The sequence below is a fragment of the Ictidomys tridecemlineatus genome, chromosome 10 (genome assembly GCF_052094955.1).
Source record: "Ictidomys tridecemlineatus isolate mIctTri1 chromosome 10, mIctTri1.hap1, whole genome shotgun sequence".
In the NCBI taxonomy this organism is placed as follows: Eukaryota; Metazoa; Chordata; class Mammalia; order Rodentia; family Sciuridae; genus Ictidomys; species Ictidomys tridecemlineatus.
Window position 1 is genome coordinate 118,941,026 of NC_135486.1, and position 70,993 is coordinate 119,012,018.

The window sequence follows — 70,993 nt, forward strand, 5'->3', positions numbered from 1 at the left end:
GAGTCTACAGCAATTTATTATCTATTTCAAAATAAGTAGGAGGGAAGAGTTAGAAGGCTCCCGACACATAGAAATGATGAATGTTGAAGGAGGTGGAAATGCTAATTACTCTGATTTGATCATTACCTATGGCAGGCATATATTAAATGACCACACAATGCCCCATAAATAAGTGCGAATATTGAATGTCCATTAAGGGGAAAAAGGGCAGGTCCGTTCATGCTCACACAGTTCCATGGTGGGTGCTTATTATAGTTTGGTCCCAGAATGTCTCTGAAAGGCTCATGTGTTGAAGGCTTAGTGTCCCCAACTCTGGTGCCCTAGGGAGGTGGCAGTCCCTCATTGGAGGAGGGAGTTTGCTGGGTCATGTCCTTGAAGGGTGCATCTTGTCCCTGATCCCTTCCCTCTCTCTTTCTTTCCTTCTGCTTTCTGTCATGAGCTGAGCTGCTTCCCTCCCCCACCCCCTTCCGCCATGATGTTCTGCCTCATCTCAGGCTCAGAGCCATGGCATTGGCCGACCATGAACTGGCACCTCTCTAACTGTGAGCCCAAATCAGTCTTTGTTCCTTGAACTCGTTTTCCTTGGGTAGTTTGTCACAGCAAGGGAAAGCTGACTAACTAACACAACTAACACAGTGTTTTTCTTGATCCTGCCTCCTTTGGGTGTCCCAGGGGAGGATGGGCAGAGCAATGCCACTGGGAACCACCCACATCGCTATTGGACCAGACCCAGGGTGGTGTTTAAGGGGCCGGTGTTGAGCTCCCTCTCTGGCTTTGTGTGTCCCATGAACCTGTGAGTGACAGCTCATCCTTGTCTAGGGGGTCATCTTCCAGTACTGCTGGGACACCAGGATCCCCTAATGGTTTCTTTTCACTGCAGGGGACCTACCTAATACTGCTAGAACCGCCACTCCAAACCTCTGGCCGATTTCTGGGCACTTCCCTTTCCATCCTCGCGCTTGGTTCTTGGATGAAGCCACCATATTGTCCCCTGGGACCATCCTCTGGTTTCCCTAGAGGATGCTCTGTGTGTACAGAAACGCCTTCCCTAGAGACACGGGCAGAGCAGCACCCACAGAGGGACCAGAAGCCCACACAGGTGAGACCACCATGTGGAGTCCCTGGCCTGGAGCGACTGGGAACCTGGGGGATGCAGCCTCCCAGCCGGTTCTGCCCACCATAGTTGGAGCTGCTGCTGAACCTCTCTGGGTGAGGGACTGGCAGAGCCAGGGCTGTGACCCAGCCACGTCTGCCTCCCTGAGCCCCCCTGCATCTCCAGCTGCTGACGAGTGATGTTCAGAGTCCATCTCCCAGGCTCCGTCTGTCTTTCAGAGCCTGTGAGTCTGTCATTTCAGCTGCCCCCGACACTGGCTGATCTCCAAACCTGCCCCCAAGCTGCTTCCTCCCCCTAGGTGTCCCCCACTCCTGGCCTGTTGAACTCGCATCCACCGTAGATCAAACACTTTGATGAATCCTTTCTCGGTCTCCCTGCTGAATGCTCTGATTCCCAACACACCTGTCTATTTTCCAGGCATCTCTTTGTTATTGATTTTTGCAATTTGCAGACGGTTCCGGGGCTGCTGCCTCACGGCCTCCCTGTGGCCGGTATTGGTACACGTCTGTGGGTTCCCTTGGGTGTGGTGGTCTGTACGTGCGCTTTTCACCAAGTGGGCTATTTGTCTGGCTCAAGTCTGACGTGTGTGTAGATTGTTCATCAAGTTCTGAAAGAGGTGTGTGAGTGTGTTCCCAAATGGTGGTGGATTTCTTAGCTTCCATTTGTAGTTCTATGAAAATTTTCTTTTATACCCATTTATTTATTTTTTGGACTTTCCAGCAAGAAGACCGTCTCCGTATGAAGCGCCTAGGCTTTGGGCCTCCAGAATATGAAGCAAAGGATCCGTCCTGTGTAGTAGCCTGCTTCCGGTGTTTCGTGATAGTCATGGTGAGTCCCAGCACTTGTGACTTTCCCTGGGTCAGGCTCGGTCTCATGGCTCTGCCTGTGTTCAGGGGCTGGGGAATGTATGGCAGCTCACGACCACCTGGTGACCACCAAAAGTTCTGCCCGGGCAGAAGAGAGACTCAACATTGGCTTCCCTCAGAAGCTATTAAATTAAATTTATAATTCAGAATGACTTACTTGTGTGCCTTACTTTTGATTTTAATGAAAGACGCACTTGCCTGTGGAGGTTACCTACATTAGAGCTCACTTCTAGACCCTCCTCTGGCCTGTGAACCCATGGGTTCCAACCAAGAAGGACGGGGAATTCTAATTTGAATCACCCCGAAGGTCCACAGTTAGAAAGAGCCAGCTTCTCATGAAGAGAGTCCACCTTACCTTTTGACCCCATCCCTACCAGGGACCATCATAGTCTTTGGTGAAGGTGCAGATGGCCTCGTCTTCCTGGGTCCAGGTGTGTGGCCACCACTCCTGTGGACTGCACTCCTAATGAGGGCGGCGGCCCTCTAGGTGGGCAAGGGAAACCGCTGTGGGAACAGGAGGTCTCCTGACTTCTCTCAGGTCCCCTCCTGTCTGGAAGGAGACTCTGAAACCGTTTTCAGTTCTGAGACCAGATCTTGGCTTCCATATTCTCTCTCTGCCTACCCACCCCCCGCCATCATGTTGGGGAATTTGGAGGAATTTACAAATATTCATTGCTATGGTTTAAATATCCCCCCAAAACTCATATTGAATTTTGGTTTTTTTTTTTTTTGGAAATAGGTTTTTAAAAGACCTTGGAGTAGCACATGATCATTTACGTATTTCATGTTGGAATTTAACTGTGGTTGTGACAATATTAAAGGGTGGGACATTTAGAGGTGGCTGGGTCATGAGGCTCTGTCCACATGAATGGATTCGTGCCAATATCTTGGGAGGGGGTTAGTTTTCAGGAGGATGCTCCTGAGAAAAGAGTCAGTCTGGCTCCTGTGGGCACTTCCTGTTCACTCTTCGTCTCCCGCTAGCCCTTCCGCCACGTGATGACAGCCTGTCACTCCCGACCAGAGCCAGTACCATGTTCTGAGACTCTCCAGCCTCAGAACCATGAGCCAAATGAACTCTACTGACTGTAATTCACTCAGTCTCAGGTGTTTTGTTCTAGAAACCTGAAACAAACCAAGATATTTTCAGACATAAATATTTAGCAGGACGGAAGCCAAGGTTCCTCACTGGTAAGTTTAAAATTGTCCCCAGGTGATTCTCATGGCTGTCCATGTTTGGGAGACTGAGTCTACGCCACTTGTGCCCCAAACAATATCGCTAGAAAGTGAGGAAGGGAAGATCTGAACGCAAAGGAGGTGGAATTTGAATTGTGTCCTGAAGTGGTAGGGTTTCAGTTGACTATTGACCCCAAATTGCCATGTCCCAAGCCACAGAAGTCGCTAGTGAAGGCAAACAGTTAGTCTCATAGATCTGTGGGTCAGCTTGGGGCTGGGTGATGTAGACTGAGCCTCGCTGGGCTCCTGGGGCGTCCCTGGGTGGGCTGGGGGCTGAACGGTGGAGGCTGAGCTCAAGAGACTCTACTTTCCTGGGCCCAGTAGGTTGACTGGGACCTGTTCCTTTTATATTGATGACAAAGACCCAGGAAGACAAGAGCAGATTCACGAGGTGTCTCGCGTCCTTGGCTTGGAGCTGGACGCAACATCTTCTACCGCGTTCTTTTGACCAAGGCAAGTCCGATGGCCAAAACCAACATCAGGATAGGGAAAGGTGCTGGCCATTTCCGTGGGGGAACAGTGCAAGTCACGTGGGGAGGAATGTGGCTGCAGATGAGGAGGGGCTGGTGCCCAGGCAGCTGGCATCTGCAGCGGCTTTCCAAGAAGCTCAGAGGTGGAGGGCGTGGGCACAGGCCAGGCCAGGCAGGGGGGACATGTGGAGCGGGCATCGTGCGGACCACCCCTCTAGAACGGCTTTCCTGTATTCGACGCAGTCTCTGTCACCACCTTGCTAAATAGGTCTGAGCCTCTCCTTTTTGGAGACAAAAAGCCACAATTCAGAGGGGTGAAGACACTGTCCCCGGCTACTTACGGCTCTCTGCAGGGCCAGGAGTTGAGTCGGCTCCGATTTTGCGTTTCTGCCTTTGCCTCTGAAACCCGGGGTCAGGAACTTTGTTTCTGCAAAGAGCCAGAAAGCGACGCTTGTTGGTTTGGCAGGAGCCCGCGCTCGGAATAGCTGCTGGGCCCCGCTGCGGCGCATGCAGCAGCCGCAGACAATACATCAACAAATGTGCGTGGACGTCATCCAGCAAAACGTGATTTACAAAAGCAGGCGGGAGGCTGTGGCCACAGGCTGCAGTTTTGATGGCGTCTGCTCTGCCACGTCCTCCTGTCGGGGGGGGGGGGTCTGCTCTCTTCCTGGAGAGGACGCCGGGAGACGTGGGCACGGGAGGAGTCGTGATGACTTTGAAGGAGGAAAAACAACACAGATGGTGTTCCTTGGAGGTATGGGAACTGCCACGGTTTAGATCAGAGGTGTCCCCCCAAAGCTCACGTGTGAGACATTGTACAATTTTTTTCAGAGGTGACATGACTGGATTTTGAGGTCTGACCTAATCAGGGGACTCACCCACTAGTCTGAACCAGCTGGGGGGCGACTGGAGTGGCAGGGAAAAGATGGAGGCTGGGCTGTGCCTTTGGAGTTTATGTTTTGCCCCACCGTGGGCCGAGCTCTCTGTCTGCTCCCTGGCTGCCGTGTCCTTAGCTGCTTTCGTCCCCTGCACCCTTCAGCCAGGATGTCCTCCTCACCCCAGGCCAGGAGCCACGGAGCCGGCTGTCCATGGACTGAACCTCTAGTCTTCGAGCCCCCGACAGACTCTCCTCCTCTAATTGCTCTTGTTGGGTCTTTTGGTCACAGTGATGGGAAGCTGACTGTAACCGGGGTTGAAGGGACAGAAAGTGCCAAGGTCATAGACTTCTACCATGCAGTAAGCCCTTTGCCAGATTCTAGAAGCATCTAACCCGGGGGACGGTGGTAGGGGGAAGGCGGCCCTTGTCTTTGGAAGAGGTGACCATTTGGAAGAGAAGGGAGACCTTGGGATGAGGCTTGGTTCCCAGCTTGGTGCTCTCTGGAGGTGGTGGCAGTTTTAAGAGCCGGGACCTTGTTGGACGTCTTCCAACCGCACAAGGCTGCATGGCCCCTCAGCTTTCTCTTCTTTTCCTTCCTGGTCCATAAGTTCCCCCCATGGTGGCTGCCTTGTCACATGCCCAAAGGCCTCCCAGGTGATGAACTGCAGGTAGAAACCTTCCCAATTGTGGCCCCAAATGCCCCTTCCCTCTTAAGGGGATTATCTCAGTCATTTTGTCACCGGGATGGGATGCTGACAAACCACGTCCCACGCTGGGACACCAGATTGACGTCCTATCCCCAGAGTGTTCTCAAAGGCTCTCCCTGGTCTGGAGCCAGGAAGACCGGCTGAGACCGAGGGTTGCTTATGGAGCAAAAAATCAGAATCCGTGGAACAAGTCCCCGCCACCCCTCGCCGGGGTCCCTGGAGAGCTCCTTCTGTGGACGGGGCTTTGGAGGCCGAGCCTGGTTCTCCTGCGGGAGGAGTGGATGCTCTCCACTTGGAAGGAAAAGGCAGCCATGTGGCGGCAGAGGATCTGTTCTCTTCTTTGGGTGGCAGCCACAGGATTCCTCGCCAATTAGTAGCATCTGGTCCTCATAGAAGATGCCACCCTGGCGGAGCTGGCAGGTACCTCTGGATGTGACGCTCTGCGAAGTTCCTGATGGCCCATCTGTGCCGAGCTCCCTTCCCAGACACCGCAGCCTCCCCGCCCCCTCCCCAGCCACGCTGCCTTTCATCTGAAATATTTTTAAACACTTAGAACCAAAAAGCAGGACAGCCTCCAGTATTATTATTATTATTTTTTTTTAAAATAGAGAGTGAGATTCTGAGACGTCTTTTTCCAAATTTAATAAAAAGGGGGCTGTTGTGACAGGAATAGTGATGACTCATTGGGCTGCATAATGCGGAGACCCCTGCGCCACGTCTGACATGCATTGTGTCACTTAATTGCCAAAGCAACTGGGCGAGGATGGGGGGGGTGTGGGGGTGGCCACCAGGATTCCAATGCGCAGAGGAGGATCCCAGATCCAGGGAGGCCAGCTGCCCTTGGTCAAGGTCACCCAGTGTTTCCGCCAGGATTCCAACTCTGTAGTGTCTGGGTCCACAGTTCAGGCTGATGTCCAACATATGGGGACATCCAAAACGAAAACGGAGCCGTGCAGAGGCAGGTGTTTATGTGGTGACATTTTGGAGAGGAAAATACTTTTTATTCGCGCCCACCTGCCACCGATTCTGGGTGAAATTGGACCCCAACCTTCTGAGGCATGTTTCTGTTTTTTGTAACAATATCCCTAATGGCCACACGTGCTGCCTCATGGTTGCTTTTTCCTGAAGGTGCTCTTGACAGTGACTAAAGGACATGGAGAAGCTGGTCTTTGCTCCAGGAGCCCCGAGTCTCTCTGGCTTTACTCAATCCCTGCAGCTCCTCTTCTCCTTCTTGCCAAACTGTCTCTAGGACGCCTCTGTCCCCACCCCCCGTCAGGAACCCCAGCCCTTCACTTCCCTCCTAAAGAGCTAATTCAGCAGCCTGTTTCCCAAATGGCCTCAGCTGCGTGGGTAGGAAGAGAATGAGGCTCAGCCTGCGACTCAGACACGTGGTCTTCATTCATCAGGAAGGAAAAGGCCCGGGTCTTCATGAAAAATCAAGAATTCCACAGACACACCCTTCCCTTTCCTGTCAAAGGCTCAGACCGAGGAGTCAGAGCTGCCCAGTTTGGGGTGTTTTATTTTAAGCAAGAGGTCCAGGCAGTGGTTGTCTTCCTCATAGGACAACGCAGTGGTGTCAACAACCGTCTTTCCATCGCAAATGCGATTTGTCCAAAGCCTCCAATTTAAACCACATAGTTCTTTTCTAAACAGAATCACAGTCCCCCCAGCTCTCCACCGAGGAGACCAAGGCCAGGCACGTGTGCAAACACGGACGTGTGTGTGCACGTGTGTGTGCCCACAGCAGCCCCCCCCCCCCCACACACAGTGTGCCTGGGGAACAGATCGGGGCTGACGGGCAGAGATGTATTCCGACTGGTAATTGGATTTAAATCTCTTTCATCTCCACTGGGGAATTGGGATCTGATGAAATTATCAGCAGGTGCTCTGGGCTTGGCCTGGCATGATTTAGATATAAACCAAGAGGTGAGTGAGGCCGGGGACCCTGGAGGCCAGCAGTCCTGGGTGGACCTCTGCTGCCCTCTCTCTGCACCCGGCCCTGCACCAGCCTCAAGGCCTGTTGCACACCGAGGAGTCATTTCTGGCCTTTCCAACTGGTTCTGGCCTCCAGCATTGCCCTCTGCACCCCATGCATAAGCTTCTATCTGCCAGTAGATTCCAACCCCCACCAACATACACCTGTGCAGATCATTTTCCTGCTCAGAAACCTTCCTGGGCTTCTCATTGCTGCTGATATTGGTGGAGACTCCTCAGGTCAACGTCAAACCCCTCCCACGTGCACCACCAATGAAGGGGATCCCCTTCCCATTCCTTGCAGGCCCCTTCCAGGATAGGCCCCAAGGTGCCCTTGGCCTTGACCTTATTCATGGAGGTCCGGCTTGCAGAATGGTCTTTCCCTCCTCTCACCCTCCTCCTCGTGCTGAGAGGAAGCACTTTTCTGTTTGGGGATGGCCAAGCCCAGCATGTGGAGGAATTCTTTGGAAGGATTCTTTGAAGTTGGGAAATTCAATTTCTATGGAAATGCTGCTTTCTCCTCGCTAAGCCTCCTGCAAGAGGCTGCTCGATTGTTGCTTCCTCTGGGACCTCGAACTCTCCTGGCAGGCCATAGCTGCTCAATAAATGTGCAACGAATTAGTGCTTGAGCCAGTGGGTGGGTGCAAGGGCAGAAGGCCTTTTCCTTCTCTTTTGCTCGTGGCTGTGGAGTGGCAAATTCAGGTTCTTCTCTCAGGATTAAGATGAGGTGATCCAACTTCAGATTGGGAGGGAGGGCAGGTGACTTACTCAAGGTCACCCTGCCAGTCAGGCCAAAGCAAGACCAGAACACAGGGTTCCTGATCCTGAGCCCAAAGCTTGCACTTGGCTCCTGGGTCAGTTGTCTGTGTCCACCTGACTCCGGGGCAGTCAGAGCTGGCTGGCTGGGGGATCCCCTCCTCCCTCTCACTTCCCAACACCTTCAGAAGAGGCAGCAAATTCATTACCTGTCCTCACCATTTTCTGTAATTACAACAAGATTTCTGAGCCTGAGTAATGAATAAGGAAAATAGGTTTTCTTCTTGGTTCCGGTGGTCGGGAAGCCCAGGCCTCTGCTGAGCCCCTGGCGAGGGTCCTGCTGCATCAGGACATGGTGGAGGGGGTCCCCTCAGCCCGGTCTCTCTTCCTTTTCTCATGAAGCCACAAACACCATCACAGGATCCTGACCCCACAGCCTCCTGTGATCCTGGTGACCCTGTAAAGGCTCCACCTCGAATGCCGTTCACCCGCAGATTTGGGGATCAGGTTTCTGACACAAGGTGTTCTGGGGCACAGAAGCCTGGCACCCCATTCCACAGACCCGACTGACTTAACGTGTGGGGGTTCAAGGAGACACGGTCTGGACCCCCGAAGAGCCCAGATTGGACTGAGGCACAGAGAAGGTGTGAGAGGGACCCAAGCAGGAGGCAGCAACCTCCAGCGTGTGCAGGAGCAAGAGGCCTGGGGGTGCTCCTGCAGGGAGTGACACATGGATCGAGTGCAACGAGGGGTGAGGGCCGGGAGAGTGACCCCTGCCCAGGGAGAAGGGTGCGTGCTGAGAACAGAAGGTCACGGGGTGTCTGGGATGATAGCCTGCCTGGGGGGGGTGTCCGGGGAGGGCGGGTGGCAGGACGTAGGTGTAGCTGGGACAGGCTCCCAAGGGCAGCATGGGTCAGCTGGGGGGGGGTGACCCTGTGTCCTATCAGGTAGGGTGACGGGTTGGTCTTTGGGGATTGCCGTGACAGAGCACTGCAGGGTGGATTTTTTCTTCATAATCCTGAAGCCTGGAAGTTCAAGGTCAGGGTTGGTTGTGGGTCGGTTCCCACGGTGGACTGGCTCCTGTCCCAGAGCCGTCTGTCTCTCCCTGTCTCCTCCTGGCCTTTTCTCCTGTGTGTCTGTCCACTCTTCTCTTGTCGTGAGGACACCACTCCGATTGGACAAGGGCCCACCCATCTCCCAAGCTTTACCTGAATGACCTGTTCAAAGGCCTCCTATGTCCGTCATCCCACCCGCTGAGATCCTGGGGGCAGACGCCACAGAGGAGTCCTGGGGAAGACACACTCAGCCCTTAGCGGGGGACCCGTGAAGGTGGGGGTTGGTTCATTTTTTTTTCCCGTTTGGAACCCTCGACTCTCATTTTCCTGGCCTGTGACGGGGGCTTAATAGCACTGATTCTTCCTCGGGAGGGCCTCTAAATATAGGCACCATCTGCTGCCAGGCAGTATGTTCTCACTGATCACACCCTGAACAATCGCTGCTCCACAGGCACCAAGGGGAGGGCTGGGGGGGCACGAGCTCCCTACCCCGCGGCCAGCGAGAAGCCAGAGACGGCCCCCTGGCCAGGTCAGCCTCCAGAACCTCCGGGAAGGAGGCCCAGATGCCCGGAGTCTGCAGTTCTTGACCAGCTGGCTACCTGCGTCTCGCTCACCGACTCAGAAGGACGGGGAGGCACTGCTCATTAAACAAAGAGAGACGCCAAGTGTCACCTGCCAGCCCTGGCTGATGGCATCTCCTCCTTGATTAAGGGGAACACTCATCACGCAGCTGCTCTCCGACGTCTGCTCGGAAGACGGCGTCCCCAGCCCTCCCGCCCCCGGCTGGTCGGGCCCTGTACTCTGGCTGTGAAGGACAATTTGGCCTTCCCGCTAATTACTTTTAAAGTTCTAGATTCCAATTAGGGAGTTAATTACTTCTTGCCGTATCGCTGCCGTCAGTCAAAGACATTCCCTTCATTAAGTCAATTTGTGAGGATGGAAGAGCCAGGCCAAGATGGAGGACTCGTGGCCCAAGGACCCTCTCGCTGTCACCCCCCTCGCTCCCTGCTTTGAGGGGATGGAGTCGAAAGCCTCGTTTTTGGAGTCTTTCTCGCATTCATTTGGCAAATATCCAGGAAACACTTTGCATTCGGTGCTGGGCCAGACTCGAGGGGCCCAGCAGAGAGAAATCAGAGATAAGTCAGACGTCGTCTGTGTCATAGGGAGTTGAGAAGGGGTAGACAAGGAATCCGTTCAGTCGGACCCCTGAGTGCCACACGCCAGGCATGTATAACAATGTTGCCGGAGCACAGGGGAGGAGAGGGCGATTGTTTGGGAAGCGGATGCAGCTTGTCGGAGATTCTGTAGGGCTCTGTGGGATGCATAGGAGTTCGCCAGCCACAAAAGAATGGTGTTAGAGATGGGGTCAAGACCTGGTGAGTGCACTGCAAATTGGAAATATTGTAAGTTGAAGATGCATCGAGGACTCCTGACCTGCCTGCCATTGAGCGGAGTGACACAGGGCACCGGGGAGTGTTGGTTTCCTCTCTCCAGGGTCATGTGTCTGCCTGGGGGCTGCAACTCACCACCTGGAACCTAGGGAGTATCGTCGTGTGCATTGCTAGCCTGGGAGAAAATCCGAGCTCAAAATGCAAAGCCCAGTTCCTACCCGGTGCCCGTCATTTTGGCAATATTGCAAAGTTAAAACATTCTAATTCAAGGACCGTTTAGACTCAAGGACCAGCTGTTTCCCAGGACTGCTGTAACCAGGCACCACAAACCGAATGGGTTCAAACATCAGAGCATGCTCTTGTCTCACAGCTCTGGGGGCTGGAAGCCCGAGATGGAACTTGTCGGCCCAGCCCTTCCCTCCAAAGGTGCTGGCAAAGTCCCCTGTTGGCCTCCCGCCCCCAGCTCTGGGCACCTCCTTGGCCTATGGTGGTGGAACTTCCCCTCCCCCCACCTCAGTTTGCGCCTGTCTCTGTGCCCCCGTCCCCCTTTTCTGTGGATGTTAGTCACATTGGCTTTGGGTCCTAGTGACCTAGCTTGATGCTGATGGCCTCTGTAAAGACCTTACTTCCAAATTAAGCTGCATCCTGAGGTCCAGGAATCGGGGGACAGAACTTCAACACAGGGATTCTTGGGGACACAATTCAACTGATGACATCACCCACGGTGCAGGACGACAAGGGAAAGATCAGCCAATTGGGAGCCAGAGATTAACGTCCCTAACCTGCAGGGAGCTCCATGTGGGGTTTCTGAGAAGGGATGTTCCGGGATGTTCCAGGAGCCTGGGTAATTTTAACCCTGAGCCTTACCTTTCTTTTGCAGTCTCCACATGTCCTCATGAGCACACGACCCTGCAGACTGCGTTCTTCCAGCCCGGCCCCTGGGTTTCCACCCTGCTGGTCTCTGCTCCCACCCACCCCTCCCACATGCTCAGCCACCAATCCACATCCATTCTCCTGGGAGTTTCCTGTTCTTGTAAATTCCCCAGGGCTCTGTGCATCCTGTAGACATCACCTGTGTCCAGCATCTGGGCTGCACACACCTTTTCCAGATTGGTCATTTGTCTCCTCCTGGGCACTGAAGATTCCGGTTCACCTGGTTCAACGTGTGCATCTTTAGGTCATGGGCTGGGGCTGCCGCTTTGCTCCCACTCCCAAACGGCTCCCGAACTCGCCCAGATTTTCTTGCCAGGTTTTGATTTTACTTTTAATATTTATGTTTTGAGCACACCTGGGATGTGTGGTTGCTGGTGTTTTGTGGAGGTAGAGGCGTCTCGGCTTTAACAGTGTGTTTTCTAGGTTGATAATGAATTTGCCTGCACAGTTTATCAATGATGCACTTGTTTCTCTTTGAATTAAACTGCTACCACGTCAAAAATCAATCTCTCCTATGCAAAGGCATCTAATTCTGAGTTCTGTAGTTCACTGGTTTATTTGTTCCTTGACCCCAACAGCACCGATTGACTATCTTTAAAAACACATGTGCATTTCCAAAGACTCAAACAAACAGACCCACAAAGACCTGGTCAGGATTATATGCTGAGTGGCATTAAAATAATATGGTAGATTTTGGGGACATCGAATATACCATATTTTTATATTTGCTAGGAATTTGTTTTATGTGTTTTAATAAACATTTATAGCTTTCTTTTTCCTTCATAAATGCATTCATAAGTACTTTACGGTTTCTGACACGACCATAAAAGGGGCATGGCAGGTAGTGCTGGGGTCTCCGTGGTTGAGGGGACACCCCACAAAAGCCATCATGGTGACACCAATATACCCTGGGGCCACCTGCTGGCAAGAGGACCCCAGCAGCAAGAGGCTTGGGGTGGCACGTCTGAGAGAGCCGAGTCCTTCCCACCCCAAGCCTCTGAGTGACCGTCTCAGCTAGAAGGAGACCTAGAGCGTCCAGCACCGAGGCCTGCGAGTTTGGCCGGTGACTGCTGGACAGGGGTGAGCTGTCCCACCACGTGAAGCTGAGGCAGAAAGTATGAAATGAAACCACATGATGCTGAAAGAGTAGACGACACCCCCGGGGGACAGAGCCTGGGCGATCAGTGAACTACAGAGGAAAAAAATGTCGTACGTATATTAGTTTGGAGGAAATGCAGCGGGTGTCCCTTGGAGATGGCGTACATTGTAGGAAAGGTGTCACGAGGCCATTGCACGATCACAGCATCATGGCTGAGGTCCTCAGGCAAACTAAGGTGCTATGATGTCCCCTGGGTGATGTGGCCCTGGCACCACCACGGTACGCACAGTCCACTACTGAGTGAGGTGCTGCTGCCTGTGTGCGACTGACCAGGCGGAGAGGCTTAAATGGAGAAGTGGGTCCCTTCCATTCTGGAGGCAGGAAGGGCCTCCAGGCTGGGTTCTGGCGAGGACGCTCTTCCTGGCCGGTGGATGGCCTTCTCGCTGGCCACGCGTGGAGAGGACAGAGCTTTCTCTCTCCTCATTTAACCTTGATCACCTCCTAAACACCCCCTGCCCATCTGCAGTCACATGGAGGGTGAGAGCCCAGCGTATGACAGTTTTTGGGGCGAGGGACGCAGTCCCGTCCAGAGCAGCTCATGAATCGGGTTCCTGGCTGAACTGGGCACAGCTGAGAGAGGGAGGGATTCTGACACCTACTGGTATCGCAGTGTGGGATTCACGGTCCCAAACTTTGTAAGGCAGGAAGAAATAAGTCTAAGGGACAGAGTGACAGTTGATGGCATCTACATTTTGAGGCAGGGCTCAAGCTTTAGTCACACAGGGAAGATTAAGTAGTGACCTCTCTCTCTCTCTCTCTCTCTCTCTCTCTCTCTCTCTCTCTCTCTCTCGGTCTTCAGCGGTCAGGTCCAGGATGACAGGAGCCTGGCATCGGAGATGGTCCTCTCCCGTGTCCTCTCTCATGGCTGACATGACTGGTCAGTCCTGGCCCAGTTCCATGCTGAGGTCACTTGTTCTCGGGTGCAGAAACCAGACAGACCCTGCAGTCCTGGGGTCTCCCCCAAGAGGGGAAACTGGAAAGATGGGCAGGGTCTGAAGAAGTGGCCGCTGAACCTCAGTGGCCAAGGAGCTGTAGAGAACGTGTCGCGGCCAGGCCCTGAAGTCCGGCCCGCGGGGCTCGGTTCGGCCTGCATGGGGGACAGCGTGGGATTCCTCACTCTTCATGTTCCTCAGGCAACTTGGGTCCCTGTAGAGGAGGGACAGAGCGGAGGGGGTCAGAAGAAGGCTCTGGAGGGAAGCGCTGTGGTTTGGGTCTGAAATGTCCCCAAAGCTCCTGGGTGGCAGGCTTGGTTCCCAAGGGAGCAGTGTTCCGAGGCGGGTCTTGGGAGGCCCGCGGATGCCCTGACTCTGCTGCCCCAGTGGACTTATGACTTGATGGGCTCTGGGCAGGTGTCGGTAAATGAAGAGACAGGGTCTGGTTGGAGGAAGTAGGCCCCTGGGGGTGGGCCCTGAGGGCCTTTCGTCCCTGTCCCCTTCCCCATCGCTTGGCTTCCTGGTGAGCTACTTTGCCTCCCCACGTGCTCCTGCCCTAATGTTCTGCCTTCCACCAGGCCCCACCTCTTCCAGGTGCCACAGCCTGGCACCGTCACGCTGGGGGCCAAGCTTCCTGCCTGTGAGCCTTGCAGGGACCGACCACAGCTAAGCCCTATGGAGCCTCTTCATCTTGGGACAGTTGCTGCAGAGCCACAGCCACTAGAACAAGTGCCAACTGCGGCCCCAACTGTGTGCTACCGTCAGGAAGGTCATTGAAGGGACATACATAGGCGGTGATGCACGTCAGTCCCCAAGGCTGCCACCTGTCGCTGTGAGGCTCTTGCACCATCTCTGGTCACTTGGCCCACAGACGGCCCCCTCCCTCCCAGGCCGAGTCGGGTCTCCCCTCTCTGTAGACAGAGGAGGGCTTCAGGCCTCTCAGTCTCACCCCAGACCCGGGGAAAGGCCGGGTTTCCAGACGGGGCAGGTGCCACGGGCTCTGGGCCAAGCAGGGAGCAAGACGCCCCGGCTGCCGTCCTCCTGGGACCAGGTGGAGTGTTCTGTCCTTATAATGAGAGCCACAGAACACCCTTGGGCTGTGGTGTCCCCATAAAGGGCTCCGCGAGCACAGAGAAGCTGTTGACAATGACAAGACAGATGGTGCGGTGGCGACTGGAGGTGCTCGCCCGAGGGGTCACATTACCTCCCAGAAACGGGTCGTAAACAACGAGCGCGGTGCCACCCTCCACCTCCCAAATTAGCTGCAGAAATGAAAAGAATTGCTGCCTCCCTGTTCCCACGGCCCTCGAGGAGGAGGAGGCGGCGGTGGTGATCTGTCACAGGCAGCCCTCGTCCTGCCCGGCTCGGGAGCCCTGCTGATGAGTGGCGGGGAGCATTATTAACGCCACTTTGCCGAAAAGGCTGCACACTCAGACTAATGCCTTATGGCGGGTGCCGCTTTCCCGGGGCTCCAAAGATGGAGAGAGGCCTGAAATAGCAACTCGGAGCCGGTCGTCAAGGCAACGGGATCCATCCGGAGGTGCCATCAGGTGCTGCGCCCGGCACGGCGAGGGATGGGGTAAAAGAAGCCGCCGCACGGACCCTGCCCTCCGCCAGCCTACACTCTGGGCATACGGGGCTCTGGCCTGTGAGCTGGGAGGGTGGCACCTCCCCGCCCCAGGAGGACGGAGCTCGGCCGCAGCAAGACGGGAGCCAGCATCAGTCGGAAGGGGTCCTGTGGACGAGGACAGATGAGTTTTGCAGAAAGCACACTGGGCACAACACAGCCGGACCTTGCTGGGCCTCCGGGAGTCCCTGCTGAGCTCGTGGGCCTCCAGGGTTCAAGAGGGAGATGTCCACGGGGACTCTGGCTCACAGGGCATTTCAGGGACTAGTGAACTGCCCAGCGGCGTGGGGGACCCCGAATGAGGAAGTAAGATAAAGCAGTGTGTCACGGGGTTCCCAGGATGGCTGCAGGAGCTGGGGAGCCGACTTCAGAGCAGGGGTGCGGTATTGGTCTGGAAGAGGCAGAGGCTTCGTGGGGGACGGAGCTGAGCTGTCCTGCAGATTCAGAGTGGCCCGTGAGAGGAGAGAGCTAGCTTCCTTTTAGAGTGTGGGTGGTCCTGGGAGGAGAGACCACGGTGGGGGTGGTCAAGGGATGCATGTGGCTCAACAGCTCACGTCCACCTCACGGGTCCATCAGGAATTAGAGGAGGTGACACTATGTGCTGGTCTCCTCCTGGCACGAGCTTCCCGTCTTGTTTGCACAGATCAGTGTCTTTGATGGGACCTTCTATTACCACCTCCTCCCAGAAGCCTCCCCTGATGCCCTGGAGTGAATTAAGTCTTGTCAACTCTGCTTATGTTTTTTTTTTTTTTTTTTTTGGGGGGGTACTGGGGATCAAACTCAGAGGCACTAGACCACTAAGCCACGTCCCCAGCCCTATTTTGTACTTTATTTAGAGACAGGGTCTCACTGAGCTGATTAGCACCTCGCTGTTGCCGAGGCTGGCTTTGAACTCACAACCCTCCTTCCTCAGCCTCCCCAGCCGGTGGGATTCCAGGCATGCACCCGGCTCAACTCTGATCTACTCTTCAAAAAAAAAAAAATACTTTTAATATCCAGCACTGAAATTCTGCAATTGCCAAGGTCCTCCATCCACAGACCTCTGATGTCTTTTTCTTTGGTCTTTGGTATATTTTTTGGTGAAAAATACACACAACATTGTCACACACGCCATCTTTGACTATGAGATTCAGTGGCATTTAGTACATTTGGAATGTTGTGCAACTGTCACTGTTATTTGGTTCCAAAATTTCTCTTCAACCCAAACAGAAACTCTGTACCCCTTGGCAGAGGCTTCCCGGTCTCCCGCCCCCGGGGAAACTCCAACCTTCTTCCTGCCTGTGTGAATTTGCCTTTTCTAGATATTTTATAGATAGAATGATGGGAGATTTGCCCTGTGGTGGCTGACTTATGTCGTCCAGCGTCTTCAGGGCTCATTCACGCACACGGAGCAGCGTCTCGTTCATTCTGATGCGGAAATAGCGCTGCCTGCTCTGCACGGGCCACTCGGGCGACCCGCTCACTCGATGGTGGTCCCTGTGCTGTCGTAAAAATGCTGCTTTTCACTTGGGGTCTGAGCACCTCGTCTGGTCTGCTCCTAAGCAAGTCCCGGCCCCTTTCCCAGCAGTGACGGTGACGGTGTCCAACCCCCTGGTTTCTACCTGGATTTCCCTAGTTGGAACATGAACTTCTCAGTTAGCAAGGATCTGTTGACCACCCGTGTGGCGCGGTCAGCAAAGAAGGTAGTGCTCTGTCCCTGGGGACCACCTAAGATTGCCCTGCCAACCTGGCTTTCGGGGTTGGTGTGCAGGACGTGGTGGGATATTGGCTAAGACGCCCTCTGAGTGTGTTTCCCACGGAGCTGAGGGGTGGAGGGGTGGCCCTGAGCAGGAGCTGGGCAGGACTGAGCCACTCCAGCATTGTGTGGCTCAGAGCTAGCGTCCTTGTCCCTGATTAGCCTGGGGCTGTGTCTGTCACCCGTTTTTTCTCTCTCTGTTCCTCTGAGTTCATTGGGATCGAAGACTTTGACGGGGGTTTTAAAGGTCTTGTCCTTAACTTGGCTCTGCCTGAAGCTACTCGTAGGCAGGGGACCTGCAGGGAGGATGTTCTGTTCAGGTTCTCCCAGCCCAGGCACCTGCTTGGGAGGAGCCCTTGTAGGCAAAGCCAGGGGAGCGGCTCTGCGGTGCTGAGAGTCAGCAATGGCTGTTTGGTGACCGTCCCCCACTGGCTCAGTCGCTGGAGCCCTGTGCAGACACTGGGTTGAGTCTCGGCTCTTGCACTGCTGGCCATCTGGGGCCACCTCCCTCTCTCAGCCTTGGGCTCCTCGTCTGCAAAATGGAATGACAGTGAAGTCTATCTCATTGGACGTACTTAGTTCCGTGGCCTGGTTGACACTAGATGTCACCCCTGTGATTATTATTAGAAGAGCGGCCACACCCCTGCTCCTCGACCCTCAGCCACCGTGGGGAAGAGACAAGTCCACAGCGGACACAGCTGGGCTCGGGAGCCCCGTGTTCCTTGCTGTGAAGATTCTGTCTGGAGCAGAGCCTGCTGTTCACCCAGGAGCTGGCCAATGGGGGAAACATGCAAAATTGCTTCAAGAGTCCAGGCTGGTGCAGGAAAGTCGGGCGGTACTTATGCAGGGTTTTTAATCTTTTTAAATTATTTAAAATTATAGTATTGGGGGTTGAGCCTAGGGGTGCTTAACCACTGAGTCACTTTAATTATCTGGACCACGCCACTGTATGGAAACACGGCCCGAGGAGTGAGCATGCCGTGGTCCCTGAAAGGTGCCCTTGGGGCTCCGGGGGGCGATGTGCATCATTACAACCTATCTGTGAAGCCACGTGGTCAGAGGTGCCTGTCCAGAGGGCTTGTCCACCCAATGCTGCACCACTCCACAAGATTCAGTGGCATCTCCAAGGGCTGCCCTCACCTTCCGCAATCCCTCCAGCTCTACAGCACTCCATATGCCGCCCTCTGGTGAGGGTGGGTGGAGAAATAATAATTAAAACTCTTAAGTTGGGCAACGTGGTGCCCGCCTGTAAATCTCAGCGGCTCAGGAGGCGGAGGCAGGAGGATGGCAAGTTGGAGGTCAGTCTCAGTAACTTAGTGAGGGCCTAAACAACTTAGCAAGATCCTGTCTCTAAATAAAACTTGAAGAGGGCTGGGGATGTGGCTCAGTGGTTAAGCACCCCTGGGTTCAATCCCCAGACACCCCTCACCCCATGGCTTTGGAGGGTCCATGGTGTGTGTCTTCCCAGCTCCGGGGTGAAGGACCTCACGTGGGTAGCTTGGAATTTACGTGTGGAAGGTGTCCCTTGCTGAGACCCAGGACTCCTCTTCCCCAGCCTGCTGTCACGCACTGAGCGCTGCCTGGTGGCCCACCGTTCCCCATGCTCTGTGCAGCGGTGTCCCCGTCCCTGCTGCTCTGGGGGTCCCCAGCCGTGAAGCAGCACTGAGCGTGGGGGCCCTGGTGTCTGCCTCAGTCCCTCGGCATCTCTGTGGGGGTGGCAACATGGGGACACTTGTTCCTTCCTCTCCCCGCTCAGGCCTCGTCCCTGAAAGGCAAGCTGTACCGTAAACCCTTTGTGTCCCTCTGTGGAAAGGCCCCTGCCCAGGACAGAACCCACAAACCACAACGTGGCACAACGCCACGAGGACGTGGACACATATCCAACTCTAAAGCAGGATGGGCAGGACTTTTCCAAATTCCACCTCGAGAAAGTTTTGGACACGCGGTTAGATATGGACGTTTCTTTCTTTGGTGTAGAAAGACACCCCGAATCTTGAAGCCTGGACTCCAGTCCTGGCTCCTTCATTGGCTTGTGGTGTATCTGTGGGTGTGTTGGTTGAGGGTGAGCCACCTGACCCACTGTGTGCTCTTGGGTATATTGGGCCCACTGTGTGCATCTTGGGTATACTAGTCAGGGTTGGACGAGCTAACCCACTGTGTGTTCTTGGGATAGATTAGTTAAGTGTAGATAAACTGACACACTCTGTGCTTTGGGTATTAGACACACTGTGTGCCCTTGGGCAGAGTAGACTTGCTGCATGTTCTTGGGTATCTTAGTCAAGGGTGGGCCAACTGCCTTACTGTGTGACCATGATGTACCGCCCAAGGGTGGCCCACTTGGCTCACTCTGTGCCCCCGGGTAAGCTCTGAGATTGGTCAAGGGTAGGCATGTGGACCCCCAGCGTGCCGCTAGGTGTGTTAGAGTAGTGTGACTGCCAGAGCAGCCATCACACTGGGAGCTTAGTTCAATGTGTCTATTTCCTGCTCACACAGCTGTCCGTTCTGATGGTCGGGAAGTCAAGTGAGGACCGGTTGTGGACAGGCTTCCTAAAAGAACCCCGGGGACAGTCACCACCTTCCTTAGTACTCCAGACCGGGATCTGGTCACATGGTCACAGTGCCACTCTCCTTGCTGCGGGAGGAGGCAGGAGAGATCTTTGGACATCCACCCCTCCGCCAGATTGGGAAGCCCTTGCCCCTCTGGGTACCCGGGAGGGTGTGTGGCTGACCCGGGAGGCCCGCTCTGCGGGATCTGAGAGGCTTCTTCTCCCACTGAGGTCCACGAGCCTCTGGCCGTGCTGAGCGAGCGTGATTTCCCAAGCAGATGATTTTGCTCCTTCTTCTTGGTTGACTCCCCGATGTCTCTCAATGTGGGTAGAGCCAGCCCTTCACCGCGAATCTGCTCAAAATGCTAATCAAACTATTAGTGCCCATCATCGTCTCTCTCCGAACAATGTCCAGAAACATCTTTCTCCTTCGAGGTCTTCTGAGAGTCCAAATTTGAACTCATTTCATCCAGGCCAAATGTCAATCATAAGAAGAAATCTGTATGAAATTTTAATTGCAAGATGTTCGGTGCAGATTTAATGAGTGAAATAAGAGATCTGAGAATTCCCGCGTCCTCGGTTCATGCATAATGTTGACTTAAATTGGCTCTCCGGAGGTGGAGAGGAGTGCGTTTTAGAATTTACACACCGAGAGAGCAAATGGGTGGGCCCTGAAGGTTAAGGTCATAAATCGGAATCATTTAACCGGCTTTGAGTGATTGCTTTAGACTGTAATGGAGAGCCGTCCCCGGCCACAAGTGATTGCTCTGCGTCCGATTATTGAAATGCTGCTCAATATTCATAAATCAGCGGCCATTAATCCCCCAAATAGGACCTGTCGGCTTTCTAAATAAATTTCCAACCTGCTAATGGAGATTCAAAGAGGCTGATGGGCAGCAGCTCAGAATTGAAACAAATGAGAGCGTCCCTCCTTCTGACAGACCTGGAAGAGTGTCTTCTTGGATTGGGAAGTCACTGGGGCAGGGGGGTTAGGAAGTCCTGGCAGAAGCTGCATTTTTACAAAAAAAGGGCTTTTTTTTTTCCCTCTGGCGGCTTCTCCCAACACGAGTGGTTTCTGTAGATGACAGCCTTGATGTTTATGTTTCAATCTCTAAAATTTTGCTTGGGACCAAATCAAATGAGCTCAAAGCTTCCGTTCAATTGCTTACTCATCCCTGTTTACCAACGGTAATTGGAAAATAAGTGCACAGCCCAGGGAAAGGCTGTGGCATTTACAGGATGGCAGAGGGGGCCGGCGGGGGGGAAGGAGATGGTAATTGGTGCGTCTGTCACTGGGGTGACAAATTGGGGAAGAAATCGAGAAATGAAAATGAGCATGAACTCGGAGGGACGTGGGGCCCCAAAAGCGGTTTCATTACCACAGACGCTTCAAGTCCAGGTTCATTTTCTCCGCGTCTTGTTTCTGGGTTGGATTCATAAATTATACAGGACGGTGGCCAGGCGTCTGGGTAGGGGCCTCACGTCGACTCGAGCAATCGAGCAATCGGTGCCACGTGGCGGCGCGGCGTCCTCCCTCTGACAGGAAATGAGATTTGCACGTGGGTGTCGCGGGGAGAAGTCCCCGGGGGGAGAGTCTCCTCTGGCCCGAGTTCACCTTGAAAAAAATGGAGCCCGGGAGGAGAAGTAGAAAAATACAAGTGGCTTTCGAGTGTAATCGCTCAGAACAACAGCACGGATCGGCTGGATCCCTGATTGATTGGAAGAGACACCAACAGTGCAGCGGCCAATGCGCCCCTCCCTCCCCATCAGGTTCCCCATCAGGTGAGGAAGCCAGAGGCAGAGGACAAGGAGGTCCGCCCCCCCCCCTCCCGGGTGGGGCAGGTCCAGCAAAGAAATCCAGGCCACTTGCCCGGTGACGGAGCAGGTATCTTCTGGAGGGAGGGGAAACGGAAGCACCTGTGTCCAGAAGCCACTGGGCCACGTGAAGAATGGTAAAAATGTCCCCGATCCCTCGCTCCTTTGAGATGGACTCCCCGGGGGGTTAAGGGAGCTCTGGGCTCATGGGCGATCCGGGTGCCATTTGATGTGGTGCTTTGGAGAGTCGATGCCCGACCGACCCCAGGGAAATGTTTAGCATGAGTGCAAAAAGCAGACTCCAAATAGGTGCCCCTAGGTGTTCACTGCTGTGTCCAAGATGAGTAGCTAGATCAACTGGGAAGAGGTGACGGTTTCCTCTGGGGATGAGTTTTTTTAACATCCTGGTGGATGGATTTTGTTTAAAACTGGGAAAAGATATTTCCAACCTGACATTCTTCAATGACAAGGAGAGGTCATGTCAGCCGTGAGAAGTTTTTTTTGTTGCGAATCCATAAAATCTATTTTCCAAAAATACATGAAATGGCAAAATTGATTTAGCAACAGGACAACGGATATAGAAAACAGGAGAACAGGAAAAGGGGGGTTCATCCAGTCTCTCACCTGCCAAAGAGAAGAGGCAAGACCAAGACAACCCACGGTCAGGAGATGCTTTGACCCCTCGAGCCTTCTCTGCTGTGAGCCATTGGCCACCGTACTGCCCGAGTGGTCTTTCCCCACAACGGCTGTGGACTCCGATTCTCAGAGAGTGGAGTCCAGAGCCGTCAGTGACCGATGTTCACATGGCTGCAGCGACAGGAGACACCCAACCCTGATCTTGGCCTCCTGATGAACTCCTCTTGGTCCATCAGGACCCCACTCAAATAGCGCCCCCTCGGTGATGCCCTTGCTAATCTCCTCCAGGCAGAGTGAGTCGGTTTCCCTTTGTGTCCTTGCATCCTTCTTATTCATTGTTCTGTGCCACACTTCCCATGTGGCATTATATTTATCCAACTTGTCTCCTGGACCACAGCTCCGGGACTTGGGAACCATGAGGACCCTTCCCTGTGTTCCTGGCACACAGCCCAGTACCCAGCTCATCATAGGGGCACAAACACGGCTAATTTTATTTTTTTATTTTATTTTATTTTTGTTTTTCTGACCAGCTGCATCAATGTGTAACTTTTGGAGTAGGTTTTGTGAATATTCTGACCAGGAGTAGAGAAGCATAAGGGAATGAAGCAAAACTGGCCTGTGGGTCTGGGGCCCAGAGGTGACCACGGTGGCGTTTCCTTGTGTGGCTTTTGTGGCTGCATGGCAATCCTACGTCACGGTGGACCCGGGGTTGCAGGTTTGTACCTGTGCACAAGGATTCGGCGGACGCCTCAGTCCTGTTTCTGAGCGTGGGATGGTGTCCACCCAGACAGGCTCCCTAAGACAGGACCCCCACTGCCCACCTCCTGGGGGTGCAGAGGAGAGAGAGGAAGCGCAGGGAGGACGCCCCTTCCCCCGGTGGCCCCAGTGATGCACCTCCTCCAGCCGCCCCACCTCCCTGCAGTGACCACCCAGCCAGTCTCAACTGTCCCAATCCGGTCATTTTGCCTCAGCACCAACACAGTAGCCCTTGGGGGACGCCTTACATTCAAACCCTAGCAGACAGCACTCTAAAAAGGGTCATCATCGACCCTGCTGAGTAGCCGGCGGTTCTCATGAGCATCTCTGTCTCCAAATCTCTAGGGACAACTTGGTGACCTTTGCAACCCCAGGCCCAAGGTCATAACAGACCCACGGGAAGAACTGAATGTTTTGTCATTGTGCACGACAAATCGTGGTGGGATTAAGGCCCGGCCACGCAGCCTGCTCTTCCTTCGTAGAAACCAAGGGGACCGTGTCCAAAGGAAGCCTTAGCTGCCTTCAGGCCCCGGGTGGTAGTACAGGGAGTGGGGATGTCCCTGTGGCAGGACAGGAGGCCTGGGGGGACCTCAAAGGGGAGCTGGGCACCTGGGTGGAGAAGTGGAGGCTGGTGTCTCTCCCAGCAGACAGGTTGCCCCTGGCATGAGCTGAAGCTCCAGGGTCCAGCCAGGTCCATGGGGCTCAGGGTAGTGGCATCTGAACGCGGAGACTTTCTCCCTATCGTAGCTCACACGGGCCAGGTCCTCAGACCTCACGCACGGGGTCGATCCGACATTGACTTTCTTGTTTTCGACTCCGTTTCATAAAACCTGTGTTGAATCGATGCTGTTGCCTTTAGCGATGAGATTTTCTGAGCAAAGCAGGACGTTATTAGACAGACTTCGTCCTGGGAAACGGGGGCTCCCAGACTCGGAGAGGCACCACCTCCGTGGGAGAGAAGCAGGGAGATTAAAGAGGACGAGGCCCCATTTTTCATGAACCACGTTCCCTCCTATGTTTTGAACCTCGTTGGCCCCCATATCCTGTACCCATGCTCCCACTGGCCTGGCCAGGGACCCCCGCTGACCACCCAGACACTCAGATTCCCAACAAGAGCACCGCGTTGGGCCTCAGTGCCCACTGCCCAGAGCTGCTCAGGCTGGTTCCTCAAAACCCCCCACCCCACACTTTTTTTTTTTTTTGGTTTGTGCCTACTTGAGTCTAAGTGACCACTGCTGGGATAATCAGTCCCTTTAGATGGGCGTCCTGGGCAAGGCCAAGCGTCTCACCCATATTTCTTAGCATTCATTCCTGTTTTGGTTGCTGTGAACAGAAGACTCCACAGTTCTAGGCCTGAGTGAGGCAGAGCATCGTGGGGACAAGGTGTGGAGGTGGAGAGCAGCTCAGGCATGGCCACTAGGAGGCAGAGAGAGAGCCCTGCTCCCCAGGAACAAAACATAAACCCCCAAGGCTGACCCCCCGATGACCACCTCCTCCAGCCAGTTTCCTCCCAGTGAGTCCCTGTCAGTGGGTTAATCCGCTGTTCAGCTCACAGCTCTCAGACTCTAACCATCTCACCTCTGAACGTTCTAGCATTGTCTCACCCTGGAGCTCCGGGGGCACCTCACGGCCCAACCACAACATTCCCATTGCTGTTTACTGACCTCTTACTGTGTGGACAGGGAGATACCCCACCAGGGAAATTCAGCCGTGGCTGAGAGGTGCTGACCACGAGGGGAGAGGTGAAGAAAGCTGTCCAACAATCTATTGGACAATTAATCGTTTGACTCCAGAGGGGCAAAGGGAGCCCTTTCCAGCGGCTGGGGGTAGTGGTCGGATGCTCAGACTCTATCAGCTGTAGGCCCCTTGGAATGTTCTGCGTCTTCTCTAAAACTCCTGACCTTCCCTGGTGAAGGAGTTCACAGCAGTCACGTCCACCTCGAAGGCCATCTTGAGTACTGCCTGGGGGATTTTCATTAAGCGTTCTGCCTGGTGCATTCAGTTGGCAGACACTTAATAACTGTGAGCTGTTATTAAAACCTGGGCATGGTCGGGGGGCTCTTTAGACCCCAAACGATATTGAATAGACGTTCTGGGACCACAGCTGCGGGGGCTGTGAGCAGGTGGCTCCTGTTGGGTCCTGGGTCTCTGGGCCCGTGGCCCATCTTAGAGCACGGAGCCCGGGGACTGGCTTCCTTCAGCCTCTGCTGGAGAGTGGGCACCACCTGTGTGCACCCTGGTCTAAGACACGCGAGGGTACCTGCTTAACCCCGTGTGGGTGTTGGGGGCTTTTCGATGGGGAGACTCCAGAACGTGCTTGGCTTGCTGCCCCAAGTGTGGAGGAGTAAGGTGTGGGTGACCTTGGGAAGTGTCCCCCAGAGTCCCAGGAAGATGTAAATGCAGCGAGGACGGCAGCAGAGCAAGCTGACCCTCCACGAGCTGCTACAAAGGGCGTGGGCTCCCCACGGGCCATGGGGACCCTGAGCAGATGGGTTGAGGCGACTGGGAAAGATCTGAAGTAGGAGGACCTACGGGGCCAGGAGATCCCCGGAAAGAAGACACAGTTGTCACGCTTTAGCTCTGCGGGGTCCCGGGATGTGCAGGTGTCAGGCAGTGAGACAAGGCTCAGAGGAAAAGATGGAGGGCATGGACCTCATCAGTGGTATAATCCATTTGACAGGTTAATCATTTGAATAGACCTACTGGGAGGTGGGACATGGCCAGAGGAAGGAGGTCACTGGGGGCCGTGGCCTTGGGGACTCTATCTGTCCCCGCTCCCCAGTGGCCAAAGGCCGTCCCGCCAGACACAGGGGCCAGGGTGGAATAGGAGGCTGTGTTTGGAACGGGCATGGCCTACCTCAGCCAGGGAGACCGTGGAGGGCTCTGCTTGCAAGAGCCACCAGTGGGCCCCGGTCGTGACGGTGGCCAGAGCCAGGAGCACTCCCTGCAGCCTCCGGGTGGCTCTGGGGTCTCTGCTCTCTGTGTGTCCTCCCAGCCCACAGCTCTGGCTTGGGAGCGGGTCCCCGTCCTCTCACCCCGCACCTCCCTTCCCCCACCCGTCGCCTGGGGCTCCTCCAGTGCAGCAGCAGCTCCACCATTAGACCCGGGGGGCCGATGCCTGCGTCTCAGGGGGTCTCATGCGATGGAGTGAGCGCCCGCCTGGGGATCACTGGTCTCTCTCTGGTACTGGGGATGCCTGAGCCCGGACCTGTCTCAGGGAGCCTGGTCACTGGGAAGCCCTCACTGGACATTTCCCAGGTGTCCTTTCTGCTGCTGGGTCTGGCCAGGGCCAGCAGTGTGTACCGATGGGATGTCCAGGTTGCGACGAGGCCCCGTGTGGACCCCAGACCCTGTCCCTCCCAGTGGGGTGCGTTCTGACCCTCTGTCTCACACAGAGGGTTGACCAGATGCCTGGAGAAAGCCTGCGGGTCATTTCTGGGTGTCACCTGGGACCCCACGGCCAGACCCCTGACAAGCTTGCCCTCGTGACAGGGTGCAGGGTTTCTTCCGTGGGACTTCACAAGGTCGGGCTGTGACATCGGGGCTCTGTGGCGATTGGGGTGACTCTCACTCATATCTAACAAGGAAAGAGTTGAGCTCAGGGCTCTGGGCTGTCAATGACCCCCTAGCCCTGGGCTTGAGCCCCACGTGGGCTCCACGTGGACACTCGTTGGTCTTTGTTCTGAATGCGGCTCCACGTTAGGCCTCCCGCACCCACAGGTGGGGGAGCAGGTGTCTTTGGATCCTGCCCTGGAGCCCAGGGCTCTGCCCAGGTGTCATGCTTCTGGGGCTGTGTCCCCCACACCCCGAGGGGCCTGAGACTGGATCATGATAGTCGTGTCCATGGCAGCCTGTCCGAGCTGTGTCCTCTCACTGCCCTGCTGCTTCGGACCCGGAGAGATGGGAAGTGAGGACAGGAGGAGGTGGGATGAGGACATAGGAATGAACTGCCGCTCACCGCCGTCCAGCACACACCAGTCATTCCCGACAGCTGGCCAGGCAAGAGGACAGGAGCAAGTCTGAGTGGACGCTCTGGAGTGATTGCAATTATGGGATTGCCCCTCAGATAAGACACGTTAATGGTCCAGGTGATACTTCCTGTTCCTGGCCGTGTCTTCTATGGTGACGGGGTGGCCGTCATGACACCAGAGCCTGACAAGGGCCCACATGGGGCTATTTACACTCAAGAAAACTGTACACGATACGTTCAGTTAATGCAAGCTCCACGAGCCACATGTCAAGGACTCCAGGGTCACACCTGGCCAGCGGCTACCTTGCTGGACACAGCGGATACAGAGCATTTTCGCCCTTGCAGAAAATCCTACCGGACAGTACTGTGGGAGAGAGTGGTCTGGAAGGTTCCATGGGAGACTCTGGGAAGCCAGTTTCTGTTCCATTTGGTGAGTCTGGATTGCTCAGTGCCCCTTGGTGTCAATACTCCACCGGGCTGTGTTCCAGCATCCTCATGATGTGCAGACTCGGCTCCCGAGAACTGGTACCGCCCTGCTCTTGCACCACGGGTTTTATATAATAGTCATCACACTGCTAAATAAAGCAAAAAAGTTTGAACAAAAGATACATGAGCATATATTCTCTTTGCTGTGAGTGAAAACGTCGTCTGTCATTGAACCCCTGGAAATCAGCAGTAGGTACTCACAAGGGCAAGAGTGAGAAAGTCAGTGGTTTTATTTTTTTTTAACATTAAGCATACAATTTGGTGACATTTGATATGTAAACAACCATGGAACAGCTCTATTCAAGGTCATGAACACACCCACCACCCGCAAAAGTCTTACAAGCCCCCCCCCCCGCCCCCAGTTAATCTTCTATCCTCAGACGACCACGGGTAAACTTTATCACTGAAGATTAATTTGAATTTTCCTGAATCGTATAAAAATGGAATCATGCCATGTGTACTTTTTTTTTGGTCTTCTTTGACTCATTATTTGGAGATTCGTCTGCGTTTCTATCAGTTATTCATTCATTTTTTTTTTTTTATTGCTGATTCCCGTGTATGGGTATCTCAGAATTTGTTCATCCATTGAAATGCTGATGAACACTTGGGTTATTTCCTGGTTTTGGCTATTGCAAGTAAAAGAGCTGGAACATTTGAAAAATAGATTATGGGAAAATCATTTTTAAGAGCGCAAGCTGGGGGTGCTGAGGTGCAGAGAGGGGGAGGGGCCCTGGGGGGGGTGCAGCTCCCTGTGGGGCTGGGGGCAGGGATGGCCAATGCTGTCTTTCCTGCGGGGATGGGCTGCAGGTGTGTGCCTTGGACCCTGCGCCACGGTGTTCTTTGTCACCTTGGGCCCAGAGCAATGGAGAGGTCCGACCACGGACGGAGCCCCCTGAAGCCCTGAGCCTGCGTTGTTCTTACCAGGTCCCCAGGACACAGCGATGCACAGCTGACCAACACAGGAGCAGCCCTACATGGTCAAGAACACGTGCAGGAAGTGGACAGCCACCGATGGCCCCAGCCCACTGCTGGCCTCTCTGCCCTCAGGCAGGTGTTGGGCCCTGCTGTGGCTGAGGACGTGGCGCTGGGCATGCTCGGGGTCCCAGCCTGCGCTTGCTCGTGTGACCCCAGGCTAGAGCGTTTGCCTCTATGACTTAGCGTCCTGAGGCAGGCGTGGGGCCAAACTGCTCGGGTGGGTAGGAGGGTTCCAGAAGGTGGTCTGCCTGTCGTGCCAGGCCCTCGCCCAGTGCCCTCCAAATCAGCTGTCATTTGTACTGTTTTCATTACAGCCTCTGCCCTCGGGTCTCCTTCACCAGACCTGGGGTGGCCAGTGTCCCTGCCTCCCGAGCACCCACAGTCACACGTCTCTGAATGAGACCAGAAGGGAAGAGAGCCTCCGGGGAGGAGATCGGAGCTCTGTCGGTGTGTGGCACAGGCCCTGTGTGGAGCTGGCAGGTGATTTTGGCAGCGGTCTTGTGGACACAGGCAGAGGCCGGCTCCTCTGGTTTGCTGGTGTGCAATGCTGGAATCTCATCTTGAACTGTAAGAAGGTCCGCGCTTGACCTTGACCAGTCACCTAACCCTGCATGGCCAGCTTCCCAGTTTGCAGGACGGACCAGGTGGTGCCCCCGAGTGCTTCTTGGCAGTGCCTTGGAGAGCGACGTGGCCCCTGTCCTCTCCTCTGGGAGCGGTGAGCTGGGGAGGGGACGTGAGCGCCGGATTCTCCTATTTCAAGAGTGATAGAATCCTGGGACGCAAAACTGCCGCCGGTCTCCTTGGAAACAAAAAAAAAAAGATGAGACTTTGGGTTTTTCACTTTCCACCCCTTTGAGCGGATACCTACATGTGTGCAACCACTTCTGCATTTTGACACTCTTTCCTGGCACCTACGGATCGCATTAAGCAAAGATCTACGCCCGAAACCCTCCTGTCTATAAAGTGAAAAACGCACCGGCCTGTCCACTCACAGCAGAATCTTATTACCGCTTTTATGTGCACCTTTCCGTTTGAAAGATTGACAATCTGCGATTCAGCAGAGATGAGGTGCAGCTGGAGGGTCGAGGACGTTCTCTGGGCTCAGAGGCACATTCTGGCGGCCTAACAAACACAAGCTGCCCGATGGCCATAGTTCCCATACAGCATGCCCTGCTCTGGGAGTCTCAGATGCCCCCCAAATTCCAGCGTTCCTGGGGAGTGTCCAGTCCCTGACACACAGTTCTGGCATCTCTGCGTCCCCTCTGCTGCCCCGCTCTTGCTTACTGCCCCTGTGTCCTGCCGGGCATGGGGCAGCCTGGCTGGTGCTCTCCTCTATCCATGGTAGGCTCTGGATCTGAAGTGTCCCCCCAGAGCTCACATGCTGGGGCCTCAGACCCCAAGGCAGCGTGTCCAGAGGTGGAGCCGTTGAGTGGCGAGGGCTCTGACCTCGTCTGTGGGTAAATCCACTGGTGGGTTTGTAGGTGGTGGGGACTCAGGAGATGGGGCCCAGCTGTAGGGTTTCTCTTGTCCCCAGCCCCCTGCCCTCTCCCTGCTTCTTGGTCACCACGAGGCGAGCAGTTCTGCTCTGCCACATGCTCCCAGCCATGAGGTGCTGCCTCTCTCCAGAAATAGCAGAGCCCACGACCAGGGACCCAGCCTCCGACCGTGACCCCAGCCAATCTTTGCACCTCTCAGGCGACCTCCCAGGTGCCTTGTGACAGAGACGGAAGGTGGACCCACACAGTATCCGCTTCACCCTGCACCTGGGGGTCTCAGCTCCAGGGGCCCCAGTTCTGTCCTCTCCAGCCTCCAAAATGACTCTTGGAGCCTCCACTAGAACCCACTCTCCTACGAGACCTGGGGGCACCCACACATCTGCCTCTGGATTTTTCTCTGTGCTGGGAACACTCTCTCTCCCACCTCCTGGGGGTGAGGTAGACCATCTAGACTGTGGGACGGTGGCTTTCGGAGGAACAGGGACCACTGGTCAAGGTGCACAGGGTCACCTGGCTTGAAGCTGAAGTCAAGGTGGGCCGCTGAGGAGGGAATATGGAGAGGTACCCTGGTCCCTGTGGAGCAGAGCCCTGGTCCCTGACAGGCATCCTGGGGACACGCTCCAGGAACACAAAGAAAATACCTGGCAAGGATCAGGCTGTTTTCTCCAACAGTTAGACATAAAATCACCACACGACTCAGCAGTTCCACTCCTGGATATACACCCCAAATAATTGAAAACAGATGTTCAAACAAAAACTCAAACACGAATGTTCAAAGCATCACTATTCACAACGACCCAGAGGTGGAAGCAACCCAGATGTCCTGCAGCGGACACGAGGGCATAAATCCAACATGGAACACCCAGGCCATGGGAGGTGGAATATTAGTCAGCCATTAAAAGGAGTGTGGCACTGCCTCGTGGCTGAAGTTTGAGACCTGAGATGTCTGACAGAAGCCAGATACAAAAGCAAGACACATTGTGTGATTTCATTGATACAGCATTCCCAGAAAAGGCAAGTCATAGAGACAGGAAGTGGACGAGAGATGGTCTGGGATGGATGACGAGGGGGGAATGGGAGGGACGGCTAATGTGTTCAGGGCTTCTTTGTGGGAGGGTGGAGATATCTGGGAACCAGACGGCAGCGATGGAGACACAACTTTGGAATCTACTCAATGACCCTAAGTTATACCCTTAAAAGTGGGTGGTTCATTTTATGTTATGTTACCTTTATTGAAAAACAAAGAGCCACACTTTAGTCTGCGCAGAAATGTGCCCTGAGAAAATGGCCACACTGCCCAAATGAGAACCTCAAATGAGGATGGCATCAGGACTGGTTGAAAAATAAATACGTTTCTCACTCAGAGGCTGGGGATTGGTGGCCCCAGAAGAATTTGGTGGCTCCACAATGAGATTAGGGACCTGAGCTCTTACTTGTCTGCTCCATCGTCCTTAGTGTGTGGGCTTTGGGGCTCATTCCTGTTGTCTCATAGTCACCAGGTGGCTGCTATGGTCCTAGCCACCACATCCCTGTTCCAGGCGGCTCACAGCGGGAAACAGTCTCTGCCATCAGAGAGAAGCCGTGTCCTGTGGCTGGGAAACACACCAGGCCTGCAGTGACCGAGGCAGGCAGACCTGGCTGGGACCCCAGGAGATGGCGGGAGGAGCACCAGAAGTGCACAGCAGACGGACCCGGCCCCCTCGGTGCATCAGGGGAGGAAAGCGATTTTTATCCGTGAATTACTGCCTGGGAATCCAATTTCAGGACTCATTGAGGACTTTTTAAAAAACCCAAAAGAGCTCTAGAATAATAAATGCGTTGACTTTTATGTTTCAGTCAAAGATGAGATTTTGAAGATTGATGGGTACCTCGGACAACCTGAGAATCGAAAGTTTTCGCTTGGCAAATTACCGCCATAAACCAGAAAGACAGCTTAGCATGAATCCGGGCTTCTCTTTGCAACCCATATTGTTGATGATCTTAATATATCAAGAGCGTTTACAAATCAATAAAATAACACAGTGGGCAGAAGACATAAATGGTCATTCACAAAAGAAGATGGATAGGCGAAGGGCCAAGAACCATGAAGACACGTTTCTAATGAGGGAAATAAAAACTCAAGCAACCGATGCAATGTTTTTTTACTTTGAAACTGGCATAAAGAAAATGCCAGTGATCCAGGCTTTTACTGATCAGTCTGAGGACATGGGCACTTGAAGGTGCTGCTTTAGCTTGGCACAAGTGGGTCAAGTGTGGTTTGGCGTGGGATCGATTTTAGCACATACGTGCACACAGAATAAAGCTGGCGACCTTTGGGCTTGATGAGTAACTTTTATCTCTTTCTGAGTGTCTGTGTTTTATATGTGATATAAAGTATCATCAGAAATATGACATTATGCTCGATGGGGTTCCCATTTCTGATACATTGCCCCCGTAAGCAGATTTCCTATGATATTACGCACATGAGCAGAATCAGAAGTAATTTAACTAAAAAAAAAACCCTCCACACTCTTTCCTATCTACATTATCTTTGGCAAGTTACTTAAAGGCTCCGAGCCTCAGTTTTTACATCTGCAAAATTTGCATGATAATATCCACCTCTTGGAACCCCGGCGCAGATGAAACTGGATAATGTGTGTGCAAAGCTCCTAATCCATATTAATCACTCAATAAACGCAACGCCCTTTCTCTTCTCTGGTACCGATTCTCTCCCGAGGTCATCGGCTCTAATATTGTGCTGTTGTATTTGACAGTGAATTCAAATGAGTGTCTTTTTTTTCTTTTTCTCCCCGGATGGATGTCATTCTGAGTCTGTGGGGTTTTGGATATCCAAGGGAAGATCTGTTCCTATAGCTTTCTATCTAAGGAATCGTTGTGGTCTTCTTCCAATTTGTGGACAAATTGAAGTCAATGGCTCGAGATTTTCTCAGTTTTAATTTTTCTGCTCCAAACACCGCACCAGAAACTTGTTCTGCCATATCCGTCTCTCGCCACCACCACGATCATGGTGGACACTTGTGCGGATGAGGATGTGAGCTGGGGGAGTCGCGTTGGGTGAGTGGAACACGCCAGGGCCTCTGCAGAGCCTCGCTGCCTGGAGCAGGTGTTCCCCAAACACCTCATCGGATGGACGGAGCCTCTGGAGGGCGGAGGTGGGAGGTCCCAGCTTCCCCAGGTGACTACAGGAGGAGGCAGGTGCAGCCCGAGGGCGTGGTCAGTACCTGTTGTGACAGTCAGGTCCCTTAGCACCAGCCTGCCCGTCCCGCCTGGCAACAGCAGCCGGCGAGCCTCCTGGGAATGGGGCATCTTGTGCACGGGGAGCCGTGTCATGGGCCCTGTGCTCTGGGCCAAGAACCTTACCCAGAGAAATCAGCAGCCCCGTCTTTCAACTGAGCAACCATCCCTGGCAGAAATAAGACCAAACCCACAACTCCCGTCAGCTGTGGTTTTAAAATACCCGACTCCTTCCTGGAAAACAGGACAGCTCTCTCCTTTGGCCTATTTAAAAATTGCCCATCGCCAGCTTCCGCCCCCAGGGCTGGTTAATAAGCTCATCCTGGTGCTGGTCAGGCGGTGGTCCCCCAGGCCCGGCTCGGCCACGAACCTCATTAGAATCCAGGCCCGTGTCCCTGGCAGCAAACGGTTGCTTCTTGCACTCGAACACTGACGGAGAGAAAAATGGTCCCCGCCGTTCCTATCAGCCTTGAACAGAAACATCTGCTCCAGACTGGAGCCTTTTGCTGGCTGGGTTTGCAGGGAACGTGTTCCAGGCAGGCGCTGCCTCCCGCGTGGTGACATCAGTCAGAGGGGGGTGCCGCAGGGGACGCGGGGCCTGGGGAGAGTCTGCCTGCCAGGAGAGCCAAGCCGGAGCTGCACACTTTACAGAGCTCTAAAAGCACAAATCCTCTCTTAAAAGGGGGAATATTGCCAGGTGGTGAGGAGTGTTCCCGAAGAAAAAGAGCATAATGTAAAGAGAAGCTGATGGAATCCAGGGGTCCTGGGCCTTTTGTTCTTCAAAGCCCAGCCACGAGGGAGGTTTCCGGTGCCCAAGCGGCCGTCGTCCGAGACCCACGCTCTCCTTCCCTGGCCCTCTCCTGCTCTGAGCACATCTGTTTCCAGGCACAGATTAAATACGAGGACACAGCTAAGAGGCCAGGGCCTGGGTCACTCCTTCCTCATCTTCTCCAACAGAACAGGCTCCGGAACCCTCCCTCCTTCAGATGAGGACATCCAGCCGTGGAACCCAGGGGCTTGTTGGACGTTCCTGCCTTTGGGTCACTATGTGGCTGGTTCCCGTGGCCTTGGCTTAAGGAGCACAGATCAGAGTGTCGTCATAAAGAACAGGACCCCACCCACCCCTGCTCCTGGCCTTTGCCCTGGTGGCTTTGTCCCCTGGCTGCCGGGGGGGGGGGGGGGGGGGGGGGGCGGGGGGGGGGCTCAAAGCTTCTGGTCACCTGTAGGGAGGCAAACCTCCCAGGGTCACTCTAAAACTACAAAACAGAAGTCCAGTCCCACGGGATAATCCAAATTCTGTCTGATGGAAACTTGATCAAGCCTCAGGCTGGGCTGGGTGCAGACGGGGAATGTGGACAGGGTGGCGGTGGGACGGGGCCCGTGGCTAAACTTTCTTTCTCTTCCTCCTGCTCCTCCTCCTCCCCCGGATCTTGCACCTGGAGCTTCTGATGCTTAAGGGTTGGGGTCTGGGGAGAAAGGAGAGAGAAAGAGGCGACCATCTCTGGGCCGGGTGTGGCAGGGCTATGGTGCCCACTCTTTCTTTTGGGGGCACTGAGTGGGCTCTTTGTCTGGTCTCTGAGGACTCCTCCCTCAGTCTCCTGGCTCTGATGCCAATTTCCTCTTGGACCTTTCTCACTCTCTATCTGGCCCCGGAGCCTGCAGGGCCACCTCTGGCTTCTCTCTGCCGTGGTCCGTTGCCCCTCCATGGACCGTCCTGGGTAGGGGGCCTAACGCCAGGTCTGGCCCACGGGAGACAAACACACAGGCCTAGTCCCCTCTCCTACATGTGGCCCATCACAGATGAGCTGGCCCCCCTCCCACCTTTTATAGTCCTCAAACAGGAAATGGAGACCGGTGCTTCATGTGCTCCGATAGAGAGCCATGCACTTAACCCTTCGAGGGTTCAGGTTGAAGCCCAAATCCCGTCCCTCTAAGCTGAAGCGAGGCGCGGTCCCGTGGCCACCCTTGCCTTTGGGAGGGGAGGGTTTGAAGCACAGCCATGGCAAGTCCTGGAGCCCTTCGCTTCCCGGAGTCTCTGACGCCAGGTGTTATGGTGTGGATGGGAGGTGGCCCCCAAAACCTCACATGTGAATCCAATCAGTGAATTAATCCTCGGATGGATGGATGGGGATTAGCTGGGTGGTAACTGAAGGTGGGTGTGTGGCTGGAGGTGGGCTTGGGGGCGTGGCTTTGGGGTAAACATTGGGCGCCTGGCCAGTGGAGTCCCCACTGCTCGTGTGGGGAGCTATGTGGGACACTGAGCCGAGGTGGGCTCTCTGGTCACCTGCAGGTGCGCTGCGTCCCCTGTGGGACAGGCTCTCTGCTGTCTCAGCCAATGCTCTGACTGCGTTGTGAGCCCATCTTCCCTGTTGCTTCTGGGCCCCGGGAGGGGAGGTGCAGCTCTGTTGCTCCTGCGTGTGGTGAGCCTGTGGTCAGTGCCTGAGAGCTTCCTGCAGAGCCAGTGATCACGGGCCAACGTTCCCTTTCACTGAACAACCAGTGGATGGGATTAGGGGACACTGGCCCTGCTGGCGGGCAGAGGGGCAGTGGTGACGCCCAGCCGGGCAGTTCAGACCGCACCCACGCCAGGCAGGGGCCTGGGCTCTCCGGTGTAGAAGCGAAGGCTGCTGGTTCCAGGGCAGCAGAGCACAAGATGAGCTCAGATGCGAAAAAATGAGGGATTACTGACCGATGGGGACCTAGGAAACAGCATGAAACAGCTTCCAGGGACCAAATCTGGGACAAGTTGAGCAACAAAATAATCACTCCAAGTGCAAGGAGGGGACACGGGCCTCGTTTTCCCAAGCAATGGCTCAAGAGCCATCGTGTCTTGCTTCATGGAGTTCCATCTCCCTCTTGAAACCTGTCTTTTTTTTTGTTTTTCTTTTGAGTTTTGCAAGCATCACAGCTGAACCAAGGGCCTCATCTCCACACTCCCTGTTGGGAGCGCCTCAGACGCTGCCGTTGCTCTCCGCGGCCACATGGTGGCGCTGTTGGCACTCTGTCCGGCCGGACCGCCAGGGCTGGGAAGGTCGGGATCCCGCAGCCCCAGGGAGTGTCTGAGAACAAGCCCTGGTCTCCCGCTGTCAGAGGGCGCCTCAGGCTGGGCTCCCAGAGCTCCTCATTTTTAGGGTTCGTCCCTTTCAGCTCACATGGCTAGCCTCCTCGTAGGGCCCGGCCCACCCTGCAAAGCCTGGCTCTGGGTTGGTACTGGCATCTCCCATCTCCTGGTGGGCCACCTTCTCCCACCGGCTGCATCCCTTTAAAATTCTCCAGCCAAGGGACTTCCTGCTCCTCCTCCCGACTCCCAGGGAGGACAGGCATGTGGACATCCAAGGGTTGCCCCTTGGAATTCCACAGTGCGGACACTACGTTCTGAGGGAGGGTGGCCAGTCCAGTGCGACTTTCTGGCCTCTCATTGGATGAAGGCCTGAGTCCTGCAGCCCTTCATTGAGTCACCTTCTCCAACCAAAATCCTTGTCACGTGCCTTGTCACGTGCTGGGTTCTGTCCCAGGGTCACAGGGATGGGCCTGCCGGACAACTGAGGCAGCACCCAGACCCGCCTTTCAAGAGGAACTGAGTCAGGAAGAGTTCAGACATGTCACTCAGAGTAAGAGGCATGAGCTTATTGAAGGCACAGGAAGCAGGAAAGGGGACACTCTTAAGGGAGAGAGTGGGTCCTCTCCAAGACAAAAGGGACAGTGTGCCCCTTCTGCCTTCCAGTTTTGTTGGGGATCTCAGAGAAGTTTCCAGAGAGTCCTGCCCAGGTCCACATCTCGACTTTTGACGGCAAGATGCTGTCACACTTTTAGGTCTTCCCTGTCATGACAACTGTAGGTCACTGTGGCCCATGCTGACCAGTTCTAATTGGATTCTTAGGCATGCATTTTTGCAGATTTTATGGTTAGGAGGAATTATCCTCATCTCCTTGAGTTTTAGGATCTGGTGGATGAAAAGGGTCACAAATGGCTCCCCCTTCAGGGTCCCTTGGGTTCCTGTAATTGACATTATCTGGGGCCTGCATTTCTCCTGCAGTTGATGGGCTGTGTGCTGAGGAATGGGACATAGTCTGTCCACTTAAGCCAGGCAGGGCTGCAGGAAAATTGCTTCTTGGGAAAGACAGCATGGGTGGTCAGCCCAATGGACCCAGTTTATAGATTAATCCCTTGACCCCGTGTTCCCACTGTCTGCAGCTGCATGTCCCCTGACACTGGGGTTAGTGCAAAGCGAGGCAGGGTTCTTGGCTGCAAATCTGAAGGCAGAGGTGCAAGGGAACTCAAGAGAGAGAAGCCTTTAGGAACCCAGGACACCATGTAGGGGTGTAGCCTGCTGGCCGCGTCACGAAGGAGAGTGCTTGTGCCGAGTCCTGGACACAGGGAATACTAGCTGATGTATGGGGCGGGGGCAAATGTGAGCATCCCCAAGTCTGAACTAGGGCACCCGCCATGTTCCTCTAATGCACCTCTAGTATTTGGCTTCAAGGTATTTGCTTTCTGTGTTGTTTTCCTACATCTGAGCTCCAGGTGAACAAACTCCTGGCCTGAAATGCCACTGTCTACCTAGTGCCTGGAGAGGGGCTCAGTTTAAACAACTGGCAACTTCATGGGACAGCTTGGTACTTGAGTAGCAATGCAAGTGGTGGCTGGAATGGTGCATACAGGGCCACAATTGTCCGATGCTGCCGTTCCCTGCAGGAAGGCTTAGCAGCGCATGGGCTTATTTGCAGGGCGAGTTTGGTTCTGCAATGGATGCCACCTGTCTGTGGACGTCCCCGATGGAGCGCCAGGTGGAGCACAGGTGGTGCAGGTGTGGAGGTGCTAGGGAGGCGTGGCTGGTGGGGGAGACACGGGTTTCTCAGGCTGTAGCTAGAGGGAACACACAGGTCTGAAGGACGCCAGGCACAGAGGGAGGATGTAGAGGGGATGGGAACTTGGGATGGAGCCACAAGATCACCAACAGGAGACAGAGGGGGAAAAACAACCCTGAAGAGAGAGACTCAGGAAAGCAGGAGGCTGGAGCTGCAGAACGTGAAGCAGACGTTTCCAGGGGTCAGTGGTCCACAGGGCTGCGAGATCCAACCCAAACCTGGGTGCCGTGGCACATGCCTTTAATCCAAGCAGCTAGGGAGGCGGAGGCAGGAGGGTCAGGAGTTCAAGGCCAGCCTCAGCAATTTAGCGAAACCCTAAGCAACTCAATGAGACCCTGTCTCTAAATAAAATATTAAAAAAAGGGCTGAGGAGGTGGCTCAGTGGTCAAATGCCCCTGCATTCAATCCCTGGTACCAAAAAACAAAGTAAAAAAACCCCAAACCCCAAACATCCAACCAAAAGAGTGGGCACTGTCCAGAGGTCTGGCTGCCAGTCTGCAGTGCCAGTGGCGATGTGGGGTTGGAGGGGGTGGGAAGAGGGTGGAGGAGGGGAGGTGGTGCCTGCCCCACATCTCTTGCAGCCCTCTCACCGCCCCCACCTTGCATTTCTGTGGCTGCATCTGTGCACAGGCGGCACGGTGGCTCCTCCCACCTCTGCGTCCACCCAGGTCCATCTCCAGGTTCAGTTCTTCCACAAGCCACCTCCGAGGCAGAATTATCTGTGCCCCTCAGACCGTCCCTATGCCTCCCAGGACACTGTCTTCTCTGCCAGAGCAACTTGTGAGGTGAGCTGTGTTAGCTCCTGGCCCGCCCATCGTCTCTCTGTTGATACCTGATGACCACCATGTCTTTCCCACCTTCTCTCCTACGCGAACGCCCAGGGATCCCCGCCCTCCTCCCTCCCATGGGGTGGAGCAGAAGCAGAGGCACCTGGGAGATGCCTTTGTGGGCAGGAGAGACTATCCTGGGGGAGTCCGCAGGACTCTGTCCTATTGTGTGGACGGGGTCACGCTGGGTCCTGGGCGAGGGAGGGAAGGAGGGCGTGGGAGGGCCAGGTAGTGCAGGGCAGTGGTTAGTCCTGGCCATCTGTGAGGGCCCTGGACAGTGGGTAGAGGCTTAATGCCTAGTGTTTGATGGAAGCATCAAGAGAGGCCCTTGGGCCAGGCCGGGTGGCCACACCTTTGATCCCAGCGGCTTGGGAAACTGAGGCAGGAGGATCGAGAGTTCAAAGCCAGCCTCGGCAATGATGAGGCTCTAAGCTACTCAGTGAGACCTTGTCTCTAAATAAAATAAAATAAAAATAGGGCTGGGATGTGGCTCAGTGGTCAAGTGTCCCTGAATTCAGTCCTGGTACCCGCCCCCCACCCCTGGCTCCCGACAAGAAAAATAAGCCCTCCCTCCCCGTGCAGCCAGGCACAGCACTGGGGATTTTCTCTGGAGGGGGCACTTGAGGCCCTCTGCCAACAAGATGCTCTTGCTTAGTGGGTCAAACTCTCTAGATGGCAGAGGCTGAGCCTGGCCACCCGGCCACCTGTCCCTCCAGCTCCCAACAGGACATTTGTTCCTGAGGAACTTTGTGAGAGGCAGAGCTGAGTGCAGGGGCTGGGATGGGTGGGCTCCTCGCCCCTCTCCTCTTCCTTGAGCCCACAGGGAGGGTGTCGGGCACCTGAAAGGCCTCTAGTGGGGGTACGTGCACCGGGGCCAGCTGAGCTTGGCGGCCAGCACCGCCTGATGCAGGGGGCTCTCCTCTGAGCGCCGTCAGTCAGCGTGACATCCCCGCCGCCATTGATTTCTATGTCTTTCTACACTAATTAGACATGTTATTACTAATCTTTGGTAATCACCACAAGGGGCTTGTGGAAAGTCTCTGAGATTTCAATCTAGATTAAAAATAAGAACGATTATCACCTCTGGGAAAATGCAAAGAAAGCACATGTTATTTTAATGTTTAAATCAATAAAACTGTCCTGCTTCTGTTTTGTGCGAGTATTGATGAAATTTATAGAAATCCCGTTTACACTTCTCTCTGTCCGTCTCATCCCTGCAGGGGTGTGTGATTGATTTCTCAGAGGGCATCTGACAGGGGCTACGTGGAGAGGTTGTCAAAGACCCCGCGTGCATCCGGGGGAGGCCCGGGGACGGGAGGGGCTGCCAGCACCTAGTTCCCGCTCCTCTGTTTTGATTTCCACTGATTCTTCTTATTAAAGAAGGCTTTGATGCCACGAGAGAGAAAGGGAGGAAAATCCTTTCTTTCTTAATGAATCTCACTTCCAATTGTTAGATTGCAAACTTTGATAGTAAAACAACCTTCCTGCCCCAGGCAGACGGAATCACGTGGGGGCAAGTGGGGAGGGAGGCGCACATTTTAAGCAGGAGCCCTGTCATTGGAGAGGGGAGAAATTATCTTCAAATGAAGAGAACGCAATTTAGCACCATCTTGCAAACAATTGAGACTAATGTGTTGACACGGAGAGAGAGACGAGCCGATTTTAAGGTTCTGCGCAGACAGACTGTAATTTGTATCATCTCTGATCAGAGATGAAGGTGGCATATGGACTTAAAGTGAAATAAAGCGCAGTTAACTTTTGCCAGGCCTGGTGGCGAGGGAGGAGGGGACCAGACACATTTCCATCGCCTGGGCGATGCTGGCATCCGCCATGGGGACAGCTTGTGCACCCAGAAGGAGGCCGCGGTGCAGTGCCACTTGGGAGGCAGGCTGTGTTTGTGCATCTCCTGTGTGTGGAGAAATGTGCTCAGCTGGTCGTGAGGCCCCGGGGAGGGGGCAGGACACACTCCTCAGGCCACTGTCCTGCTCGGGACAATGGGCTCCAGGTTCGGTGGCACCTCCTCCCCGGCCTCCTGAGGCAGCAGAAGAGCTTGATGGTTTTGGTATGAGCCCAGTTTTCTCCGGGGGGAGTATTTCTGAAACCCTCAGTGCCACTGAAGTACCCAGCAGGCTTTTGACCCCAGGCCCGTTCATTATTTGTGCATCTCTCTCCCTCATCGGACTGCAAGCTCCTTGAGGGCAGAGGTTGCAGGATCCTGGGACCCAAGTATGGGCCCCAAGGTTCTCGGGTTGGAAACTCGAGCCCAGTTCACGAGTTAAGGGCAGTTGGAGGCGTGAGCAAGTGGAGTCCAGGGCCTGGGTGTCCTGAACAAAGAATTGAGCAAGACACACACAGGAAAAGCCCGGATTTAATGAAGGTCAAGGTGGACGTAGCACTGGGTGAGGTAGAGCCGAGAGGGCTGAGCCGGAGACAGGCTTAAGGCCCCACATCTGGAAATCAGGGTCTGTGAGGTGTCTCTTTCCTCCATGGACCAGACTGAAGACCTCACTCCATTTGCTCCCGTTGGTTAGCTTCTGATCCCTGATTAGAATATTCTCGGATCCCCACTCCCATTGGTTACTTTAGAAAGCCTAATTAGAATACCATCCACTTTACCCCATTGGTCATTTAAGAATATTGAACCTGTGGCAGGAGTTGTCCTGGTGATAAGTCTTCAGTGGCACGGTAAAGGGGCTTGCCATAAACAAGAACCTGACTCCTCTTCCTGTTTTCATATCCTGCCTCCGCCATCTTGGTGCCCTCAACTACCTAACGCTGCGATGGCATTAATGGCTTTATAAAAAGAGGGGGACGGGAGCTGGCATGCTTGCTCTGTAGACCATGTGGAGTCTCTGCCCTGTTGGTGCAGCAAGAAGACCCTCACCAGACACCAAGCCAACGCCAGCATCGGCTCTTGGGCTTCCCAACCTCCAAACTGTGGTTCAAGTAAACCTCTATTCTTTCCAAATTATCTGATCTCAGGTATGTTGTTATAGTCACATAAAATTGATTATGGCCTGTGATGAATGATGCTGGGCATAACCGTGATGATGACGATGACATTTACCATGTACCTAGCATGGGACATGTGCCAGCTCCTGTGGGGCACCTCCCTTACATCTTCAACCCATTCAGTATCTCAACAGGCTAAGCATTGTTATTCTCATTTTACTAATAAACAAATTGAAGTGAAGAGAGAGCCAGTGACTTTCCTGAGGCCGCTCCATCCTTGGTGGCAGAGTTGGAAATGAATCCCAAGCATTCCTCCTCCCACGCCAGCCCTCTTCCCTCCAGGTCACTCTGTCTCCTGGGCTGCACTGGTGGCCAGCGATGTTGGCTGAAAGATGTGGTGTCTCGGCCACACCACCCCGAACGTGCCCCATCTCCTGTGGGTCTGTGACTTTTGACAGCTTGTGATTTGACCTTTCGGAACATCCAACTTCAGTGACCTTCTGCCTGATGGAAGACGGCAGTGACCCGTCTCCTGACCTTTCAGTGAACTTTAGTCTCGTTGGAGACTCGAGCTTCATTACCACGGTTCACAAAGAAAGGCAGGGAGCAGTCGTGGGACGCACTGCGAGGCAGGCAGTTAGCATATTTTATTGTATTTATCTTTCTATCATCATCATGACCGACCGATTTTTACAGATGAGGAAATAGTCTCAGGGAGGTCAAGTGAAAAATTTGCTCAGAGTCTTGCAGCTGATACGCAGCCACACTGAGATGGCACCCCAGGCTGCCTTATGATTTGACATCCCGGCCTTTACCAGTTGAGGGGCGTTTTGTGAGAGGTCAGGGACTCCAGGATCAACAAAACCAGAAAAATACCGCCCCCCTCCATGTAAGTTCTTGAACAGAAAGTCCTGCATTTCTGTTTCTCTCCTGGACAATCTAGTGGCACCTCAAACTCAAAATGCAGACAGATGGTCACATGTTTTAGTCTGTTTTCCACCCCTGGGTCAGATTGCCACAGACTGGCTACTTTATAAGGAACAGAGGTTTATTTAGCTCTTGATTTTGAAGACTGGCAAGTCCAAGAGCCCTGGCACCTACTGGGCATCTGGTGAGGGCCCCTTGTTGTGTCATAGTATGGCCAAGGGCGTGGTGGGATGGCGCACACGGGTGTCAGTTCCCGTCTCCCTTGCTCTTTTTATAGTGTCACTAGTGCTGTTACAGGGGCCCCACCCTTGTGACTTCCCAAAGCCCCCTTCAACCTGTGAATTTGGTGATTAAGTTTCCAACACATGAATGTTGGGGGACACATTCAAACCGTGGCATCATGGAACTAGCTCAGCCACCAGGAAGTGGTCAGCAGTAAGTGCAACCTACAGCACGTTGCCTGGAAGCCCCATATCTTAGTCCAGTGGCTCAAATACAGGCCAAGGTAGACATGCCCCGACTTCAAATCTAAGAATGCAGTTAAGGCCTGGGTCCTGCCCGGACCTCCTGGTGCACATCCTGTTCCGGAGGAAACAGATGCACTTCTGTCTCATCAAAGCCTCAGAATTTAGGGGTTTCTTCAAAGAGCAGTTTGTCTCCTTTCCTCATCCCCCACCCCCATTTTTTGCTGATGGCTCCACTCAGGCTTAAACCTCGTGGTCCCCTTCAACATGTCCCATCTCTCTACCCTGGACCCCCCTAGATAACCTCAAAGCACTAGATATGCACTTGGAAAATAGAATCATCCAGAAAGCGAAGGCGATTCCCATCCCAATGCACAGAAAGAAACCTAGATGCGTTGACTACAAATTTCAGACATTTTAACAAATCCCATGGTTAATCTTGCCAGTTCTCTGAGTTAAAATTTTCAATGACCTTTGAAGGAAGTTCACTGTTGGCTCGCTCAGAGACTCCTTGAATGGGGCAGGACATAGGACAGTGTCACACAGATGCAAGGAATCCCAGACTCCTATTGTGAGGGCACACCCTTGCATGGCCATTGCTCTGCTCACTGCCCCGCCACGCCCACTGCCCCTGCATTACCACGCCCACTGCCCCTCCCCTGCCCTGCCCACAGTCCCTGCATTGTCCCTCCCACCCTTTCCCCTGCCCCGCCCACAGTCCCCGCATTGCCCCTCCCACCCCTGCCCCTGCCCCGCCCACTGCCCTGCATTGCCCCTCCCACCCCTTCCCCTGCCCCGCCCACAGTCCCTGCATTGCCCCTCCCACCCCTTCCCCTGCCCTGCCCACTGTCCCTGCATTGCCCCGCCCACCCTTTCCCCTGCCCCACCCACTGTCCCTCCACTGCCCCTCCCTGCCCCGCCCACTGCTCCTGCCCCGCCCCTGTTGCAACGCACCCCCAGGCCCTTGCAGGCCGCTTCCTGGCAGCATCCACTCTACTGGACAGCAACGTTTCCACCACAGATTCTTCCGCAGTGCCTTCGGCATGGCTGATTTGGTCTTGTGCTTTTGACTCGGTGGGACCGGTAGACAGGACTGAGCCGGACGGTCACTGTAGCGGTGGCCTTTCCACCCCAAGCTCCGCTGCGACCTCTGTGAGCGGAGCCTTATCTGATTCGTGGCTTTGTGTGGGTCCCCAGCAGTTCCTGGCATCTGAAAGGCTCTCTGTGACTAGTGAATGCCATCTAAATCCTAGCCATGGTCATAGGAGGTCAGCCGGATTGTCCCCTCGGGTAACGAGACGATGTGGTGGTGAGAGATCCCGACTGGTCCAGAGCAAAGGTCTCTGGACGGCGGATGCGCAGGTCCGTGCTCTTTCACTTCCAGCAGCCTCTTGGAATCCCCACCAGAGAGGGATTTGCTCTCGCAGGGAGGGATTGTCTGGATTAAACGTGTCTAGACATCTCTCTCATCTTAATGCGGATTTATTCAGAGCAAGTCAACATCTTGCAGGCGGCAGGAAAATGAAATCACAGCGCCAACATCTGCCTTCCAGCGTCCTCCTCTGTGCTGGCCACGGTTCTCCTGGGTTCTAGAAACAGCCCTGAAACCCCTTCCCTCCTACCTTCCCTTCCCTCCTTCCAGCAGAACACAGAACTGGGTTTCTCCCTCTGCGGTTTCCCCGGGGGAGGAAGGGTTTATTTGGGGTCGTTGACAGTGGGAAGGCCTCTTGCTGTGGCCTCTGTCTTGATGGTATCTGAGCTGCACCCCATGTACCAGCAGGGGGGCCTGAGGCTAGTTTTCAGCTCTGTTGGTGGGGGCCTGGAGATCAGGAGGGCTCCCCACTCAGTCGGACCCTCCTTTCCCAGGCCGATGCTTCTCCCAGTTTTGTGAGGACCCGTGCATCCAACCTGAGTGTCCAGCCTGCTTTTGAGCACCCAGGAAGGTGCTTGCTGGTGAATCTAGCTTTGCCTGCTGTCCCCACCCTCTTCCCCACCACTCTAGCTTTGTCCTGTGGCCCTGCTGGACTCCAGTATTGGGCCTGTGGCACCACTGACGAGGTAAAAGGGAAACCTCCAGCACAGGAAGCTACTCGGTGGCCCTCAGCAGACCAGATGGCACAAGTGTCTCTGGGGACAACCGTCACACCTGTGAGCTCTCTGCTCGGTGCTAGTCTCTTGGCAGGTTGGGATATGAAGTGTCCCCCCAAAGCTTGTGTGTTAGGAGGTGCCGAGCGTTCAGAGGTGAAATGACTGGATCATAAGAGCTGTCCCCTCGTCGGTGGACTAGTGTGTTTGATGGGTTAAGATTGAAGGCGTGCTGGGTGGGAAATGCAGGCAGATGGGGCATGACCGGAGGTTACTGGGACACGTGCCCTGGAGACTGTGTCTTGTCCCTGGCTCTGGCTCCTGTCTCTCCCTCTTTCCTTTTCCCAGCTGCCCTGAGCTGAGCAGCTTTCCACTGCCGTGCCCTCTGCCACCATACCATGGAGTCGGCCAACCATGGACTGAGACTCTGAAACTCTGAGCCCAAATCAACTTTCCTCCTCTATGTTGTTCTTGCTGGTCACGGTGATGAAAATCCAACTAACACAGCTATGGTAAGCTCTGTGGAGACAAGAGCCTTGTCCTACCAGTGACTGGTTTGGGTCCCCAGCATGGTTCCAGGCACCTGGAAGGGCATCGTGGACCCTCGATGGCAGCTGCAGTCTTAACAGTAGTCATGTGAGGTGGATATGATTGGTCCCCTTATATGTTGGCACTTGAACCGTGGCATTTGGGGAGGGGAGGAAGAGGAAACTGATTCTAAGAAATGCACAAAAGACTTTGCATTTTGTCCTAGGGTACATCTAAGCAGATTATAATATTAAAACAGCATTTTAAAAGAATAGCTGTGCTTCTGTGTGCCAAGCTGTAACCTAGTCAACGCTAAATCCTCCCGGAGAAGGTAATGTGCTGATCTATGTTTTAAAAACCAGGAAAGTGAGGGTGAGAGAGGCTCCCAGTTACTCAGCTCTCGGTGGCCAAGCTGGGATTGGAACCCTGCTCTGCCTGATGGCACAACCATGAGCTTCTCCTGCAGATTCCCTGCTCTGCTTACAGGAAGGGTGTCTCCAGAGCCCTGGAGCTGGCCCTGGGCCTGGGCCTGAACCGAGCTCTCTGTGAGCATGTGCATCCCCGTGCAGGCAGCAAAGGCTCTCCCAGAGCATGTGCTGTTGTGAAATTTATTCTGGTGCCAAAAGGGGGGTTGAGTGAGACCTAAAGACCCAGTGCACCAGCTCACACGCTCCACTGATAAGCCCGACTGTGAATGGCGACATATGCAGCCTGTAATGAATAAGAGAGAGATTTATTAGAGGATGTCATATTTGGTTAAGTACTTTATATGTAGGACGAGAGCTTCCCTTGTACATATTACATTTTCAATGGGTTTCCAACCATTTTCAATCCATTATTTTTAACTCCTTGCATTATATTGATGGTAAATTAATGACAACAATTACAAGTCAAAACCTCATATTGTCCAATTATAATTTAATTCATTTTAGCTGCTCTCTTTGAGTCTGGATAAAAAGCGGAAGCACTTTAGACAATGTTGTAATTTCCTCTAAAATCCTGTCTTTGTGTTCCATGCTTCTCTGGTGGCTCGAGGACAGAATGGAGATTCAGCTGTGGGTCTGGCTGCCTCCCAGGTGACACTCCTCAGGACAGCCGGTAGGCCTGGGCTTGGGGCCAGATTCCACACTCTGCTAGCCGTTGTGACCTTGGACAGGTACATAATCTTCCTGTGCCCGTTTCCTCCTCTGTAGGGTGGTGTTAGTGACAGAATTCCTACTTCCGGGGGCCAGGCTGGAGATTAAATGAGTTAGCATAGCTGGTAACCCTAGAATTCACAGTGGGTCCCCCAGAGGTGTGGGCTGCAGGAGAAGAAGGGCAGGTGGGCTGCTTTCATGACCCCATTCCAGGAATGTTTTCCTGGGGCACAGTGTGAAAACACACCCCAAGACCCAGTCTGAGCTCAGCAAAGAGAGTGCAGGGATTGATTAGTGATGTCTGCCACGGCCACAACTGTTGGGAGAGGGGAGAGTGAGGACACAGCGCTGTGAGGGCTGAGGTCATGCTTGCTGGATTCTCCTATACTTGCAGCTCGGCATTTGAGCCCTGTGAAGCTATGTTACAGTGGCGGTGATGTCCTGGCAGTTGCCACGTCTGGGGCCAGTCCTGCCCTAGCTTCCCCCTCCGTCATATAGCCAACAAATACCCCTGCTTTCTGCATCAGCTGGTTTGGCCTGGGTTTTCTGCTGTGGGGCCTAAAATGTTCTTAACTGGTCCCATCAGGAGCCATGTCCTCATGAGGGGCTTGGTCTAGACCATCTCTGTGGCTGGCAGCGTCAGGGCGGGACAGCCTGATGCACGGCTCTGCTCTTGGAAACAAGGTCCCCAGACCCACATGTCCAATCCATTATGTCTTCAGCTCAGAGAAGCTCAGAAGAAGGCTGCGAAGGTCTTCCTGGTCACTTGCTGGGGTATTGTTAATGTCATGGGCTGCCTTTCAGGGAAGCCGTCCCTAGCCCTGGAGGGTCCCCTCCCATAGCCAGGGACCACCCTAGTCTTTGTCTCTCTGGGGCGATGTCAGTCTCCTGCCCTCACCTTGCATGTGCCGGGGACATTGACTGCTGTCATGAGCCGAGGTCTCCCTTCCAAGTCAGGGCCATGTCTTACCATGGCTTGGTGCCCAGCTCCCATAGATCCTGGGTAAAATGACCCAAACGCAGGGTGATGAAGTTCTTTAAGGATCTGGTGCCTCGTTTCCCAGGTCCATCTGTTCAGGCTCGCTGGGTCAGGTGGTAACCTGTGATCCTCTGTCTCTTTTTCTAGCTCCCGGGTTGTATTCAGACCCCCCTCCTTTCTCCTGCAGTTCTTTTCCCCTGGAATCTCTTCTATTCTCCCACCTGCTCCACTGCCACCGGCCTTCCGACCCAGCCCTTGCCGAGGGTGGGTTCTGACCTCATGGTGCATCCTCACATGGGCCCTGTCCTTGAGATTTCCCAGGAGTGAAACCTCCCTAAGGCCCACCAGGTCTCTTATCCATCCCTGTAGCTCTTGAACCTCAGACGGGGAGATGCCAGCCAGGCATTGTTGGGGAGCCCCTGGCCACAAGCAGAGAGCTCCGTGGGGCCGAGGTGTCATGTGTTTTCCTGAGCGGCCCCTCCCTTCTCCGCTCTCTGACTGGGACTTGCTGGGCGCCTGGTGCCTGGTTGTGCTCACGGCTGGACTGAGTCATTTTCCTGCAGGTTGACACTAATGAGAACAGCCAGGCTGCTGGAGCGCTGTGTCCCAGGCTGGGCTCTTAATCTCCCTATTGTGCCTGGCTCAGCATGGTGGTGACACAGAACTCGCTGGCCCGGGGCCAGGGGACTGTCAGCAGGAAGACCAACAGGATGGAATTAAACCCCATGATTATTTTTTTCCTCTCTTCTTGCCCAGCGTGGCCGGCAGATGGAGGCGGCTCCCATTGTTTCCCTTTCTCTTTTATTTTGGCAGGAGGCTGCTTTTCCCACCAGACCCCCAGCCAAGACGGAGCAAGAGGAAAAACAGACCCACAGAGGAAGGAGGACGGGAGCCGAGAGCAGGGACAAGGGGTGGAGGGCTTCTGGGCCAGGCGGGGAGGAGGGTGCTTATTTATGGGGCGCCTGCTCCCAGGGTCGATTGGACCACGACATCCACCAACTGCAAAGAAACATCTTGTGTTAGGGGCTGGGGCTGGGGCTCAGCGACAGAGCACTCGTGTAGCACGTGCGAGGCCCTGGGTTCGATCCTCAGCACCACATAAAAATAAATAAATAAAATAAAGGTATTGTGCCCACCTACAACTAAAAAAAATATTTAAAAAAAAGGAGCCTCTTGTGCTAGTCTGCCTGGCCCCTGGGGAGGGCACCACTGTCAGGCCTCCCTGGAGGTGTGTTCGGCTCCCCCCAACCTGCGGAGGTGACCTGTGGACATGTACCTCAGCTTCCTTGAGGGTGACGTGTGCAGGAACAAAGCCAATACCTGTGCCGCTTGAGTGCTGCTCTTGTAGTCTGGAAGCAGTGTTTTCCAGGGCAGCGTCTGCATGGTGCAAGTTGCAGGCGAGGGAGTCGGTTTGCTTTGGGATCAATAGGTGTGGCCTCCACGGGCAGGGAACTCAGGGCTTCCTTTTGAATTCCAGAGGACACAGGACAGCTCCATCTCTAAAGGCCCAGCCCAATGGAACATGGCAGCTGGGCAGGGGTTTTGCTTCTAGGCTGACTGTTTTTGCTCCAGGAATAATAAAGACCTTCTCGATGCGAAACAGCTCAGTGTTAATCTTGCAGAAATATGGGGGATCTGAATTGTGGTTCCAGCTGCCTCGGCTGCTTCCTCTGCTGGTCAATTCCTGGTCACCGTATGAAGTCCAGAAGGGCCACTCTTAAGGTCTGGACCAGGAATGTCCCCCCAAAAGCTCAGGGGTGGAAAGCATGGTCCCCGGTGCAGCAAGATGCAGAGGTGGGGCTTTTAGGCAATGATTGGATCATGAGGGCTCTGACTTCCTCAGTGGATTAATCCATTAAGTGGATTAATTAATCCATTAAGCCATTGATAGCTGACTGGACTGCTGGGAGGTGGGCCCTAGTTGGAGGATGCAGGTCACTGGGGGTGTGCCCTGTAAGGGTCTATTTTTTCCCCTAACCTCCCCCACTTTTGCTGGCTGCCATGAGCCGAGACACTCTCCTCTGCCATGTTTTCTGCAATGCAATCAGCTGTCCGTGGCCTGCGACCTCTGAAATGATGAGCCAAAATTAATCTTCCCTCCTCTAAGTTGTTCCTGTCACGTAAGTTGATCCCAGCAATGAAACCCTGACTAACACGGACACCACTGTGGAAGGCCCTCCTCCACTGCCGGGGGGGATCCCCCTCCTCTGTGTATCTGGCCACCCACACCCTGTGCCTCCCGGAGAGGACAGTGCGGTGCTGAGCCACAGCGCCTGTCCTGTATTTCTGTGTCCCTTTGGTCACTGGAAGTGTCCAGCAGAGATCTCTTAAGGACTACGGGTTCTGAACAAAATGGCTCTGTGTGGAAAGTCAGAGGTTAAGGACACATGGAAGTTAAAGAGAGAGCTCTGCAGGATGGTTTCTGCCCAAACACGGACTTAAACAATCCATGGTGGATCCTGGATGACTCTGCCCCCTCCCGCTGACCTCACCCACCCGCCCAGGTGTTCATCACCTACGCAGGCATCCAGTGGTCTGCCTTTGGTGGCTTACAGTGGTCTCTAATGACATGTGCTCAAGACCAAGTGGTGCACACAGGAGGAAGAGAAGTAAATGCTGCCCTCCACCCTGAGACCAATGTTCGGCCTCTCTATTTTAAAGGCTTTTAATGAGGGCGTTACAGTTATCTATAATGTTAGGAGGCTCATTTTGACATAATTATCCAAGCATGGAATTTAATCTGCTCCAATTCAGTCCCCAGTATTTCCCCTTCCTCCTCGTTCTCTTTTCTGTATTCTACTGGTATTTCTTCTGTTTATTTTGGGGTTTAAAATTAGGGCATTACAGATATACATTAAGGTGAAATTGACTGTGGTTTGGTCAGTTTGGTTCCAAGGTTGCTCCTTTCAATCCCTCTTTTGATGGACTTGGGTATCAGAGGGCAAGTGTTCATAGAGTGTCTTCTCTGGGCTGGCTCTGAGCTGGTCATAGAGAAAGCACTCATGCACACTCGCAAGGCACAGTCTGTGGCTTCCAGAACAAGGGAGCTGGAGAGAGGAGAGGCTCTGTTTGGAGAGCCCTGGAGCAGACCTCCTTCCCTTTCTCCTGGAGAAATGCACCAGGAGAGGGCAAGCCAGGTGACAGGGAGCCTCTGGAAAAGGAGCCACACACACTGGGCATGGAGGAACAAAGACATCCCAAGCTAGTCATGGGAAGGGATGGAGAGGTTTGTGGGAGAGGAGGTGTTTTATCCATCTGGTGGGAAAGATGTAATTTTATATCCCTATCAAAGAGTCATTTCAAAGGATAGAATGGAAAAAGTATTCAGGAATGAAAAGTGAATATTGTTCCTATCTGCATCCTGAAGTCCGCAGGGCAGACTCCACTGATATTCAGTTTCTGGTTTTTCTCTTGGTGACCACCATAAGTCTGCATGAAATCCCTGGGTCTGTGGGAGCTTGGCCCCAGGACCTCCTCTGGAATGCACTTTGCTCAGGCTCTTGTATAAAATTAGACAGTATTTGCACACCACGACCCTCTCCTGTACTTTAAATCATTTTTAGATGATTAATCATCCCCACAATGTCAATAGCTGTTCAATTGTATTGTTTGTGGAAAAAACAAGGAGAAAATTCTGTGCACGTTCAGTATAGACGCAGTGCTTTTCCCTTGGGAATATTTTTGGTCAGCAGTTGACTTGAATTGAAGATGCAGAACCCATGGACACAGAGGGATGACTACTCCACAGCTAATTCTGGATCCACAAGTTCATATGGTGAATGCCAATGCTTCCCCTGGGATTAGGACCAAGGGATACACACATGACCCTGTCATTAGGGTTGGCAAAAGTCAATGAGGAACAGGAATCGAGGGTGGCAGGGTCAAGCCAATTCCAGGTTGTGAGGAGCTGTGCAGAGGCCCAAGGACACACGTCTCACCACCGAGTCAAGGTTGTTATTTGGCTGTGGTAGAAAAATAGTAGATATCCATTTTTCTCTCAATTTATGTGCACTATTTTTTCTGAATGGTAGCATTTATTTTTTTTTTCAGGTGGCCACTAAACATTAAGGTGGTTAGGTCTAACCAAACAGAACCAAATGTTCTTTTTGGCCTAGTAAAAAAGTTACCAAGTCACTAAAATGACACGAATTTGGAAAGTCTGGGAACTCCTGGCATGACCTCTATTCTAGAAACTCCTTCTGGCTCTGTGTAGGGAGATGGGCGGGCAGAAGCAGTGAGATGGGACAAGAGATCATTGAAGTAGGTCCCCTGAGCCACAATGGTGGCAGTGACCAGGGAGGGGACCCGAGAAATGTGGAGAAGTGAACTACTCTCCGGCGTGGGCAGAGAGCCACAGAGGCTGCTGCTGTTGGAGGGGAGCTTGGAGAGCCAGGTGGAGGTTGACGCCATCTGCCGAGGTGGCCTGAGAAGGGAAGGTGTGCAGGGCTCAACCCCTGGGGGGTGTTTGGCTGCAAGGAACAGAAAGCCCTGACTCCGCTTGGTTCAAACCACGATTTGGAGCAGAGGAAAGGGATGGGTGGGGAGGGAGGAGGGATGGGAAAGAGAGAAATGGTGGCATAACGCTGACCCGAGTCTGCTCTAAACATGTACAAACATACCACAATGGATCTCAACACCCCTGTATCCATAATGCACCAATTAGAAAACACATAGAAGAAAGATCAGTAGAGTAGGGTCCATAGAGGAAGGGGACAGAGGAGGGGGCCAGGGAGGGAAAGAATTTGGAACTGAATTGGAGAGAATTATACTCCATGCTTGTATGATTATGTATTAAAAAAAACACAATTTTTTAATAAATTAAAAAACACAATTTTTTAATAAATTGTGTTAAAAATTTAACACAAATTTTAAATTTGCTTAATTTAGCAAATTAATAAATTTGCTAAATTTATTGCTTAATAAAGCTTGGCCCTGGAGGTGGTCATCAACTCATGTGGCAATTTCCTTGTTGGGTGGATTCTCCCAGGATCCTCTGGGGTGTTGGTGTGGACGCAGGGAAAGCTAGTAGAGCCAGTTGGCTCTCCAGGGTACTGAGGCCAGGATATGCAAGGTCATTCTTACGGCTTTTTTGACTAGCTGACGGTGCAGATAGATGCTTCAGGAACCACCCATAACAGTGGATTTCAGCCCTGGGTCCACACCAGAAGTTTTAAAATACACTGGTGCTGGTGTCTCATTACTAGTGATTCTGAATGGATAGTTCTGGGAGTGATTTGGGCACTGGGAATTTTAAAAGCTCCCCAAAGCTGGGGAATCACTGAACTGAGAGAGAACCACTCAGAACTCCATGCTGCTGCGGGCAAGAGGCCGTGAAGATGAAGTGTTTCCAGTCCCCGGGTGCACACTCCTGCTGAGGGCTGCCACCCGCGAAAGGCCGAGGTCTGCGTCTTGGTGCCGAGTGCCAGCTCATCGGTGGGCTCCGTTTTAGCTCTGGACTTGCATTTTGGAAATCCAGCCAGTCGAGCACAAAAACGTAAATCAGAATCTGTTCTTTCTTACAATAAAGTGTTATTTTTTTCTCCTTAGCTAAAAGAAAAAAAAATTGGTTCTACATCACTTTTAGACTATACTGACTCAGATAATGGAATTTCGACTAAAGTCAAATTGCTTAATTAGACAATAATATCAGAGAAATTGACCATTATAACTGGTTACTGACTTTTCAGATGGCCTGTATTACCATTTATATTCTTTCTACTTGGGATTTTAAGCATGAAAATAATTTATTGAAAGATTGTTCTTAGAAGCTATTTTAAATAGCCTAATGGCTTTTTAATTTCCAAATCGTTTATATTCATCAGTCAGAGCTGAGAAAGGACACAGATTGAGTCCCATTGTGTGGTTGGTTCTTCCTCTTCCATTATTAATTGGTTATACTTGGAGGTAAAGCTGTGGGGAGCAGGATTTCCCCTCATTTCTGATGTCAGAATTACACCATGGAGGAAATGAACTGGAAGCCATAAAAATAACATAAAAATGCTGTTTATTGGGTGGGTACTCTGTGCTGGATCATTCATGGACCCCACGTCTAACCCTCTCAACAGCCTTATAACGTTGGTATTATCATTTTCACTGAGCAGACAGGGGTGTGTGGCTCAGGACATTGTCAACGTCATTGTGGCTGATGCACGTTGATGGGAGGCCATACATTGCAGTTTATGCTGTGTCTCTGTGTAATTTTAAACAATGTTCCCTTTTCTTCTTTAAGTGACCCTAGGAAAGGCAATGGACTAAATGGTCCCTTAGTAGACATTTTCCAGGTGCCACGCCCTGTGCCAAGCACTTCATATGCACTTCACATTTGAACCTGACAGCGGCCAATGGTACTTTAATTTTCCTTCCTTGGGAGATGAGGAAATTGAGGCATTAAGAGTCAAGTTCAAGGTCAGTTATGTGTATAAAATCACAGAACTGATTAATGATAGAGCTGGGCTTGAGTCTGGGCAGCATCATCCCTGATCCATTCTATTTCTGCTACACTGAGCTGAATATCAATCAATGTTATGATTTCAAAAATATGGACCAAGAAATTTCCACAAGATGAGTTATTGGGTGAAAATAGCCAAAACACTATTATAACTACAGGAACATTGAATTGTTTTGTTGTTGTGGGAACTTTGTTATCATGAATAAGCTGCAAGAAATCACATTTTTCAGTTGTTAGGTTTTTGTAGAGGAAACACCGACTTTTATATTGAGTTAGCAAGGAGAACTCTGCTTTGAAAGCCAAGGGGCACCTGAACAGGATGTGTGCAGACCTCTCAGCTTGTAAAAGCTCAGTTAGAGAAACTTGTTGATTGTCAACAGCCGTGACCATTCCTGGGAACCCACACAGCCTTAATATGAACAGAGCACCCCAAGAAAGGAAGGCTGAGTCTCCTGGATGCTATGTACAGGCAATCACAACTGGTATGCTGTGATCAGCTTGGGGTCCTCACTCTAAAGGAGCCATGGATGAGGTGGAATATATTTGGGAGAGAGTGACCCGCTTGTGAAGGGGCTAAAAGCCATGTCCCCCAGGAAAGCTTGGGGATTTAGGGCTTAGGTTAGAGGAGGAGGAGAATCAGGGCAGGAGATGGAGGTGGAAACTCAGGAAGCGGAGGGACTTCCTTTGTGTGACCTTGGGGCTATCACTGATGAGGAGATGACAGATGGAGGGAACAGTATCGTCTCTATCTCTGCAGATGGGCAGGATAGAGTCTGGATGTCTTCTGGGAAAGGGGTTTGGTGGATAACTGGCTGGATTGAAAGACCCATGGTGGCTTGCCTCACCCCCAGATGGTGTAAAAATCTGTATTCCTTAGATACCATTGGCCATTGGTAGGAGTCTCCAGCCTTTGAGACTAGAGAAGATTGGTTCAGCCCCCATTTGTCTACTGTGACTGTACATAGTGATTGCTAAGATTTTTGCAAGCTTATAGACGCTTGCATCATTATGCTTTCCTTTAGATGTGACATCTTCTTTCATGCAATGGCTGGGCCACCTTTGGTCTCTCTTGCTCTCTGTTCTGCATGTACCAGAATTAGCCCCAATCAATAGTTATGTTACTTAAACACACAGATGACCTGTTACTTGCAGGATGAGGCTTATTTTTGTTTCCTTTTTATTTTTTTATTGATGCATTATAATTATACAAAATATTGGGATTCATTACTTGCATATGCAAGTAACATAATTTGATTGAACAGGGTCTCACCATGTTGCCCAGGCTGCTCTTGAACTCCTGGGCTTCAGCCATCCTCCTGCCCCAGTCTCCCAAGTAGCTTGGACGGTGGGTGTGCTCCATTGCATCCAGCTCAGAAAGGGTCTATGTGTATGTGCTGGTCAAGGAAGGGCTGAGTGTTGTTTAGTGGGCTTTAGAAGTCTTTCTTATTTCTGTAGAACAACCTCAAATTGAGCATCAGGCATCTCATTCTTAAAATGTCCTCGATGACCCACTATGAGGGAACTTTCGTAACCTTTGATCCTAGATCACTCACTTTCTTTTTGCTCTCTTCCCCTCCCCCACCCAGCTTACTTTTTCCGTGTTGATTTTGGGAGCGAATTTCTTATATAGGACACTTTAGCCAACTTCCTCATTGCTTTATTTTGTGCTGAACTCCAGATTCTAGGACAGCAGTCTTCGAATGCTTTGACAGTGACCCACAGTGAGAAGCCACAGGATGCTGTGGCTCAGACACTCGTATGGGGCTGATTCTTAAACCTCAGAGGGACCACATCTGTTTTCTGTTCTGTATGGTGTCATGCTGTGCAGTGCTGTCCCCTCTCACGCCATTCCATTTGTTTCTAAATTTTAGGCATGTTTCACTAAATCGATTACAACCATCTGACCTATTAAAACTTGAAAATTTCAAGGCCCTGTTCCTGCCTTTCTAAAGTGACTTGCCACATACTTTTCTCTCACCGTGTTGCTTCTGTGAGTCCTGGACCACAAATGGTTCAAGGGCAAGGTCTTGCTTTTCAGTTCCCCACCACAACTCACTCAGTCCTAAGCACTTAGCTGGGCCAAAGAGGTATTGAGGAGAGATGGTACTTATTGATCAATGGAATTATGGGGGCTCTCTGAACTACATTGAAAGCTGAAGGTGGCTGTATCACAGCAAGAAACGCTGGGATCAACTCCATCTGTAGCCACATTACAGGATGAGCAGATAATCCCTTTGTTTTGTAAATGGTGATGTATTCCTTAGACACCAGTTCATTCAGCCAGGCGCAGTGGTCCACACCTGTAATCCCAGCTGCTCAGGAAGCCGAGACAGAAGGATTGCATGCTCAAGGCCAGCCTCAGCAATGTAGCAAGGCCCTCAGCAAGCTAGAGAAAGCCTGTCTCAAAAATAAAATGGGCTGGGGATGTTGCTTAGAGACTAAGTGCCCCTGGGTTCAATCCCTAGTGCCAAAAAACTGGGTCCCCAAAAATCAAACCAAACCAAACCAACAAAACACACCAGGTCATTCAAAAACATTTGTTACAGAATTTGTGCCAAACTTTTCCTTGTAGTCTTTTCTGTAGAAGTTAGAAACACAAGGCGTACTCTTGTCCTTGAGGAGCTCAGGAATTGACAAAGAATGAATTTATAATGCAGTAGATGCGTTTGTAAGGCAATGTGAAACTGGTGTTGTGCTAGAAGCATGAAGAGGGTAAAATGGGGACCCGTGGGTGAGGTGGCAGGGAGCAGGTGATATTTGGACTTGGTTCTGTAGGTGGACTCAGGACTAAAAGGAGGAGCAGAGCTGTGGGACCTGTGAGCAGTGTGTCTGGGGACGCGGATTAGTTCCACACAGCTGCAGTATGCTCGTGATGCACAGTGGTGGAGATGAGCGATGGGGTCCAATTGTCTGGGACTTTGAACTGGGGCAGGAAGTCAGCCATAGTTGTAAGCAAAGGGATGTGGAGGATGGACCACAGGCAGAGAGGGGGTCTTGGGGACAGCAGCAGGGTGGGAGGAGAGAGAATTTCACCTTCTCATCTGCTCCAGCGAGGCAGTGACATTGGGGCATGGCTGTCTTGTTTGTAGAGGGATCAAGTAGTTTCCGTGGTCACACTCAGGGCTGCACCCTTTAACCAGCGAGGCCTTGATCTGGCAGACTCCTCTGAGGTCTCAGCTAGGAGTAGAAGGGCCCTGCCTGGCCTCTGTCAATTCTCCCAAGAGGGAGGAGCAGGGAGAGGCCACGCAGCAAGGTGCTTTGGCTGAGACGGAGCCGACATCAGACTGCAGCTCGGTGTGGAAGGCGTGGCTGACGATACCCCTGCCTTGACGATCAGGGGGCACTCACAAACAGCCATCTGGACATAGCCACACGCAGCTTGGTCGTGCCAAGTGAGGGATTTGTGGGATCTCAGTGTGACATTGGAGAAACAGGAGGAATCATTAGTCCATTGTCCTCAACATCCATCACTGGACATTTTTTTTAGTCCATGGAAAGTGAGAAAAAATAACATTCATTAGACATAATACCACGTGGTATTATAGGACGTGTTATACAAGATATTATCATTAATATGGGCCACCCTTTCCCTCCTGTCCCGACCCTGGCTTTCCTGAGTGGGTCTCAGTCCACCCCCAGGGTCTGCGGCTCAGGCTTCCTGCCCCCGATTTCCACAGCAGCAGAGGGAGCAGCGGGGCCACAGGATGCTGCATCCAAGCCCCTGCTGTGGCACGTCACCAGATTTGGCAATGTGGCACTGCCTTGCGATCTCTACTGTGATTCTTGCTGTAGGCACCTGGGTGAGGCTTGTTGAGTCACTTTCCCCCGTGGTCCAAGGTGATGCAGGAAATGGGGAGAGGATGGGCTGTGACCCTTCACCCAGAGACTTCCCATGCTCTTGATCCCATGCCGACCTGGGACTTTGTAACCTTCACACAGGAGCCAGTGGCCTACCTCCTCCCTGGCAGGGACAGATGCTGTCCCTCTTAAAATCGCCCTTGTTGGTCTGTTAACTGGGAGGGAGGGCAATGGGTGGTAGAGGAAGAGGGGGAGGGAAATGGGGGTGGGGGTGGAGAATACTCTGGGTGATTGGGTCTCGTTGGGCTTTTCCTTGGGCAGACAAGGGGATTTTCTGGCACCGTTTCCATTAGGAGAGAAGTCTTTTTCTCACCGACCCCCTCTCCCACGGCTGCCCTGTCCTTGTCACTGGCTCTCACAGGCCCAAACCACACAGTGCCTTACTCATGGAGTCCTACCTCAATGTCTGCACGGCCCACCTCAGGCCACTGGCTAGGGGCCCTGTCTCGGGAAGGAGAACTTAATCCTTCCTACCAGGGAAGGCCTCACTTTGATGAAACGATGGGGCCATGTTCTGCCACCTTCTTCCTTCTCTACCTTTAGAGAAGAGGGGACCCACACCAGAAGCTACATGGCTGGTCAGTCCCTGGAGATTGACAGGAAGCTGGCTCACCATGTCTTTATGACTAATGTGAAGAAGCTTGAGTTGTGTTGCGTCTCAAGCTGCCCTTTCTTGGGTCACTTCTCCCTGGGAGTGGTGAAGAGCGTGGTGCTAACAGTAATCCCCGAAAGGCCATTCTCTGCCACCACCCACCCCATGGGTGGGACCTTTGATGGCTCCCCAGGAGAATGGTGAGACCACGGAGGGCGTCTTTGTGCACACGAGTACCACGAGCCACCTGCCAATGTCCTTCCTGCTGCTTCCGCAGGCTTGGGCGAGAGGTGGCAGGTATGTGGCTGATGAGGACCCAAGGGTCCTCCTCTCTGGCTACTGCCTAGTGGTCAGTACGTCCCATTGCAGTTTAGGGCTCACTCTCAACTCTTCTTGTTGGTGCAACATGACCCCCAATAAATCAGGTCCTTTCCCTGGGAAACTTATTTGGGAAATGGATGTGATTTAATTAAGGACCTGGGGTGAGACTGTAGTGGATTATCAAGTGGACTCAAGTGTAGATACACGTAACCTCAGAAGAGGGAGGTGAAGGGAAATTTGGCACTCAGAGAAGGCTCTGTGAAGAAGGGCCAGTGGAGTCCAAGGAGGCTGGCCTCAAATCCTGGCATGACGCTACTTTTAGCTGAAAAGAGCCAGAGGAGGGGAGGAGGAAGGGGCTCGCTCTCCCCTAGAGCTCTGGAGGGAGCGTGGCCCTGCTTGATTTTGTTCCGATGATACCGATTTTGAGCTTCCGGCCTCCAGCACTGTAGGAGAATACGTTTCTTCTATTTGAAACCATCCAGTTTGTGTTGATGTGTCACAGTGGGCTTTGGAAACAAATGCCTTTAACAACTCTCTGCCCTGGGGATGCCAAGACCAAAGTCCAGGCTCAGGTTTTAGATGCCTGGGCTAGGGTCTTTCCCAGGCAGCATCCACGGCTCCTGGTTGTCTTGAAGACAGAGGACTCGGATCCTTTGGCCACCGGATTACTAGTCGATTTGACGATCTACAGACCAGAGTAAATGGCAGACAGAGCAGGGCCGGGCAGTGAGCACTCTGACCAGGGATGGTGAGAGGAAGAGACGCCCTGCTCCAGCAGGCAACAGCCCACACCCTCCTGACACCCCCAGCCAAGTGAGGGAGACCCCCTGATCAGGAGAAGGAGCCGCGAGCCTGCCTTGCAGCATGACCTCACCCAGCAGGCCTGCCCGGGAAGGCTGTCAGTCTCGGGTGTACTGGATCCTGACACCCAGCCTGACAGTGGCTCAGTTGTGTCCTCCCCCAGGGCCAGCGGCTATCATCAGCAAGGACCCAGCACTATGCAGAACTTGGAGGCCAAGGCAGGGAGAGGTGCAGTAGCTTTGGTGATGTGGGTGGAGAAGAATGTGCCTTGGTCAGGGAGAAGGGGTCCTTCCTGACTCCAGGGTGGGCTGGCCAGTGTCTATTGGCCTTTCAACTGCAACTCCCTCCCCGCTGAGGACAAAGGCAAGAGCCAGCAGGGCCCTGCGTGGAGGCCTATCAGAGTGACAGATGTCCAGCTCTCCTCAGAAGATCTCCCCACCTCTGGGCCCATCAGTGCCCTGGAGTCGGCTTCTGCAGTCCTCTCCCAGGTGGCTTCTCCAAAGAGCCCTCCACGTGTCGTCCTTGAATGTCCTGGGCTGTGGCTCAAGCTGGGATCCTTCTTTGGCATCTTAGAGACGATTTGAAGTTCTGGCTCTACAAATGGCTGCCGCTCGGGAAGTCCACCTGATGCTCAGACCACATTCCAGTTTTACCGACGGTGCCAGTCCCATTTTTGAAGCCAGAACCCTGCGAGCACTGACAGGCTGGGTCCCTTAAGTCTCCTTCCGCTTGGGATGGCTCTTCGCAGTCTTTCTGGGACTCCCGTGTAAGTTGACACTTTGACCCCATCCCATCCTCAGACTTTGGTTGTGGTGAGAAAATCTGAATCCTTCTCCTCGTGAGCGACTGGGGGAAGCCCTGCTCTGGGAGTCGGGTGCTGGCTTTGGTCACTGGGAATCCAGCAACTTCTTTTGCTCCGTCGGTGGCTCCCTTGTCATGCTGTCCCTATGGATGGCATTTATTCCCAGTGAGATCCCCAGGGTCTCCAGGGCCTGTCTGGAGATCCTGCATCTCCTGGCCTGTCCAGCACAGAGGAGCCGCCAAGGGCAAGTCATTATGGAACGTGGTGGCATCCGTGTCCCTGTAGCGTCCAGGGACAGTGCATCCTTCCTCGGAGGCTGCTCTCTCTTTTCACATCACAGATACTGGCAGCCGCCTCGGCTTCCTCTTCCTCAATATCATGAAATTTTGGCTCGTCGGAGGAGTGCGTGGGCCCTTCTGACCTTTCGCCCTTCCATCTGCCAGACCGCCCTTCCATCTGCCAGACCCTCCTTGTTTCTTGTCTTCCCTCCTCCGGCATCATCTCTATACTCGGTAGATAGGCCGCGCAGGTTTGCAAGATAACGGACAGATGTGCATGACAAACAGACGAATCCTAACATATGATCTTCTGCACATCAGCTTCTGTATCTGTAAAATTGGTCCGTTTGGGGTTTTTCCTCTCGAGATGGCCAGTGCTGGCACATGCCCCGCACACGTCCAGAGAGAGTGGTCCTGTGCCACTTGGCCACAGCATGGGCCTTCAGCCTCACTTGCCTGATACCCGAGACAGCTGGGGAGTCAGTGAGTTGTTCCCCAGCTGAGGCAGGATGGTGATCGAGTGGCCATCACCAGGGGACTGCAGTATCCCACTGCGTCTTTCCCTACGGGCATCTGCTCTCAGGGAACCTGTCACCAAGCTGCTCCACCTGGGGCACTTGTTTTGTGAGTCTTGTGGGAGGCCAGAGTTTACTCTATGCCCAGTAAGGAGCGGGTGGAGGTGATGGACAGACCACACTGTCCATCAGGTCTGTCTGTCAGACAAGACTGTCACCCAAGCACAGCCAACATTTTCTTCCACAGAACTCCAAAGGCCACACATTCTGCCACTCAGGGCCTCCTCCCCAGTGGCAGAGATGCAGGGTGCCGTCACCACGAACTTGGGATATATGCCTTACTTCTCTCTCACCCTTGAAAGTGTCTGGAGATATATGTCATGGCTAACTCAGAGGCCAAGCCCCGGATGAGCTAAGGTGGTCACCAGGCAGACACATCAAAGCTCCATGCTGGATCCACCTGTGGACTAGGAGTGCCAGGCCAGCTGTCCCAGACCTGCCAACAACACAAGACAGACAGCTGGACATAGCCAGGGCAACCAGACCCAGACAGAGGTGGGAGCAGGGTCGTGAGGTGGGGTGTACTAGCTTCTGGTGGCTGCTGTAACAAATCACCCCAGCCTGCATGGTTTAAACCGCAGGTACTTAGGCCCTCACAGTTCTGGAGGCAAGGAGTCTGGAGCTGAGGTGTCCGTAGGGCCATGCTCCCTCTGGGGTCCTGGAGAGAAGCTGTCCTTGCCTCTCCCAGCTCAAGTGGCTCCAGGCAGTCCTTGACATGTGGTCACATCCCTCCATTGACCACCGTCTCTGTGCTTGTGGTCACACTGTCTCCTATTCTGCGTTAGTCCCCCAACCCCTTTGCGTCTTTCTTTTTCATGGAGAGATGTTCGGGAAAAGGCATTGAGTGTCTGCTTTTCAGGAAGAGGCGCTTTTCAGGTCCTGAACTTAAATAGGTTGTTTTCCACATAAGGTACTATTCACAGTTCTGGGGATCAGGACATGGCTTTATTTTTTTGGGGGGGGGGGCGCACCATGCAGCCCCTATGGAAAGGGAGTCTCAAATCTTGTTGACCAAAGACAATCATGAAGGTAAGAGGAGAATGGGACAAGCATCCCTGATTTAACACGGTCGTATTTCAAGGGTTCCTTTCAGGAAGTGCCTTCGACTCTCCAATATAAATTAATGTTCAGGAAAGAAGCAATTGCATTAGATTTGGTAAGGATAGCAGGTGGGGGAAAAACAGTAGAAACAGTCCCCGTGATTTATTGAAGATTCTGACATCCCTAACCATTGTTAAAATCATGCCGTCCAAAATGATAAAGTTCACTATTTTGACCAGTATTTACTGCGCATGTCTGGCAGTACCACCAGCCACATGAATAAGCAATTCTGTTTGTTCTGGACTCATTCAGAGCGGGAATCGGTGTCAGGCTTGCTCTTTGACCACAGCTTGGACTTTTTCTTAGTTAGTCCACCCCACCCCCCGGGCTCCAGGAGAGCTTGCTTGCTTTTGTGCAAACCTCACCTCCCAAGTCATCCCGGCTGCTTCTCTCAAAAGCACATTTGGTCATAGGTCCATGACTTGTCCAGTCAGATGGCTTGCACTTAAGCGTTCAGTTTGTCGAAAAATCATGCTTTGTTTTTGCTTCAAACTTTCAGACTTTTTAAAACAGGAAAAGCATGTGTGATTGGTATTTAGTTTCTTAAAAGTACCTGTTGACCGCATTTATTCTATATATGTATACACACACATATGATTGTAAATATACATATGTGTGTGTATAGAAACATCTCACATATATATATATATAGTTTTTTTTTTTTTAAAGTAGAAGATTCTCAAACTGTGCCAGGAAAGTGGCCAGAGTGGGCAGTATCATCCCAGCTTTCAGGTGGGAACCTGGTGCTCTAGAAGCTCACGGGCCTGGCCCCCACAGGTCAGCAATGGCCTGTTAGTGGCTGAGGTGGGCCTGGGATTTGGCCTTCTTGACCTCAGGCTCATGTAAGATTCTGAGGGTTTGGGGACACCTCGGAGAGCTCACTCTTGGCTCTTTGCAGGGCTGGACAAAGAGCAGAGAGATCTTCCTGAGCATCCACAGAGAGAGAGAGAGAGAGAGAGAGAGAGAGAGAGATTTCCTCTCTGGTCCCAGCACTGACAGGCTCTTTCCTCTCTGGACTCATGTTAATTGATAACATCTGCCCGGCTCCTGCTTCCTGGTACCCTTGGCCTCGGTGTGCGTGCAATGGGGGACATGTGAATGGGTGGATGGAGTACCCTCTGGGGAACTGGGGAACAGCCCACCCTCTCTCAGGCCGGCTTCACCTTGCTCTGGTGGATGTGGCTGAATTATTAGCTCTGTGCTGACTCGTAAGTGGAAATCCATATCTCGCCCGGTTCTGCCTGGGCCACCCTGGTCTTCCCACCTTGTGAATATTGATTGCGTTTAAACAGGCTCTGTGCCCCAGGCCTGGTCACGGCAGCAATTAGAGGCTGGCTCTCCCAAGGCTTGCGCAGGGCCGCGTGTGGTTGTGAACACGGGGCCTGGCTCCAACGGGCAGCCCTTTCTGGAAAGAAAAGATGCTTCCTCCTGAATAATTTATGGGAAACCCATTTCTAACACAGAAACAAGAGCTGAGTGAGCTCACCCAGATGAAAAAGCAATTCATCAGAACATCTTAACTTGTCATCCCTGATCCCATTCTGTCTCCTCTCCCAGGCCCATTTTTGCTTAATGAAATAAATCACTTTTTTTTTTTTGGTCTGGGGGGAGCTGGGGTGGAGAGGTTTTCTCAGGTGACGCTCTGAGTTCCCAGCAGAAATGTGGAGGCTTTGATTCAGTTGGATGAAATCGATGGCTGAGCAGACATTTGGTGGGCCTAGGAGGGCTTCTCTGGCTTGGCTTCTTGTACTTATTCTAAGCTTGTGAACTTTAAAAAGCAAAAAAAAAAAAAAAAAACCCAAAAAAACAACAACAAAAAAAACCCCAAAATTTAAAAACCAGCAGAGGGCTGGTGTGTGGCTCAGTGGCAGACAGCTTGCCTAGCATGTGCGAGGGCCTGGATTCGATACCCAGTATGGCCCTGACCCCCAAAAGCCAAATGTGTTTTTAAAACTTTCCTTTTGGCTATTTTAAAATTCAGAAATATTAAATATTAAAGATTAAGAAAACATAGAGGATAATTTAACAAATAATGATTCACCCACAACCCATAATCAACAGATCTCACCCTAATTTTTTTTTTTTTTTTTAGATATTAAAACCAGGACAAAAAAAATGTAGATTTGAAGGGTGAGGGTATCAGCATCCCTCCCTGATATCACTGCCCTCCTGGAGCAGGGTTGCGTCCCTTGGAGAACCTTCTCTCACTTCCTGCTTCCCCACGGTCAGGATTCTGTGTCTGCAGATTCTGTACCAGCAGATTCGACCAATCTCGGACCAAAAAAATATTGGAAAAAATTATGTCTGTACTGAACCTGTGCAGATTTTTTTTTTCTTCTTGTTGTTTCTTTGTCTAACTAATACAACATTGCGACTTTTTACGTCACAGGGACATTGTATCAGGTGTAAATAAGCAGTCTCCAGGTGATTTGAAGTATACCCATTTCTCAGAAGGAGACCCACTGGGACAGCAGGGTCTGATGGTGAAACCTGAACGCGGTTTTCAGATTCACCGCGAGAACTCTAACCACCAAGGAACTGGACGCTTCATAGACCTCCAGGGTGACATTCTGTCCCTGAAAGCAAGCTCTGTGGGAAGCCAGACACTCGTGGCAACATCTCTGACTGAGCGTAGATGCTAAGCAAAGAGTTTTTAAATTAAGTAATCTTGAGAGTTCAAGGGCTACAGAGTCCCACAGCTTGCTGAGCCTATGTCTGTCACGGGGACTCCTTGGCTAGTGGGACCATCTCTGAAAGCTCATTGGACTAGGCCTCCCGTGCTGCAGATGGAGCTCGGGTATCATCGCCAACGCTTGCTCCTGCAGGTCCTGCATGGAGACAGGGGTGTTGCGGGCCTGGCCCTTATCTTCAGGACACCAGGCCTGTCTCTTAGGCCCCTGGAGCGTGGTTTTCCTGAAGAGAACCTGGTGTTCCTCTCCGCCCATTGTCAGACTGGTTGGTCCAACGCCTGGTGAGTGGAAGGGGCCCTCGACCAGTCTCGCGATGCCTGTAGCTGCTCTCCACTGTGTGCGCGGGCAGGGCTGGTCAGTGGTTAGGCTTTGAGGATTGAGACCACCTGCATACACACAGCTCGACGGTGGACGGAGAGCGGAGACCACCTGTGTGTCAATATGACTTTATTAAATTGGTCCAGGAAATCTTTGCTCAGAAAGATAAGACGGCAAACTGCAAATATCTTCACTGCTCAGATCAGAACGTTTCTAAAAGCCAATTTATTCTGGCTCTCGTTTGCTCCTCTGGGATAAATAGCTCAATGATCAAACAACCCCATGCCCACCCAGACTGTGTGCATGGACCCCGAACTATCATAGCATGAATCTAGCCCAGGCCATTCAGAGGGCCACACAGAAGGCCTGTTGCCAGAGCCCAGACCCCAGATTCCAGTCAGCCCCTGGAATCTCTAGGTTTCACATCTGCAGATTCAGCCAACCTCAGCACAAAAATAAAATCTTCAGTGGCTGTATCTGCACTCAGACTGGGCAGACCTTTATGTTGTCATTCCTCAGACATTATAAAGGTGACTTAAAGGAGGATGCACATAGGTCACATGCAAATTCTATGGCGTTTCTCACAAGGGACTTGAGCATGTTTGGATTTTAGTATCCACCGGGTGTCCTGGAACCAAAGCCCATGGAAACTGAGGACAACTGTGTCTGTCTGGGACATCCCTCTGTTATGCTTCTGGGATGAGGTCCTGAAATGTGATGTCATTTGTCATATCGCTCTCACCAGAGTTGAGCCAATGCAAGTGCCAAGTCCTTTTGACCTGTTTGCTCAATAAATCTATTTCTTTTTAAGCCATAACCTACCTCAGGTGTTTCATTAGAGTAACTGTAAATGAATGATCAGGGGCATATTGGGCACCCTAGGGGGAGGGACTGGGGGTTGGGATAAGGATACATAGGAAAAGCAATCAGCAGGAGTCAGGAGCAAAGCAAGCTGAAGGCTTTTTGAACTCTTCGTGAAGATAACTTGAGAGGAGGTGAACTGAGCCTGCTGCAGCTTCTGTGTCTCTTCATACTTAGCATTAGTGACCCAGATTTCGAGAGCTGAACTGATGTGGCAGGGTGGTGATTGTCCTTCGAGGGCCTGAAGGTCAGACCCATCCTTGGATGCTGTTGAGCTCCTTCAAAGGGAATTCATGGCCCCAATTTCAATCATCCTGGGAAGAGATTGGCAGCTCTGGGATGGAAATGTGGAGTTAGAAGACAGACCTGATATCTTAAAGGAGAAAGGGTCTTCTTTCATCTAGGGCCAGAAGTAAGCTTGGCCTGACCCCCAGGACATTGAGAGGACTCTGCGCACATTCCACAAATGGGGTGGAGTGCCCCGGTCAGATGGCAGGTAGCCAGCTAGGGACAAGACAGGGTGGGTCTGGATACTCGCGGTACCTGCCGCTCTCGTTCTGCGTCATCCTGAGTGTCATGAAGCCGAGCCTCAGCTTTACCGTAGCGAGCTCTGCGAGAGCCTCTTCCACATGTGGGAGAAAGTGGCACAGTGCAGGAGGCAGTGTCTCCCGAGGCCACAGCCCCGATGGCAGCCACAGCACTGGTGCTGCCTGCTGTGCCCTGCAACCTTTGGCAGCTGCAGTGTGGGGGCTCACATGCCCACAGCAGGGTGGCCCCAGGAGGGTCAGAAGTACATGTGGAGGCTCGAGTAAGGTCCCCAAGCATGTGGTTAGAAGCCCTGTCCCTGTCTGTGTCCCCAATTCCTCCACGCCACTCTTCCTGATACGCCACAGCTGGACGGATGGCCAGTGGTGAACCTGCAGGTGTTGGTCACCCCTTCTATGGATCTCCTGCCACGGGTGGACTTTTCCTCCTTGGTGGCACCAGGGACCAGGGAAGCTTTCTAGACTATTTTTGCTTTTTTGGTATCAAGCCTGGCCATGTCAGAAAAGCCATTGTGGCGGACACCAGGGACTGAGTACCAGAGCTCCCTTCATGTCCCCCGCTTCCTGATCCCTGATTGTTTCAGGTGGCATTTTCCTGGGTGGAAACCCAGTAGCCCAGCCTTGCTGTCTGGCCAGTGAGACAGGGTGCCGGCGGGGGGGGGGGTGGGCGGTCTGCTGCTGGGGATGTCCGTCCTTCTCTTCCCATGATTCTTCTTGCCTTCGGGTGACGGTGTTGGAATCCAGGTCAGCGTGTTCGCTGTTCTCAGGGGGATCCACTTATTCAACAGATATCCCCTGGGTGCCCAGGAAGCGCCAAGCACCAGACCCCATCTCCACATGCAGCCCTTCTGAGGTGCTCCAGGGGCCACAGCTTTGGCATGGTGAGTTTTTAAAGGGACAAAAGTCAGCCCCCACCTCTGGAAGGAAGACACCTGATGGCGACAAGTCAGAGCAGGTTTGGAGCTGATGGTGGAGGGGGGTCAGTGAGGACCGTCCTGAAGAGACCCTGGGAGTTTGTAGGGAAAGGAGGAGGGTAGTGGCAGGAAACTCACTGGACACGCAGGGGCAGAGCAGAATCCCCGAAACCAGAGTGATCTCTGTGTGTTCAAGGGTGAGCCTGGTGCATCCTGAGGACATTGTCATTTGGTGAGCCAGGAGCCGTGATGGAGTAAGTACCAGGTGCTTTGACAAAATGGAGGGGACAGTGGCTGCATCTGCCTGGGTCATTGGTTTTGAAGGCTCAGGTCTCCTGAGGACCCTTGGACGCTGTTGGTAATAGTCAGGCTACGACGGCTGCCCTGCCTCCTTCTGCACTGCACCGAGGAGCTGCTTGTCAGAGGGGCCCATTCCGGCAAGGTCTCTGCTGGCCTTGTCTACGCGCCCAGCTAGAGAAAGGCTCTCCCTGCTCCCCTCCTCCCCTTCCTAAAGGCTCACGGTCTTAACAGCCTGTGACGGTCAGGGTCCTGTCCAGCGTCTCCTGTAGTCTGACCGCCCTGCACTTTCACCTTTTGCATGACTGATTCTTGCACTTTATTTAATTCCTTCAACCCTAAGCTCCTACGCCCTCCTGACCCTCTGTGTGATACCCCTAGCTAGAGCGTCTCATGATTTCCACTCTTTCCACTTGGTCAGCTATGTGTACCTTCCGTGAGGTCAGTCCCTGTGGAAGGTTCTAGTAATCATGCCCTTGGAGAGGATCTGAGTCCACAGTCAGGGGAAACTTCTGGACGCATGCCTGAGGTCACAGAGCCATATTGTCATTTGGACAAAGATGGAGACACAGAAGTTGAGTGATGCAGATGGATCAGGGTTCACCTATCCTGGATTGGGTGCTGGGTTGAGCAGTCACACCAGGGCCAACTTGGATCTGAGGGCAAATCTGTTTCTGTGAATAGTCTGACTGGAGCGTGGCTGCACCCACCCATGTACCCGTGCCCTGCGGCTGCTTCTACTGTCAGTGTAGCAGCACAAGTCATCGAGAGCAGATGGTGCATAAAGCCTAGAATATTGTCGGTTCAGCCTTTTGTAGAGAAACCTGTTGATGCCTGGGTTATAGGACTGAACTTCCCAGACCCCTCTCATGGCCCCATGGAGTGACAACGTCAGGGTATCCACTCTACAGAGAAGGATCAGAGGTTCAGAGATGCATGTGGTCACCCCAGGTCACGTAGCCAGGCTGTGTGACCGGAGTGTTTCCACTGGTGACCTGCAGACAGGACCAGGCACCAGCCTGGGGTTAGGGAAGGTGCCAGGAGTCAGAGGCCTTAGCCATGGACTCTCCGTCAGGTCTTGGGCCTGGGGTTGCTGGGCAGCGTGACTCTGCTGCCCTCGTCCACACAGGTGGAACTCTACTGTGGTTGGCCCAGGCCTGCCCTTGCCTGCGGGCATGGTTGATGCTCAGTCCAGAACACACCTACAGATTGAATGACAGCTCCCGTTTGTCTTGGCCAGTGCCCTTCCTGACTGGCCACCAATACTTTCAGGAGGAAGGGCAAATCCAGGGATGTGTTCTCATTCCCAAGAGATTTCTTAAGACAGGGAAGGGTCAGGCTGGAGGGATCTTCTGGGGGTGGTGGGAGCCTCCAGCAGGTCCCCCGAGGTTTCCTTCCTGCCCTGGACCCTTGGCTTCTTTTGCAATGACCACCCTTGGGCAAGTCTGAGGCCAGGCTTCTGTCCCGGCCATGCAGGAGAAATGCATACTACTCCTCAGGCGGAACCTCTGACCCTGGGGCATCACTGGTCAGGACCAGTGGCCACCCCAGTGCACTGGCCACCTGGAGAGACCCAGTGAATGAACGAAAGGCCAAGATGCACCAATGACTCTGGATACACCACCCTCCTGGGGGTGGGGGCTGCTGTGGACGCCCTGAGCACCCAGGGCCCAGCCAGGCCGTGACCTCTCCATCACTCCCAGCCCCCTGTGTCCTCCTGAAGCACTGCCCACCACTCCTCCGTCCTGCGGAGCCATGTGAGCTGAGTGTACGTGTCCCCAAGGTTCCCGTGTGCTCTTCTCACCCGCTCTGGAAAGCGCCCGCCACGCCTGTGTGGGGGCCGTGACCACACACGTGACTGTCACCCCCGGGGTGCTTTCTTATTCTTTTAATTTTTGAGTGCATTTTTTTTTAAAAAAAGCTAAAATTTTAGACTTTTCACAAGGTATCAAGTTAAATAGGTGCTGTCTCCCTGGATGGGCAGTGGAGGTACCCAGCGTTCAAGAGAATCGCACCAACAAGGACACGCTTTGATGAGAGATGCTTATTGATTCCAAAGCTGGTATTCAGATGGAAATATGAACGTGGTTGTTTTTGTCTCCTGAAATCTCTGTTATGACTCTTGGGTGTTTTATCTAAGAAACATGAGAATGTGTTTACCAAGAACGATGTGGTAGAGTCAATCAAATTATTTAAAATTGGGATTTGTTTCTTTTTCTTACTGATGAGAATTAGTTAACTTCTGTGGAATAGAGTGTGCTACCTCAGGTGGGCTGGTCAGAGGTCCTTCAACTCTGTGAGCAAAAGACCCGACAAGAACAACGTAGAGGGAGGAAAGTCTATCTTGGCTCATGGTTTCAGAGGTCTCAGTCCATGGTCAGCCGGCTCCATAGCTCTGGGCCCAGGTGAGGCAGAGCATCATGGCAGAGAGAAGCAGCTCAGGGCAGGGCACAAAGGCACGCTGCCAGTGACCTCCTCCTCCAGCCACACCCACCCACCTGCAGTCACCACCAGCTAATCCCCATCAGTGGATTAATTCACTGATTGGACCAAGGCTCTCAAAACCCAATCATTTCGCTGCTGAACTTTCTTGCAGTGTCTCACACATGAGCTTTTGGGGGACACCTCATATCTAAAGCATAACAATCAAGTACAGTTGGTTCTGATGAAAATTCCTTCAGGGTGGTGTGGTAGATTTTGCAATCGCACAAATGGCTGCAAATTCTTCCCATCCCTGCATCCACTGCTCCTTTGGAGACTCCGTGATTCTCTTTTTTGATCAATGGGATATTGGCAAAGGAAAAGAAAACAGAAGCTAGAACAGCGTTTTACACCTGGATTTGCCCTCTCTTGGAAAACTGGGACCATCACCTGTAAAGAAGCCCTGGATGAACTATTGAATGTTGAGAGATGGCACATAGTGCTCTTGCTGTGTGTCACCGTAGCAGATAGCCAGACAGCTGTCAGACATGCTAGTGAGACCATCATTGGCAAATTGAACTCAGAGGCATAAATGAGCTCATGCAAGATTAGCAGAAGAGGAGACTCTTAATGTCTCCTGGAAACTTAGATGTAATGTAGCA

The 70,993-nt window shown here is 53.0% G+C and overlaps 1 long non-coding RNA gene across 1 annotated transcript; it reads left to right on the forward strand.

Annotated features, from left to right (window-relative positions):
• The first annotated feature begins 655 nt into the window (after positions 1-655).
• Positions 656-49,109, forward strand: LOC110598468 (uncharacterized). Its single transcript, XR_005730702.2, has 6 exons — positions 656-1,099; positions 1,835-1,942; positions 45,215-45,378; positions 45,621-45,725; positions 46,435-46,550; positions 48,323-49,109. It is a non-coding gene; the product is annotated as an uncharacterized LOC110598468 (long non-coding RNA).
• Positions 49,110-70,993: the final 21,884 nt, after the last annotated feature.